This window comes from Lepisma saccharinum, chromosome 9 (assembly GCF_977018435.1).
Source record: "Lepisma saccharinum chromosome 9, izLepSacc3.1, whole genome shotgun sequence".
NCBI classification, from domain to species: domain Eukaryota; kingdom Metazoa; phylum Arthropoda; class Insecta; order Zygentoma; family Lepismatidae; genus Lepisma; species Lepisma saccharinum.
The window spans coordinates 40,861,412-40,933,500 of NC_139237.1; the positions used below are offsets into that span (position 1 = coordinate 40,861,412).

Below are 72,089 nucleotides of genomic sequence, written 5' to 3' on the forward strand. Positions count from 1 at the left end.
AGTCACGGCTTAGTGGACAATTTGCAGGAGTCTCCCACCACTGAAATCATATTGTAAATCAAGCTAACCAGCACCAAAGATGAAGTGGTATTTGATATTATTGTTTCTGACTTCAGAAGCACTGGTATCACCGTTCCGTAAGTATAATTCATAAAAGATTGTTTTCGGTGGCATTGCCCTGGCCGTGATTCGAACGAAGGTGTTATTATTGCAACATAATAAATCATGTATTCAATATTATTGATATTAACATTGTCGCTCAGATAGTTGATTTCTTGTAAGATATTTTTTATGACAGAAAATCTTCCGTACCGGAAATTATAGGGAAAAATTTTGAAATTTATATAAATTGGGATTGGGCTTCTTATTCAGTTCTGTTGGGGGGGGGGGTTCCAAAGCCAGTATTTTCGCCTGTAGATAAAAAGGGGGAACCCCCGAAGTAGGCCCGCCTCCACCTGCATACATTCGAGGCTATCCGCTTTGTATTACCTGTATTCGCCTGTAGATGTAAGGAGTGTCCTTTTCACATAGAAATGTCAACCTCCATGTAGTACATTTTGGAAACTGCACTCTTGCAGGCTAACAAGGGTCTGCCGCCTGGATCCAAAGGCAGGATAGTCATCTGTGTGGTTGTGAGTTGTCCTTATGTGTGTTGAGTTCTCTCTACATCCTCAGCACTTATCATGATAATGCTATTTTTAGTCCTCAGATAAATGTATGCTGTTACTCTTGGTAGGGAACCAGGGGCAGCCTTTCATTACAACTACCACCCGCTAATTTATTCAAGGTTTAGTGTTGGTTTGAGACCTCTGTAGAGGATAGATGGATAATTTTGGGCATTAAATATAACAGGTGTCACTGTTCACTCATATATTAATTAACAACTTGTCGTTAGTTTCAAACAGCACGAAGGTGCAATTGCTTTTATACGACGAGTATTAATCAAGTCACTTGTTCCAATTCACGAGGCATGTCCATCATGTTCATCGGTGTCTCCTTCCCAGGAAAGTAGCATCGTTTACATCAAATTAATAGAAAGAGCATGATGCTTTTTTAACTCTGATGGCTGATAACTAGGGTTGGGATTTATTTGTAGTTACAGGATTTTCATTTCTATGTAACTAAACACAGATAACAAATTATGATGTTCGGGACGATATACTTGACTTCTATGTTACGTATTTTTAATAATTTGATGTACATCATATATTTTCCTTTAGAGTGCATGTTTTTACATTATTTACACCATTTCACAGTGGGCCAGAATTCTGAAAATGGGAACAAATATCGAAATTCCTACTTGAAAGCAGAGCCTTTAAACCATTACGTCCCTATAGAACAATGATGGGGCTGCCTCAAGACGCAAATATTTCATCCGGGTGTTAACTTAAATGAGGATTTAAGGTGGGCAAAACCATACACTTGCCAAACGTCATTTCACAGATGTCTCGCGCACAGTTTCCCCCATTGAGACTGGTGTTGAATTATCAGAACGTTATCTGTGTGGGCTTCTGGGGTACATATTCTACATATCGTCAAGGTATGTACTTTCTGTGGGTGGAGTATGAATTTATTTACTGAATTGTGGGCATTGTTATACAAGCAGGCTCATACCCTGCTGTTTTGAGCTGAGTTACAAATGTGCGTTTCTTCCATTGACTTTCAAAATTTGTGGGATGAGGTGGGATTAAGATGTTTATGCTGAATGATTCAATGAGTCTTATATATGCAACCAAGAGAAAATGGCTGCCAACTCGTGCCTATTCGCACCTACGAAATGTAAAAAGAATGACAGTTGCATACGACTTCACAATGACAAACAAGTCTGCGTTGAAACAGAATTGCATTAGAATGCAGTATTTAATGTAAACCGAGCAGAATCTGAATGCACTGCAGACCAGATACAGCATCTCAGTCCTACATACTTGTCAACTAGCATTCGGGAAGATCTGACAGTTTTTCACATATCACATATCACATATCACTTTGGTACATCATCTGCTCAGGTGTGTTGCATTCAGACAGAAATGAAAACAATTTTGACAAGATCACTCAAAGAGCGAAAAACTCAGTTTTGACTGTCAGTCCTACGTGCACATGATTTGATTCTTGAGTTCTTCCTTCACATGTCGTATCGAATCGAATTCAAGAGGGAGGAGGCTCGTGGAGAAGACAAAGGAAAAACGAAATTCCGAAAACCGAACGTCCTGGAGAAATTCAAATGCTTCATTGGTATTGTCATTGACAAGCCTAAAGAAGATGGTAGTGGCACCACTAATAATGGAAAGACAACACATCAATTCCTTTAGAATCCCAAAAAAATCCGGTCGATATCACCGGCATCAACGAGGTGTTAATCAAACGATGCAACTATTTTGTAAACACAATCGTCAAGACACCATACTAACGTCCACAGTTTTCGTGAATATGCGTTGGAAACTGCGAAACTTCTAGTAGTAGAATGTGTCTGGTATTATATGCCCGATGGCGTACACAAGATCTTCTTTCAAGGTCCAGATGCCATAGCAGAAGCCATTCTTCCAGTCTGCAGCTCTGGGATAAGGATCAAGAAGCAAGAACAGAGGCGCTGACTTGTCAAAATTATAAATGAATGAATGAGTCACTCCCTCCCATTTTTAAAAATAAAAATTACGCCTTCGTACAGCAGTTTTTAAGCAGCTATTATATTCCTCATGCAAATGAAATGTAACATGAAAAACGCTTAGAAAATGTTTCAAAGTCTCTTTATGTCTTTTGTGTCTGCTCATTTGTTTCTTAGATAACAATTAACATTTTTATTGATAAGTATGTATTTACATTAAGAGGCCAACTTAACAGTTTTATGCCGGTCTCGGTGGCAGAGCATGTTGGGTGGTCGACTCAACTCGCTTTGATCCGGAGGTCTCGGATTCGAGTCCCGGCGAGGACATGGTGTGTTTTAATGTCCACAACAGACCTGTAAAGAAAGGACATGTGACGGGTGCAAATAACCTTAGTGTTGACGTACCCATAAAAATAAAGAATATTTACAATATTTAACAGTTTTATTTAATTATTTACATAAATGCTAACACAAATCGCAGGAAAATAGTTTTATTGTTTTGTTTTTGCTACAATATTTTACTTTTTAAATTTAATTTTGCAATAATAAAAAAACACATAGCATGCATACTAAGATATAAAGTGAGATACACAACAAAAACATATGAACATGATTTAAAAATAAAGCAAAAGTTGCTCTATGCAGTGGGTTATTTTTTTATGAACTCATTAACTAGCGGTCTCAGGTCCAAATTATCAAGCACAGTTTGATGTATGTGGAGTACCTCTAAGCTGCTTAGTCTCTTCTGCCCCATTGTAGATCTCAAATATGTCTTCAGTCGGAGAAGAGCACTGAATGACCTTTCGGCTGTGACTGTCGTCACTGGCACAGTGCAGAGGACCATCATGAATTTGGCTCCTGGAGGGTGCTGTCTTCCAAAAGAAACTTGCTTATGTCATGCATGGTAGTTAGAACCACTTTCTTCTGTTTGGCGATATCACCAAGCATGGACAGATGTAAGGAGAGCCTATCGGCATCCAAATCTTGGCGAAAGAATTCACGCGTTTGCTCAAAGTTTGTTGTGCAACTGTTCACAGCTGAGATGCATTTTTTATCTAAGGCTGTTACTTTTTGCAGTCCTGTAGATTCATGTCTTTGTTTAACACATGATTTTACTGTGTCACACACGTCAGTATATATTGATTTATAATACTCTTTTGGAGTGTAGAATTTGTGAGGTTTGACAGCATCAGTATTTTTAAGTCTCTTAGGGACGTGACGTTGCCGGGGAAATTCTGGCTCATGAACGAGGCTGGATTTGCCCTCCGTGTATTTCTGCCAGAACTGCTCAAAACCCATTCGCTTTTCTTGAAAGGTGTCAGTCAAGTATCTTAGTTTTGATTCCACTTCTGTAGCACCAATGCGTGGAGACTGAATCTTACAGTTTACCTCTTCTATTGGACCCATCACATGGCAGTAGAGGGAGAGAAAGAAACATGTCTTGAAGTGAAGCATTGTCTCCAGGTATCCAGCGCATTTTGATGCTGCGTCAGTAGAATTTTCTTCAGGAAATTTCTCAAAAAAAAATTGAGAAGGTTTTTATAGTTATTTAAGATCTGTTGGATACTGGAGGCTCTCAACGTCCACCGATGAGGGCAAAGTGGTCTCAGTCCAGTATGGCCAGTCTTCTCGTTCACATCAATAATATTCCTAAATATTTGCATTCTTTTAGGGGATTCCCTAACAGTCTTTAACAAGTCGTTGGCTTAATTCATTATGTCTCTGATACAGGACAGGTGACGCAAGCTGTCCTCAACTGCCAAGTTCAAGCTATGAGCTGCACAGTGTACATAAATAGCCTGTGGCTGCAGGTCTTCCTCTCATGCAAGAGGCACCATCGTAACACTGTCCCCTCAGATTCTGTATGGGCAAGTCCAGACGCACAACGTCAAAAAGAGTTCATGTGGCACAATTCAGAGTAAAATTTACAAGAGAAGCAAAATAATACATTAGATCCTCTCAAGCAAAATTATTTGGTTGCTCTTCCCTCACATCGTTAACATTGGGGGACTCGAGGCCCCCGCCCAAACACCATGGAGTCGGCGCCTATGAGCAAGAATATCCAAAAATTCCTGCGAGAGCTCCAGAATTTATATCAACGATGATCTTATGCATGATCTGCTTATCTCATCTGATCCACTAATAACAAGTCTCCGGCTTTTGCCTGCTAAGAAATCATGTACGGTCTTAGAAAACATCACTCACTTGCTCGACATCACAGAGTGTCAGATGGACCCCAGCTATTTGCCTGACGAATGAAAATCTATCTACTGCTAACAGTGAAAGCGAAAATTAAGGTTTATCTCAGTCAGTATCTGAACTCGGAGCATTTGAAAAATATATATATATATTTCATTGTGTCAGGTAGGTGCCATGAAGGAATATAGGGGAATGTGGAGACTGCACATATTCATGATGATCTCGATCACTTGTGGAGGTAATGCAATGACAACCATGCTACCCCCGTCCCCTCACAGAGTGCCTTCAGGTACCCATTTATTACATGTTGTGTGTAAACCCCAGATCCGTTCTTATGCATGATCAAAGCAGGAAACAATTCCGACCAGAGATCACCCACGCAGAGAACTGAACTCGAGTCACCGCTTGGCAGTCAAACGCTATACCGACTGGACCACGAGAAATCGTTTGTTAGTGTTTTCTTGTCAACAAGCACAGGATTTACCTGAGTTTGTGATGTTGCAGACTGTAGTTTTACTCAGTACATGAACACTGAGCATTCTTTGTACACAAGGCGTTACTTTATTATTTTGCACTGTCATTATGTTAATAATTACAGAATTTCAATCATTTTATGTTTTTTTATATATTATATTCTGTTTTTGGAAATACTGATAGCGTAAAGTATCCCTATTCACCAATTCAGATTTTTGCCCCCATTTTCAGAATTCTGGCCCACTGTGAATTTATGTAGTTTTCATTAAGAAATGCAGATATTGTGAATAACATCTCTACCAAGATTGGATATTTTTTATTCGATCGTGTCAGGCTGGTCACGTTACTTTCATTTAATCTTGTTTTAAGCCACGAAAGTCAAACCACAGAAATCAAACTTCCGTGTATCTTCACTACTGTCATATTTCTCAAACAATCCTTGCTACGTCAACAGTTCATGTGACCCTGACGATAGAAATCCAATCGAACCTAAAATATAGCACAGAAATGAGGAAATGGCCGAACGTTTCGACGAATATTACACGTACTATACATACTTTTTTTTCTACTTATTTCAATTATTTTTGTCTTACATATTTCGGAAGTGTTGGCTCTCGTAAATACGAGACTTCTTGGTAATCATAGAGGGCTCTTACCACTCAGACAGCCTACACCAATCGCAGGGTGGCACGATTTGACATATCGCATTTGGCCCGTTTTTAACCACCAAAGTACGTTGTAAACTAGGTACAACACAAAATAAGACCACTCAGCATGGGAATGCGGGGGGTTGTTGATCCCTCTGGAAAATGAATGTCAACAGAAAATTATATATAGAGGAAAAGGTCTAGATATGGGCCCCCCTTTGTATTTTGTCATTTTCGGAGGAAAAAAATTAATATATCAAGCACCTGCCTTTAAAATGCATATCTATGAAATATATACTTAAATGTAGTAGCATGCCAAAGTATAGAAGGTCTCCATTTTTTTAAAAAAAAAATAGCAATTTCCAGAAAATGATAAAATGATGTATTTCAAAATTGTGGTCTAAATATGGGCTACTAGTGGCAATATCACAAAAAGCAAATAAAATTTAAAAAAACAGTCATTTATCGCTAAAACATTATAATATTCATATTTATGAATAATCTGTTGGTTTGAAAATCACGCGGAATTAAGAAAAACATCCAAATATTTGTTGAAAATGTGATCTCAGCATTAGACCTCATGTCATAGCCCATATTTAGACCATCACGCTATTTTTCTTCTTCAATTTATTTTCGCTCTCTATGGTACGTATTTCACAAACAAATCATCGCATTATAAAAGCCCACATTTGTTTTATGTGCCGCTAATATCATAACCTATACAAATCAGATGAGAATTCAGAAAACGCTGAGTTAAAACATACCTGCAAAACGTTTTCGGTCGCAATTCTATAACAGCGTCGAAGGCCGAAACTATCCACAACTTTCTCCGCAACCTTTGTCCTTGACAGATAACCATTTCCCATAGCCTCTGCCAGCCAAGCTGCAGCACCCGGGAGAGCTGATAATTCCAAAATCCATATTTAAACCTTCGCCCATATATAGACCTTCTCCTCTACGTTACAGGTATAATTTGATTTCAGTCACATTAATTTTATGTGATAAAGTGTGGCTTTAGGCATAGGATCGATAATTACAAGTAACGTCGTCACAGGAACAGTATAACTTCAAATTGAAGCAGTGTTTTGGGTAATAATAGCTCGTGTATCCCACACCTTGACGCCGTTGGGCCACTATATACTTACTTGGAGTGGTCTTAAGGGTATACGAATAATCGAAATTATAATAAAATAACAAGAATTATTTTTTTATCAGTTTACAATATTTAATTTATAATCATTTCTATTATTGAACACGTGGCCGCGGTGACTCAATCGGTAACGCGTCTGACTACCATGCTAAAGGTCCCGGGTTCGATCCCCGGCTGGTTCAAATCCGGGAACTTTTCTAACGTTGGAAGCGGCCCCGGCGCCCACCCAGCGTCGAATAACATGGGTACCTGGGGGAAACCCTAGGGTGTAAAGGTGTCAGGGGTGTGGTGCTGATCACATCACCCCCACTCACGACCGGATCAAGAAAGTGTGGGGCGTTACCCCCACACCCCCTACACGCCTTCATGGCGTGGTGCTAAGCACAGGGGAACACTTTACCTTTTTTATTATTGAACACACACAGAGACACACATACGTTTTTTATTAGAATTATTACGGGACCTCATGACTGTTATGGTGGTTTGAACTTCACAATTCCTCTCACTCGGCACTTTCCGATTTAATATAAAATTCATTTGAGAATGTTTTACTGCATTACATACTTATTTGACACCAAAATATATTGTTCAATTATAACTAAATTCCTTTCTGTGAAATGCAAATGGCTCATAGATATATTTTATATAGAATTAGATTCAACCTGTATTATTAATATTTTAACTTTTGAACTATTTTTTTATTATTGAATAATTTCCAACTATAGAAATGCTCACATTGTTCTTTTTTTAGGTTTCAAAGAAGAGGAATACGATGAAGGTAAGACACAGTATTAATACTTTTGATCTGAGTATTATTGACTAAAAATGTTCTGTAGAAATTGTTCGCTTCTTGTAAGCACAAAGTAACAAAGCATGGTTGTTATTGGCGTGTATGTGGGTGTGAAAATTTCGTACCGTGTATATTACCGGTAAGTAATAACTATAGGTATTTTCTACTCTTACGGCGGCCGGTCCTAGTTCTGGCAAAGGAAGTGGGGAAGCTAGTATTACGCTGCAGACCAACCAGACAACAGCAGTGGCGCCGAGAGATACGACGCGGCGGGAAGAAGTACTACGTGAATCTCGTTCTACTGGCTGCTGCGTTTCTTATCGCTTCCCCGCTCCCCCACTTCCCTTGCCAGCATAGGATCGGCCGCCGTAACAGTAGAAAAAACCTTTAACGTAAGACTGTGTATTGATGTGGAGTGATTTGTGCCTGTCAAGGGCGTACTCTTATATAGGGCAAGAGGACAGTCTCGCTTTTGCCTCATTCTACACAGAACTGAGTTGTTGAGTTAGTGCTTTAAGTACACTTTATGCACAGTAAGGCAAATCGGGACTGGACCTACAGTTTAGCGGGATCCGAACCACTATGTGCCTCCACCGATTATCCAACCCGGGACCCCTTGATTACAAGGCGCCAGCGCTACCACTACGCAATCGGGGAGGCTACACAGAACCAAAAGTGTGCCAACCAGTGACGTGCGGTGATAAATCAGGCAGAGGAACAGGTCACCTGCACTTGCTCCCCATGGGTGTGTCTTAATATAATACAATAGATCAAGTAAAATTCAACCCTTATTGAAATGTCAGAAGTGACAAACATGAGGCACGTTACAATTATATGACAATAATAATTTTAAAGCAAATGTGATATAATATAAAGAAAACATTAAAAATAAAATTGTTGATGCGCAACAAAGAAAAATTTGATATAAATTTGTGAGTCATCAGAGAAAGAAAATAATATTTTGTCGTGACCTGTTTCATCTCTTTATTCGTAGATTAAGTTGACGTTTTTTCATAGAGTTGAGTATTCTTGTAATTCAAACTTTCTCAATCCAATAATGGCACACAGATGGTTGAGTTTTTCATGACGTTCGCTAGATTAGTCAGGGTGGCTACTGTAGGACCATAATAAAATTCAAGTATAATTCCCGGTTTTCAAAGCGAACTTTACAAAAATTCAAGCAGATGTTTTCTCTATTTCAAACTAAGGTTTTACAGTCTCTCACCACCCACACACATACACACCAACAAATACTTATATTAACAATATATGGTTTGTGCGATTCCAATGAATCCAATAATTCTAATTCACTTGGACGGTACATATATATAATTTAAGGCGCGGATTTTACGTTTGTCATTTCACATAGCTACTCGGCAGTGGCGTGCCCAAGGGGGGGTTGGTAGGGGTTATACCCCCCTTTGGCCCAACATTCCTAAAAAAAGGAACGTCAATGGTAGAAAAATATGACAAAATGAGGGCGGACTACCGAGAAAAAGTATAGGTAACACCTCCCTTACAAAAATCCTGGGCACGCCACTGCTACTCGGGACTATAAATACATCTATAAACACAAGTCACATATGTTACGGGAAATAGTAATCTACGAAAAATTGTTAATTCTATAAGAATTTTAAATTTACCTAATCAACTTCAAGATATTTTATCTTGCAATAATCTTCAGTCTATCAGATGGATTGTTCTTCAAAGAACACTAACAAAGCAAATGGATTGAAAGAATTCTGTTTTATTTTCCACGCAGCTTTATTTACCTTCCTCAATAAAATAAAACCTAAACTGTGAAAAAATTGTTGCAGGTCATTAATAAATATGTATAAATTCAATGGAATTGGGATTTTAAAAAGTTGCAATTTTTCATGTCTACAGAGAAAATTTAAAGCAGAATTCACGCACAATTCCCGGAGCCAATAATTCACGCATAATTCCCGGAATTCAAGAAATTCCCGGTGAGTAGCCACCCTGTTAGTAGAAGTTGTTAATGTGACAAAACCCGACCTGTTCCAGACTCCCTTCTCAGGATTAAACAAGGACAACAATATAATTTGCCACTGGTAGAATATCCAGTTAATCATTTTACAGAGTTGTAGTAACTCGTTTGAAAATGCCTTGTGTATGATTTCGTTTTAGTTTTTAATTCAGTTAGAATATGTGTTGGTTTGTTGTATTTTCTGCAAAGTTGAATGAACTAAAGGCTTTCGTCCTCAGCCGGTCGATCATACAACACTCGCAACATTCGCTTCTTGTCCTGCCACTGCATGCCTTGAAACTTTGGTCTTGGGGTTGGTGGAACAGGTGGATGTGAGTTGTTCCTTCGGAAGCTATTTCCCAGCGTTTAGCCAAGGCATTTAGCAGACGCTTAGACTGTAGAAGATTTTTCCAGTTCGTTATGAATGTCAGACGCAAGTTCTCAACGAGATTAGGAAGTTATAGACTTTCTACACTCAAATGTATCACTTGTGACGCGATTAAACTTCAGCACATAGCAAAAACTGGAAGAAAAGCGAATCCGCAATATCTCTCTGAGGGAACAGCTAGAGTGTTCAGCTTCCGTGGTGCCGTGGGTATCGTTTACATTCGCGCGTGGTCGGAAATACTCGGCTTCAGACAGTAGAGGGCATGATACTAAGAGACCATGGTAGAGCATGGGGTGAGAACGATGATGCGTTGGGGGTAGATGACGTCAACAAACGTCCAGCCACTGTGAAAGATTTTCTTCAGTGTTACTTTTGGAAACGTTGATTTCGAGAGAAAAGTGTTCTTATTATGTTAATATAAATAATTTAAATAGCCCAAAAACGCAGTAAGTAGGAGGGAACAGCCTGTTCCCTCTGTTTCATGGAGGGACCGCCACTGGTGCCAACTGATACAAGCTAGGAAACCCGAGGTTCCACCTTCGAACCCTTGCTAGGGAATCGATGTAACATTGAATTTGTCACGTCATCAATTTCATCAGACTCATTCTCATCGTTGAGATTAGCCCAAGTGACGTATGAAATCGAAAAAACTTGACTCTGTTAGGAAATTAATGGAAAGGAGACAAATAATATTTAGTAGAATATGCAACTTGCAAAAAAAACATCGACAAGAAATCCGTAAATAAGTTGCAAACGAATTTTTTTAGTAATGTAATGTGAATGTTTCTTCATCTAATTAATATAATAATAATAATAATAATAATAATAATTCTCATGGCCGTTACTAGCTTAAATTGGTAGATATGTTCCATAAAATAAAGAAAATAAAATATATAGAGGGTTGGTGGGATTTATATTCCTTATTAGCTGATATATATTTGAATTGTAGTTTAAGTTCACTTCATGCACAGATAGGAAAAGCAAGACTGGAATTACAGTTTAAAATGGGATCCGAACCACTGTGCAATGTGCCTCAATGAGGCATCGAACCAGAGACGTTACCACTACACCACCTGTAAGAGCTCCAGGGATTCCCATACCTACCAAGGCCAATGATGCACCCCCCCCCCCCCCAAATCATATCATTCGCTCGATCAAACCGTATCGTTATCCCGACAAAGTATTTAATTATGACAGGGTGTTTACCGAAAGCAGCTTTTTCCTTAGCTTTACTGAACACTATACTTGATCTGTCCCTCCTCCCTAAACAGAAGTGCCCATCACTCAAGACCGCGCCTAAAATCGTTCATCATAATCCCCCCAAAATAGTTTGGATAAATACGTAATAATTGATGTCTACTTGAATGAAACTATATTTTTTTGTTAGATTTTCGAAAAAACTTAAAGCTAGCACGTTGATTGGTTAAATGTAGTAAATTAAATTAAGTAAATATGCATATAAATAGTGTTTGTGAGTGTGTTTAACATAAATTATTACACAACCTTGACAAACCAAATAACATGCTCCAGCCGTATGACAGATTCAATTATTGTTTCACGAGACATTACAGAACACTAGCTAGAAATTCTTAAGCTCAGGTCGATAATAGGTTCCTCTTTGAAAGAACTCAACCCCGACCCCCCTCCGTTTTCTGGGGCTAAATATAATTATTTTAGTAACCCATAACATTAATTACGTGGATTTTATCTTCAGAGCAAATATAACTTGTTAAAGTAACATTTTCCTGTGACAAGATGTTAGATATATTCTTTGTACAAAATGATGCACCTGCTTGAAATTTAGGCAGTATACCAACACTAAGCATTATATTTTAAGATGTGATGTTATTAATGAATATTGAGAATATCGCTCATGTCTTGTAATGCAGCTATACTATAAAACTTCACATTCAGCTCAGTAAGGCCCCAAACACGCATCCTCGCAAGACATAATTGCGACCGAGCAAGAAAATGTTTACATACATTTCTTTGCAGGCTTTCAAGAATATTATTTTAATGGGGTATCAATAATTTCTTAGGATCCCCCCTGTGGGCACCACTGGAGCTCTCAAACACCCAAACGGCGAGTGGGTGGCAACAATGGAAATCTCTGTGTGTGTGTGTGTGTGTGTGTGTGTGTGTGTGTGTGTGTGTGTGTGTGTGTGTGTGTGCTCGCGCGCGCAAAGATACAGCTCGTCAACTGTAGTTGCACCTATTCCCCCCCCCCCACATAATAAAAAAATTACCTGATTTCAGAGTCTGCTAAGTGCCGCCACATTTGTGCGTGTGTGTTTGATGCTATGTGTGTGGGTATGTGTGTGTGTGTTGTTATGGTTGAAATCTACAGTTCTTGGGTTTACAAATAAATTTAAAGAACAAAGAATTCCTCAGTTGAGGTTTTCAGTATTAATAGTATCTTCACAAATAACAAAACTTGAGAAAAACTAACCCTGCATAAAAATTCAGGCTCATGCAGTTGATATTTACTATACTTAACGAAATCTCATTCATTATGTTATTCTTTATTTTTTCTGGATATTGTTATTTATAAAAATGTCAAATTGCAAGAATTCTATTTTATTCCATTGTTCCATTATTGTTATTATTAGATAGATCCTATTGTTGACGTCCATGCCATGGTTTACTGTGGATTGGAAACTTGAGGCAAAATACGTACAAGATTTTTGATATGGGTTGCTCAGTTACAAACTACACAAAAATGGTTTAGGTGACCTTCGTGGCGGAGTTTTTAGCACGCCGCGCTACGACTCCAGGGGTCCCGGGCTTAGAATCTCGTTCTGGTAGCTATGCAGATTCTCGAAAAAAAACGTAAGACAAGTGAAATAATTACATGTGAAGTACGTATATTTTTAACCAAGGATTTCATTCGCTTATTTCGGAAATAGAATATTTTATTTCTTGTTAAGAAGTACGGAGCTGGTTTAACTAAAATTATATATATATTTATAGTTGTCTATAGTTTTAACTGGAGATGATTTCGAGTTGGTTGGCACCATTGGCGAATCCTAAATAAACTGACCTGGTTTACGGCAACATTCCTTATTATTATTATTACTCTTTACACAAATAAAACAAACTGAGGGGGAGGCAGTGTTGCCACATGAAGAGAAATGTCCCTTTTGCAGGAAAAAATTTTTAGCCAAAAGGGATTTTTGATTAAAAATACCACAATTTCAGGGAAATTTTAAGACATCTGACTCTACATTATGTTATAATTTCCAATTTCATATCCACATTTTTTTTTTTTTCCTGTTTCTTTTTATTTCTGCTCCTTTGAAAATAAGCCCGTATCTATATTTATATGTATTTTGCCCATTGGAAAGGGAAATTGTGCCCTCGTATTGTGGCAACACGGGGGGGGGGGGGGGGGAGGAATGCAGCATGCCAGTGAGCGTCATTAAAAAAACTGTAAAGTGAATAACCGAAGGAAGAAAACTATAGAATTCATCATTTTCCTCGAAGATGCAACAAATGTTATTAAACAGTTCTGAATTTCGTTGAACTGCTTATAACAGAATACGTATGTCTCTATTCGGCTATTGTTTTAACTCACGAAATACATTTGTAACATAAGTTTCTACCTTCTATTTCACCTATTAAATTAAGAAAGAAACACGAACTTTTCGGGGCCTTCCCATAATAGTATAAGGTAAATGCACCAGTTTTCGACCGCTTTGTGACGAAAATAACTGTATTTACTTTTTATGTTCGACATTAAAATTACCTAACATAAAAAGAAAATTCTTAGAAACGGAACTATTTCTAACATATCAAAGAATTCATTTATTGTTTCATTTACAAATTGTGGTCATAACTTTTGTTTTATTAATTATATTATTCATAAGTATTCGACACCCTTACAAATAGATTTCGCCAGTAATCGGCATAGTCCATGTCCCAGTAATCTACACCTTGTTCTACTTTCTTGAAGAGTAATACAATCCTGTTAAAAGTGAAGGAAAGCGTTGATGCATGCATGAGGATATAAAATATTGCTTCAAACAGAAATCTGTAAATTTGAGGAGCTTTTGACGTTCTTGTGTGACGAAATCGACATTTTTTTAGAAACTCCTAATATTACAAAAACAAATGTTTAAAATATACATAAAATCCTAAGTATAATTAATGCTCCTTGACTGGGATAGGGCTTTCAAATTTATACACAATATTCTGCCCTTTTTTCATAATTTCTTAACTTCAACAATACCCCCGAAGTCCTTAAAATTTACCAAAAAAAGTATTCATTTTCTGTGGACTCAGTTTTTGAAGTGTTGTTACTTTTCAGACACTTAACTATAATCACTTCCTGCATAACAAACGAAAACAATGGTTTACATCAGCTTCTTCAGGTAACTTGGCACAACTTTCCGACGGTTCGGCTTCCTCTTCCAAGTCTGAGCTGCCGGAATCGTTCAGGGACATATGCCCTCATCCTCACTACTGCTGCTGGCGCCACGTGGCACTTCCACTGGCATCTGTTTTGAAGACTTTTTCGCCTGGGGCTCAGTGTTTCTTTCAGGCATCTTTGCGGTGGTGCGGGGCACCCCCGGAGGGAATCTACCACCCCCTCGGATAAAATTGTACAAAAAAAACAAAGTATAAAATTTTTCTGCTACCGTTGTTTCCCTCGCATCGGATCGCATTACTTTGCGTGACGAATATCTTTGCCTTTATGTTTCCCTCTGTAAATAATAACGCCCACACTTGTCCAATCTTACAGAAGAAGCAGAATAAAACTGGCAACCGCACTAGCCTTATCTCTTCTCTCCCATCTCGAATGAAAGTTTCATTATTACTTGCAATGTGATGAATGAAATCCTCAGTGTACTTCCTATCCTCGGAGACGCTTTTCAAAAGAAGGATTTGAGTATGGCCAAAGTCATCCCTCTAATTACTTCAACCAAATTGCATTTGCGGGATATTGCAAATCAGTGTGAAAACATCAACAGTGATCTGCAAAAAAATATTCGGATCGAACTGAAGAATATCGGATCTGAAGCGCACCTGGTTGCTGTTGAAGATGCTAGGGAAACTTTCTGTGGGATGAAGTAACACGCGGAAAGTGTAATTGAAGAAATTGAAAACAGGTTCAACGATCAATCTGTTGATACCATGAGATTCGCAAGTCAATTTGAAACCTTTCAGTCAGTAGTAGACTTGCAAGACAACGAAGTCAAAAGGTTTTGTGCAAATTGCCTCATGCTTAAGATGCAATGCGTTCTTGCTGACCTCAAGTCCTACAAATTTTTTGTCAAGTCGATGCTTGATAATGGAATATATACAGAAGCTGACAATCCATTGTTGAAAATCTTAGAAGCTGACGTGGCATATTGCGAGTTGAAAAACTCTGTGAAGTGCTTCTAACCATTCCCGTAGCGACAGCCGGCGTAGAAAGGTCTTTCAGTGCTATCAATAGAGGACAAGAAGTAGAATGCTACCAGGAACTTTAATGCATTGCATGATAATAAGCATTGAGGGAGCTAAGATTATAACTGATGATTTTCTGGAGAAATTAATAGATTTATATGCCACGAAGAAAGCTCGCAGGATAAGATTGCTGTAAATTCTTGATGCCATCTTAAGCTTTGCATGATGTGTTCTATTGAGGTTAATAATTGTAATATTTTTCCTGGTTCACCATTGTGGAATTTGTTCTGGATGATTATATGCAATTGATTGATTGGTTGATTTAGTTAATTTTATTTCGCGTTTTGCGCCTCTTGGCTAATTTGCGAAGATGGGAATGAGTGATGAAATGATGAAATTGATGAATTTACATTCACAAACAACCAAACCCGAGCGGGATTCGACCCTTGGCGTCGCAGCGCGGATGATTAAATGTAAAAGTAGATAATAATTTACTATTGTAATGCTAATTGACAATATAATATTTGTAACTGTTAGGCAACAGACTATTAAAAAGAAACAGAGACAAATAAAAAGAAAAATCTATGTCTTTCCACATTGAATTACTAAGTATACTTAGGTCACCGCATCCTACTTTATTTCTGTTACTGTACGTCATTTCCCAACTGTAACGCTCAGCAGCAAATTTATTGACGAACCACGAACGACCATTGGTAATTCTCAATTTAAATGCACATATGTTGTATTTCGCAGATGAGATTCACAACGCCCTCCCGGTTCTCTGGAAACCCCCCCGGAGCAAATTTTCTGAAAGAAACACTGCTGGTGCTGCCTCTGTACTTTCGCTATGCTTACTAACATCACCTTAACTTATTGTCATAGATTGTAGATACATCTTCTAACGTATGTTATAAGGTGTGTTTCATCTGAGTCATATACCGTTGCATTGTGGGAGGGGCTTTCCATGCGCCGGCATGTTTATGTAAGCAAATGCAGGTTCACAATCTCATAGAGTACAAATCTCTAAGGAAAATCCATAGGATATGTACAATATCTATGGATTTTATGGATATTCATTAGGCGTCCATGGGATATCCAGTCCTGGATATCCATTAGATGTCCATTGGGTATCCTGTTCTGGATATCTAGAGAATCTTCCATCCTAGATATCCACAGGATATTCAGAACTAGATATCCGTTGGATATACGGTATATGTACACGTGTTATTAAAAATTGACATAAATGTTTTGATATTCGTGGAAAGATTCGTTCAAGGTGTCTAGTCATTCAGCTAATCATGTTAGGGCTTAAACTCTGTGATGCAGTCTTAAACAAACATCAAGTTTATTGAAAAATAACTGCAAATGTTCAATTTTTAGCTAATTTTGTGTCCCTTTTTAATTCGTTTTCTTCCAGTTGGTATGGATCTACACTGTCGATTATGTCCACATTCTATCGGTTCTACAAAGACTTGGCACGTAATGGATAGTTGGTTATTATATTATTATTATATTGACTGCTTGAATTCTGCAAAAGAAAAAATAATCCAAATTTCTTTCAGTGATGAATTACACAGCATCAAAACATACGTATATTCAAATGTGCAAACGCAACGAATTTGTGCATTTATTGTTTGTAAGTCAATCTAATCCAATTAATAACATTTGATCGTAAACGGTGTATTCTACGTAAAATGGCAGCGACATGCTCTCAGACGTGAGGTGATTGAGTGATTGGTTTTATTTTAAATCGCTTTTCTGCCACCTTTGGCTAATTGCGAAGATGAGGATGAGTAATTAAATGATGAAATTGATGATAGGATACTCACAGTATATCCATGCCCAGGCAGGATTCGAACCCGTGACCCACTATTATGCAAACCATTCCGCCACGGAATTCGGATCACGTGAAACAACCTTATAGGTGATGAGTAGGCCTAGGATTTTCATGACTTTGCATATTTATTTTGGTAAGGGTGATGTGTTCCCTAAATATGTAGAAATTCATATTATGAAGATACTAATTAAATTGGGTGCTTCTTAAGAGTATATTTTGCCATATTTAGCCATTTCTGCGAGATAGAGCATATTTTGATGGATTTTCGGTCATATTCAGCATATTTTCGCTTTTTCAAGAAATATACAGTCATTTTCGAAGTGGATTCCTTTTTAACTCCCAGGTTCACTCCAGGTTGTTTTTTTTTGACTGCAGCAAAATCTTTTTCATTTTCATTTGAAAATTTAGAAAAAGTATTCATTGGGCATTTCAACTCAGGGCCCATAAAGTGAACTAAAAATAGCACGAATGTGAAAATATCTCAGCATTTAGATATTGATGTTCGAAACAGTCCAGTTATAAAGGCATATTTTTCAAATTTTAGTGCATATTTTGTACAATTTTAGGTCATAAGAGCATATTTTATTTTGCATATTTTGGTGATTTTAGGTCACCATAAGTGATGAGTAATGAGTACGTATGTTTCTAAGGAATCGCTCATTGTTCACATGACAGAACAGAATTATAAATAGATTTCCTTAAGGGTATCACCTACTTGGTGACATTTACATTTACAAACTTACATTTGTGAAAATGATGTGATCAGTATCAGGCACCCACTGGCTTTACCCCACACGGCTAGGTTGCACAGAACCGCATCATGCTGTGTCCCGCGTGGCAGTCTACTGGACCTGGGCCTACCCGCTGGACCATCATGGCCCTATTAGATCCTATAAAATTGATAGAATCTTACTGAACTCTTTAACCAGTCTGCGTGCTAGGAATGTCGCGCTACGAGGCCAATGCTAATTCAAATTCTTGGTAAGGTAAGAACGTTTCACTGTGTTTTGTCCGTTCATCTAGTTCATAAATTCATCATTCATCCTCACCGTCGCGAAGATCCTCGAGAGGTAGAAAAGGAAAATAAAATAACCACAAATACGAGTACAGTTGCTGAGGTCTTTGACATTCATTTGCATATAATTGCCCTAATTGTTCAAAATTAAAATGAATTTTATTGTTTATTTTAGATGATGTGGAAGAAGATATTTCTTCAGGTACGTATGCTTGATTCGATATCTTGTCTTTCCGATTTAGTAGCATAATTTCACGTATCATAAATACACAGAGAGGGTCAAACATCGGTACTTGTACCATGGGAAGTTTTCCGGAGGTCATTTTACCCCACTCCCCCCTGGAATAAGGGAAAATGGCTACTTCTCCTTCCTAGGGTTACCAAATCGCTGTAAGGGAAATGTAGGACATGTTGTCCCAAAATGTAGGACATTAAGTCAAAAAGTAGGACGCAACACATTCTCAATAAATAATATATATTTCTTAGAACACGTTAGGAAGTAGTTGAAAAATGACACTTTTAATTTTTTTTTTTAAAAAAAATATTTCCCAACGAATGTTTAAATGCAAAATTTCAACTTGCAAACATACTAATCAATGCACCTCTTACTACTTGTAGGAGGAGGAGACAATTTTTATCAAAATTTCAGGTTTAGTCAAACTATATATTGATGTTAGAGTGGACAGTCAAACTCGTTGAAATTATTGGGACCAATACCAAACATTTTACAGAGTTTATGAAAAATAATTACTGGAATTTAAAATGGTTTCATCTTGGGTAGTTTTTAGTTCAATAACAGGGTGTCTAACAAAATAATACATCCAGAAATCTTGACTTTTACTGGACTTTTCTAGATCCTACTTAGGTAAAGTTGGAAATCAGTAATTAAGAAAATAAATATTTATTTAATGAAAATCCCTACCAAAGTTAAGATGAAAACTGAAGCTGAATTTAAGAAGAGAATTAGATCTGCTTTCTCGTATTAATGCATCCTGAACTGTGTTTGACAGACTAACGGAGCTCTGGCGTCTGGACTCACAGCCAGTATAATCTTTTGTGGGGTTTGTGTCGGTTGTCCCTATATGTTTATTACTATCCATTCATCCATCTTATATTACCATCATTCATCCTAATCTTCGCGATTAGCCAATGGGATAGAAAAAAGTGAAGTAAAATAAACTAAATCAACCAATCAATAGTAAAAATTCTTGACCACAAGAATAATTTATTGCCTTTTGAGTGACTTCTTGACCTACTTGTTGATTTTTTACTTTTTCTTGACTTCCATGACTTTCTTGACTGGCAGACACCCTGAATAACTTTGTTCTCTTTACAATCAAATTATATTGAATATTGAATAAGAATGGGCAACACCTTGTTCCATCAGTATAAACCCTAAGGCAAGAAATTCTGCTCAGGCATTGAACAGTGACGTTATCAGAAAGTGGTCCCAACACTTGGTTCATTAATTGCTTCCGTTTTCCTGTTTGTTTAATAGCAAGACAAACATCATTATTTTTGTGGAATGACTGAATCAAAATAAATTTCACTATTGAGTTTGGAAGCGGAGTCCATAGACTTGTAATTTGCATGATTTTTTTCTGTTACGTATTTTCCTAATTAATATTATGTGACGCTCAAAATGTAGGACATTTATGATATTTTTCAAATTCCTCCCGGACGCCGGACATAAGGCTAAAATGTAGGACATGTCCGGGAAAATCCGGACGTCTGGTAACCCTATTCCTTCCTCCCTCCATTTATTTGTAGCTCTTTTGTCCATTTCTTTCCTTTGTGTCTTCTTTCTAGCTTTCAATCTTATATTCTCAGTTTTAGTACCTCTTTGTGTTTACTTCCTCTCATCTTTATTATTCTATGTTTTCCTCCAATTTTCTGTTTCTTCTCTATAATACTTTTCTCTATTAGACTTCTCTTCAATTTCTCTTTCACTCCTTCTACGTGTCTTGCTTTTATAGTTCTCACTTTTCCTCGCTTTTCTATTTCTTTATTTCTTCTCTCTCTTCTCTGCATATTTTCTCTGTGGCTTTCAATTTATTTCCTTCTCTCTTTCTCTCCTTCACTTTCCTATTTCTTTCTCTCCCTCGAATCCATATTTCTTTCTCTCCCTCGCTTTCCTCTTTCTTTCTGTCTCTCTGCTGCACCCTTCAAAAACAGTGTTTTTTAGACCAGTCACGAACGATTTCATTCTTTCTGTTTTAGTTAGCCTCCCTCCTATGTAAATTAGTTAAGGAATTGTTTATTTTTCCTTCGTAACTTAACTTAACTCTTGAGCCCATCCTAAAGAGAGGCAGAGAGATGAAGAGTGGGGGCTGGCCAAGGGGCAGTTGCAAATAGGAAGAGTCGGAAGTTTACTGTAGAGTGTACGAAGCTTCACCATGGATTATAGTACTAGTGGGGCAGCTTAACGTCGAATTTCGTGTTAATGTGGATACACTGGACAAAAGCACCAATATTTTTCCAGGTACTATTTAGGTGCTTAGCTTTCAATTTTTGATAGGAACCAACTCCTCCGTCGGCCATCTTGGATTTTATAGCGGCCATTTTGAAATATAGGTATATTATCAATATCTCGGCTTCTAAATCACTTTGGACCACAAACTTGGTGTCTAAGTATACATATTTGGGGTCAGGGAATACAACTACAAAATTTTTAAATGTATCAGACTATATATTTATTCAATAATATATGTACCAATTACAAACTATTCACCTTTTCTATGAGAAGGCAGTTACGGCCTCCATGATGAACCACGGGATGAATGTCGTGCGTTGGGCTACAGAATATCTAAACTCTGGACAGATACCCGTTTTGGCAGTTGATGCGCCATTGTATGCCCTAACCAAGTTCACACAGTGGAAGTGGCCTCATACTCATGGAGAGGAAGGTAATTGTCGTCACATGTGATGCCGTTGTTATTCTCCGAGGAACTGATAGGTACATACCATCATGTGACCATGAGGAAGCGGATACCAGTCTGATTATCCACTTACAGGTTGCACTTTTGAATGGTTGTAGTAACTGTATGGTGCGTACTGTTGACACGGACGTAGTGGTGATCCTCATTGGCAAGTTCCATCACCTGATGACCTTGTGTGCAGATTTGAAGATTTGTGTTGCTTTTCGTATAGGCAAAACATTTATTTATATTGACATTAATGCTATCTACGAGAAGCTGGGTGTAGAGAAATCCTTTGCTCTCTGTATTCCACAGTTTCACTGGATGTGATACCACATCATTTTTTGGACGAGTTATCCTCAAGTGACACATGCCTTTACCTACATTGCACTCTACCCTTACACAGAACTTGATATTGATAATGAAAATTTTAAACTACTAGAACGCTTCATCGTGATATTGTATGATAAGAACTGTGATTTAGACAATGTGAATGAAGCCAGGAAGGAGCGGTTTTTGTCAGAACAGTAAGTCAATGGAGAAACTTCCACCAACGAAGGACGTACTACTCCAACGCTCCAAGGGGGCTGTATATCAGGCAGGGGTATGGTGTACCAGTGAGCACAGTCAACAGCATGCTCCTAATCCGGAAGGCTGGGGCTGGACTCAGAAAGTAGACAGTGCATCATGGGTTCCTGTATGGAACACATTACCTATTGCTTCAAAGGCATGTACTGAATTGGTTAAATGTAATTGTAAGAGTCATAGAGGCTGCACTGGTAGGTGTGCTTGCAAAACTGCTCGTTGGAATTGTACTGAACTGTGCAAATGTCAATGTTTGAATACAACATAAGCAATTTTCATGTAACAGCAATCCTTCATATAATTCAACATCTTTGATATACGATTTCATAATACGATTTATTGTATTTTAATTGTATAATTATGTATTTTGTCATTTTTCATGTATTATTTGAATTGATGAATAGTTTGTAAATGGTAGCATATCATTAGTAATATGTGTAGTGAATACCGCATTTAAACTTCTTTCATACGATTGTATAAATTTGTTAATTTTCCAAACTGTTTCCAAATAGTTTGTAATTGGTACATACAGTGGATGGACAAAAATATGGAAACACCTGCAAAGAAAAGCCGGAATGCTGTAGCTAATAATGTGCAGGACCGCCTTTAACTTCCAAAACGGCCTGCAGTCTCCGAGGAATGGACAAATACAAGTCTTGGATGGTGGATAATGGGATCTTGCACCATTCTTCATGCAAAACATGGTCACAATCCGCCTCAGTGTCCTGTTGTCTCTGTCACTGAGTGCACATATTCGTCCACGGAAGTGTTTATCTGATTTCGTCTTTCCGGACACATTATTATGTCATCATGATCTTGGATAGAATCCCTCTCGATACGCCCAATAACATGGCTACTTTGGTAACAGAGGCACCTGCAAGGCGTGCACCAACAATTTGCCCTCTTTGAAACACTGTCAGCTCGGACATGATTCAGTATCAACTGCACTGCACGCTATCTACAGCGCAACTGTCGACTCTACCAGTCCGACAGGGTCCTATCTCACGGCACGAAACAAAAATGTTGCACCTCGTCCGATTTCAAGTGGAAAAATTGCGTCGATATCACCCGTTTCGATGTTGTGGTGTTTCCATATTTTTGTCCATCCCCTGTATATTAGTGAATAAATAAATAGTCTGATACATTTAAAAATTGTGTAGTCGTATTCCCTGACCCCAAATATGTATACTTAGACACCAAGTTTGTGGTCCTAAGTGATTTAGAAGCCGAGATATTGATAATATACCTATATTTCAAAATGGTGGCTATAAAATCCAAGATGGCCGACTTAGAAGTTGGTTCCTATCAAAAATTGATAGCTAAGCACCTAAGTAGTAACTGGAAAAAAAATTGGTGCTTTTGTCCAGTGTGTCCACATTTTCATGATAAGCTGCCCTACTATACTGCCAAGATTAGGGAAGAACATTATTTGATATGTTTAACTTCATAATTTATATTTTCATGTATTCTGTGTAATAGCTAATCTTTTTGTTCTCTTGACAGATGTGCCTGCTTGGGGCCCTCGTCACTCCCTTCACCTGTGGTTCAGGCGAGCATTTAACACGATTGTAACATTAACTTTTGTCATCCCTACGTATGTTATAGACAAATATTTAACATTTCAATTACCATTCCTTATCATATTTAAGAAAATATTAAGGATTGTGGTGAATATATTCATCAAATTTTTCTAATTATGTGTATTTTACGTAAAATCTTAATGAAATAGATGTCTATTCAAAATACGCTCGTAAATTAATGTTTTTCTTTGAAATGTACTGTATTTTTATCTTAAACCGAGTATGCAAAAATAACGTCTTATTCCTGTGGCCCGTACAACTCGCTCAAATTGCAGTCCTCTACAGTTTCTGTGACAGAGGGACGATGGACGTCCCCTGACTACCAGTCGGCACCAGCAAATCAGAAAAAAACGATTAAATAATGCCCTTTTAGGAAAAATGTTCATTTTAATATAGTATGTATATTATTAAATGTGACTGCGCTTCTCATAATATTCCGACTTCTTTTTCTTCTGGCGCAGTCACTGTTGCCCTATTACCCTGGATTATATTAAATATTTACAAAAAAATAATGTATTCCGAATTTGGACCTAATAGAGCTGTGCAACGACTGAGGTGGGGGATGAGGGCAAAGTCTATCGGAATATCATTAATAGTATTTCTCCAAATTCAATCTATATTAGTTAATTTGACCTCTTCGTTAATAATTGGAATGAATGATAAGAAGGGCAATTCAACAAGTAAACATGCATGTCTTAGTTTAGAATCGAACGTATGACTAGGATACATGGTCGAAAAAGAATCTTCTCCCATAAGGGTGGGCAACACACATTACACCTTGAGATGATCGGGTGATTCTGTTCTCAACAGTAACAGTACAGATAAACGCAATATAATACGTTTATCTGTGATAGAGCCCAACACATATATTTCTGCCGTGCGATGCGCGCCACAACTCAAGAAGCAGTGTTGCTAATGGAACAGATAGAAAAATCGCTGCAGTGCGCCGATGCACAGCTGTTACGTACAACAAGAAAATTAGAGAATTCAGGTCTACCTAACGTTGAGTTTTAAACGTCGTGCGTTATACCAGGACTAGGATTAATATGTACTAACAAGTGGCTTTGTATGTAGCTACATACATATGGACTAAAAATTCGCAAAATATGGACTAACACATACGTAAAATTACCATAAATTCTGCAAAGAAGACTTCTTCATAGTGATTCCTTATTTGAGTGATTTCAAACAAAATAAACACTTTATTATTTTCCATTGCATTAATGTACTGGTAGCGTTCTAACTGTTCACTCCCAATATCCGTCTACACTGGTACGGAACTGCAACGACACACATCTGACAGCGCCTGAGTCACTATGGAAAATCATGGTAAAATATTGTTTCATTTCTTTTTTCTTATTTTTATTTAACTTGTTTCACTTAGCTTTTCTATCATTTGGGTGAACGGATGAAATGAAGATGAATGATGAACTTATAAAATGGATGATAGGATCATCCAGTGATAATCCATGTCTTACACAAGGTTTGAACCAGGGGCTACTAAATATGGTTTCATATTATGATTATCACCTAGCATTTTTAACTTGCCTCTTTTTCATGTTAGTCTTGGATTCGTGTTTTATTTTTCTACTCTACTAGAATAGAAGCGCTTCGGCTACGTTCGGCTACGTTCGGCTACGTTCGGCTACGTTCGGCTACGTTTCCCTGTAGTGGTCTTTACACCATTTGATTTCAATAGAAACAGACAACAGAAGTTCTGTTGCCGCATTTCTCTGCGTTTCCCCGTGTCTCAGTGAGCGATATGCTTTAATGGTCTCTTGAAAGAAAATATTTCCTTATCAGAGCTGTAACTAGAGATTTCAGCGCCCAGGACTGCATGTTATTTTCTGTTGAATCTAACGAAAGGAAACCTTGCATTCAAGAAATATCTCTAATTTAAGGACAGTCGGTTGTGCAGCCCACCTCATCTTGATTCAAGCTGTATGTGGTATTGTTCACATCTGCAAATTAGATTGCAAAATGAAGATTCTAATATCTTCCAATAGATTCTAACATCTATTATTATGAATAATGTTTTTCATAATTCGAGGTTGGTGAAGAAATTAAGACATTTAGAAGGTATTAGTTTCGCATCAGATTACATCTAAATGTTATTACATGTTTTATTTGTATACTTTTCGGTAGCTGACGAAGGGAAATGAGAAATCGAGTAGATGCAATATGTCGGGTTAATTATTGTGTTCTTACATTGCTGGGTTCAGTGCCCTTAGATATGAAGCTCTTTGCCTCAACGCCTGGCACCTGGCTTTCCCATCCATCCCTTCGCAGCTTCCATTCCTTACCTGTCCAATATGATTTCAAAATGTAATCTATGACCATAGCGCTGTGTTTTAACTCCGCACTGTTCCCTATCCCAAAGAAAGAGAGAGAGAGAGGGGGGGAGAGATGCATGCTGCACTTACACAATGGCAATGACGTTATTAATTGTTCTTCGTTCTTTGTAAGTATTTTCCAGATTATTATTAGTAAAGTATATTTAAAATCAAACTGCTTATCTTTGCTATTATAACAAAAACTCTCCCAACTGGATATTTTTGGGGGAGGGCGGAAATTTTAGGACAATATCGTTGGTGGAGGAAATCCTCTCCGGGATTTTGCACCGTGATAAGATACACACGCCAAAAAAGAGAAGAAAGAAACAGAGAACATGTGAAATGAATCCTATCAGAAGTATTGTATCTACCAATGTCGAAACTCAGGCTTGAATGAGCAGTGATCTCTTATGCTTAGCCACCTGAGAGACTCGGAATCGTTGTCTTGTTCAGACAGGAATCGCGGCAGTGAAGACGTTCATCCGGAGACGCAGCGGGCACTGAACCGACCGAGATACATCAGGACGCCAGAGAACTCATTCCATCTACCTGGATACTTCTGGTTCTGTACATTACATTGTTTGAGTATATAATGATGTGCCACTCTGGCAAGGGTTGATGACGATCCTCACTGGACGGTCGCAGTTCTAAATGGAACCTGTTCGGATGAACGCCTTCACTACCGCGATTCGTGTCTGAACCGGCAACGTTCCATGGCAGATTGTTTGCGATTAATGCACATCCGCGCCTGCATTCGTATAATGTCTGTGAACAGAAAATACTTACTTCTTTGATTTAACAAAATACGTTTGTTTAAACTGCTTGCATGTGTCCCTTGCCAAGGTGTTTCCTATACGAATCCTATACTTGTTTTCAGTGTTCCCAGTGAGACAATGACCAACATAACAACGATAATTGTGTAATTGAATTGTTTTCTTTCACTTCGCTTTTTCTGCAACTTTTGGCTAATTTGCGAAGATGGAGGTAGATAGAGTCATGATGTGATGAAATTGATGAATGGACACTCGCAAACATCCATGCCCAAGCCGGGATTCGAATCCGGAACTCCTGGCATCGTAGCTCAATGTACTAACCACCAGTGGCGTAGCGTTATAGTACGCCCATACGCCCGGCGTCCCCTGATTTAAAATTTCAAAAATACGTAAATGCTGTAAATATAAAGTAAATCTTGACTAATTTCATATATGTTTGACCTTCATGGCATTATAATAGCTATTTTTCGCGATCCGCTTGAAACGCTCCACTAACAACACTCGTTCCAGCATTTTTTTCAATGCCTTTCCTGCCTGGACGCCGGGCAGGTTCGGCGTAAAGAACTCTATTTTCCTTGCTGTCTTTCTGGAGGGAAAGCTTGGACAGGCTTGGATGTCTACAGCACGCGCGCAAATGCTCTCTCGTACGCCAGCGTATGGGCTACGTGATTGGTTCATGTGACCTTTCCTGCCTTCTGATGCAGACGACAGCGGTAGAATTCCTACCCGGTTCTTCGCGCTCGTGCCACTCGTGCTATGTGATGCTACAATACGCAATATTGACTGACGTAACTTTACCAAACTCAAATATACCATTTCTTAATGACCATTGCATTGTATAATTTATCGCACGAACAGCGATGTGTATTAAAAACTAAAATATCAACATAGTTTTTGTCAAATAAGTTGGTGAAGTCCTCCTGGTAGAAGTTCAGCCTGTGACTGCTCTACCACTTAACCCGCAAAACTATTCTTTTTTTAATTATTATTATTATTTCGTTAGTATATAACTGCTTAATATTGTGTCAATGGAAATGTTTAGCATTCATTTGAAAACTCTTAACATCGAATAGTCTGTGGACAAAATTATTTTAAAATGTTTATAACCATTCCAAGATGCAATAAACAGTGGTCTGAATTACTAATCGGCACTGTTGCGTCAGTAGAGTGTACGATAGTTGGATCATCCACCCCCCTCCGTGTCAGAGTGTTTTTCACAGCGCGCCAAGACGACAGAGGTCCCTGGTTCGAATCCCGGCGTTAGCACGGGTGTTCTTTATGAGTGTCCCTTCATGAACTTCATCACTCATATTCAAATTCGCGATTAACCAAAAGTGGTAGAAAAGCGAAGTAAAATAAAACAAATCAATCAGTAGTTGGATCGCCCACAACAATGACGTCTACTGTTGTTCAGAGGCGCTTGTGATACAGGTAGGTTTTCTAATGACTTGCGTCATACCGAAAAGTATAAAAACCAGAGTTCAAAACATTTGTGGCATAGTGAGGCATCTAATTTTCTAGCTAAAACATGCATAGATAATGTTTTATTGAAAACCAAGCTGACTTCAGGCAAATAAACAATACCTGTGGCGACTAATACCATAAGTAAAGTATAAAGCAAAAAAGAGCCGACCCTTCCTTCGGACTTGGCGTTCCCACCCGAAATGCCCATGCTACGCCACTGCTAACCACTCCCCCACAGGAGTCGGCTATAACGATGAAAGCGACGTACTCTTTGATTCAGACCGTCTTTTATGGTGTGCATTGGTATAGCAACAAATCGCGGGGCCCTGGGCGAGATCTGAATGCGAGGCCCCAATCCGTTCTTTCAAATGTACATCTCAAAATAAATAGCTACAAAATCTTTAGGAACACGTCAGCAAAGGTATTATGAAATTAAAATTCTGTATTTCTTCGAATTCCAGGCATATAATTTTCTCGGGCCTTTGATCTTAAAAATTTAGGGTGAATCTTGGATTTAATGGCGTATTGATTCCAGTATATATGTATGAACAGGGGTTAAAAAAAATACAAGGCGCCTGAAAATTTTCACCTGGCGCTTGAATTTAGAAATTCAGTGTTAAAAAATGTTTTTCTTTTTAAATATTTCTAGTTCGCTTATGGAAATTATTTTTTTAAAAAATAACGAGCACAGTATGTGCTTTTTAATGTTTTTGCTTTTCTGTATCACGTGAATCATTACATAATATTAATAAACATGCCATTATACGAGTATAACATATTCTGTATTAACTTTCTATCTTCTGAGAATGTTTATTTACCACCTTCTCTCCTATTGGCTTCCACTCTGAAAATCTTCTGCCCCCGCCATAGAGTGTGAGACCAGTGCCGGATGTACAAGCCTTGCCCCCCCCGCAAAATATTACCAAAGGCCCCCTCTGCCTACACCCACACACACCCACCCAACACAAAATTCAACTCATTTTTTTTTAAATGGGAAGGAGGTTGGTTATGTGATATATATATATATATATATATATATATATATATATATATATATATATATATATATGTACACACTGTAGTACACTGTTTCCTCACACCTGGAAAATGCTAGGTACATTTGTTACAATCACACAGTCATAACATTTTCCTGATTAAAGAAACCTTTACCCCGGCATTTCTCGTGAAATTCTAACCTGATTTGATTCTAGTCTGACTGCCAGGGGTGGGTGATCTAAATATAAATATCTGAATATGTGGGGTCCTGCCCCCACATTCCCTAAATGTGACTTCATGGCACGGTGCTTATATGCACAGGGAACTTTAAATTTACCTGTATATATTATAGGGGAGACCGGGGCACATTGTCACAAAGGGCACATTGTCACAGTAGCAATTCTGAGAAAAGCCTAAACGTCAGCGAGCTGGTGCTGCTTTCTCTTTTACCTACTAGATATCACTTCCAACTGTACTCGTTTAGAGGTGTGCGGGAAACACGTGGCTGAGTCAGTTGAGCTTTGTCTGTTTTCAGTGCTTCAGTGTAAAGTTTTTGAGTCCTGGAATTTTCCTAATGTGTGTTCGTGAAAGCGTGAGCGGTAAGTATTTTCGTGTGTGTTATGTAGGTTAGAAATAAAGCTTCATAATGTGGTACTCTGAATGCGCTTAATCTTATTGCTTGGTACAGATATTTTTAAAAAAGAGGAACTACGACGCGTGGGGCAAGTTGTCACAAATAAGACGGGGAATGTTGTCACTGTTACACTGTGCCCCACTGTGTGTTAGTCATGATACAAGTGGTGTATTCCTCTTTTAATAAGTGGTGCTGTTGCTTCGCAGATAGTGAGAACATACAAGAGAAAGACTGAGAGGAATGCCCCGCCCATGGGAGACCTACTGGCTGCAGCAAGAGCCGTGAAAAGAAACGACAACACCGTATCAATACGTAAAGCTGCCAAACAATTTCATGTCCACTACAGAACATTGGCGAGATTTTGTGCACTTGTTACAGATAGTGAACTACAGTCCGGGCAATGCTCATTCACATTGGGTTACTCAACATGTAACAGAGTATTTGCGGAACATAAGGAAGACTTACTAGTATCATGCCTAAAACAAGCTTCGGACATATATATAGGAATATTTTTGAAATTTATTAACTCTAAAATCACAAGAAAGTTGAATGCCACTGGCAAATTTCGTGTGTTGGAAGTGTAGGCCCTATCTGTTGCAAATGTTCTTACTGAAACAGTTTTCTGTAAACTTTAAGTTTGTAGTTTTGATTCATTAGCTACTCTGTAAGCTAATGTTGTTTTCATGAAAGTTCTGGTTTACCTACAAAGATTGATGTAACAATATATGTATCTTTTGGAATGAAGAAAATATACAGGCCCACCTACTTTATTTCCTGTATAACTAGCATAATTTACTTTTTAATTTAATTAGCTTTTGAGTCTCTTTTACATGCTAAGTATTTAGTGCTAGTAACATTTCCAGTCTTTTTCTAGGAGTTACATTAATAATATATACCTATTTAATAAAACTGCCACTAGAATAGCATGTGACAACTTGCCCCAGATATTGTGACGACTTACCACGCATATGGGGTAAATTGTCACAACTGTAGTGATCATAAAGAAGTATTATTAAGTCCAGTTCAGGATGAGTTACATTGTACAGAGGAACATATGTTGTGCACAAGATAACTAAGTAATTGCATGTAAAAAATTATAATATAATTATAATATAATATAATAATATAAAAATTATAAATTATATATATTAAAAAAATAAAATGTGAAAATTGTGACAAAGTGCCCCGGTATCCCCTATTCGTTTCTGTACCCCTGAGTAACTACATTGTTTTTTTACATACGCGAACCCTCTACTATGTCAATGGCTGAGGGCCTCCTAAAGGCTTACTTGTCTCCGCACTGCGGGGTTTTGCGGCTTGTAGATCCGGCACTGTGTGAGACCCCCCATTGTTGTAGAAGCGTTACTAAAAATTGTGATTACGCCACAAATACAACATGAATTGTAGTTTCCTGGCGACGTGATTCGAACAGGTGTTCACGGGTAACTAGCCAGGTTATTTTTCTGGAGATGAGGCGTGCTCGAAAAAAGATTTTAAAAGGGGATTTTTTTTTTACATTCCCTGAAGATGAGAGCAATGTATGCGCTCGAAACGTTGGAAGCTAACACCGATTTAACCTGAGTGGTAACCCGAGAACACCTGTTTGAAATACAACGTATATTGTTGCATATGTATAAGAAATACGTATGTTTCACGAATACATGTAGTCATTCCTTCGGTCGAAAAGTAAACTTTTAAAGAATGAATGTTATAATCATTTTGAAACTTGCTATTTTTTTTAAGGGAGAGCAGGTTATAATTTCTCATATTGTTTTACAGAAATGAGTTCTTAAGCTAATTTTTTTAAATATGTTTTATTCTTCATCAAAGATACAATAAGATAACACAGAGGGTTTGAATATTGGAGATATAATTATAATGTTTAAAGCTTCAATGTGATTTTATCAGCCTTTTGCATAAACTGTACTTTTTTCTCTGAGGAAAGGCTTTAGTTCTATTAAAACGCTACTTTACAACGACAGAAAATTACCTTCTGATCCAATTAAATAAAATTGTAAAACTGCTTTACACTTTACTATGACCAATTGTATGAAATCCAAGTAGTTCTCCAGTAGATCACCATACATCAGGCATAAATCTCGACATTAGTTTCCTAATATATTCCAACCCGTTCAATTTCTCTGAAAGAAAAAAAATGTTGTTTTCTATTTAAAAAATATAGTAGCATGCACTATTGTTTATGCATCGTTCATTGTAATTTATTCCTTTCTAAACCGCATGCACAAGTAGTATTCAGTCACGTTAATCTCAGGCCGCGCAATATCTTCAAATCGAGAGTATTGGAACAGTGGGAAAAAGTGTTTTAACAATGAGTCAATAATGGAGCTGAGTACACTGTTTCTACATTGCACAACACAGTTTTATCCTATTGCTTGACAATATGCATTTTTTAAGGGTAGATGTATAAACGTGGGGACTGGGATACCAGAAATTTTCAAGGAACACAATTATATGACGTCATGAGGAGATCATCTACTTTCTCAATGATTATAATTACATCCCGGATTTGTATGCAATTACACATTCTGTTCCTTTCTAGATACATACTTTGAACAGGAAAATTTCAACGAATTATATAACTGACATGATTTTTCATAAGTTTTGTGTTATATATTTGTACATATTTTCCAGAATATTACATACTTTACATATTTGCTCATTTACTTTACATAAAACAACATATTTCGGTAATGTTTTTCTATCTTGAACCTTTTCCCTATATTTTCGAACTCTGAAACATTATGAAGAAAATTTGTAGCTCATGTGATGTCATATTTTATAATCAATGAGATGCATAGTGCTTATATGGTCACTTAAATTCCCTGTGAAGTCGTCGAAAAACAGGCTGATGGGGAAAAAAGGAAGAGACTGTTATTATGGAAAGATTCTGGAGTTCGCCCTCCCCCCACGGTTCTGGTTAAATATTTTAGTTTCGCTTTTAGGTTTAGGAAAAGCGCTTAGAAACTTGGTTTTGGTAAAAAAGAAAGCTACTGTGCTGAATATGTTCAAATAAAATAGATATCTAGCAGAATTCATGACATTGCTTGGATACTCGATTATTATTAACATTACATATTTTTATACTACATATTTAGATATTTTGATAATACGTATTTAGGTACATATTTTATGAAATATCTAATTATAATATTTTAGAAGTTTAACGTTAAAATTTTCATTGAAAACCTTTGTAAAAGAGTGTTCTGCCATTTTCTAAGGGCCTCAAACATAAGTCTCCACACAAAAAGTGGTGTCGGCCTCCGTGGCGGAGTGGTTAGCATAGCGCGGTACCATGTGAAGGATTCCGAGTTTGCATCACATTCTGGGCATTGGTGTTCTTTGTCAGTGTTCCCTTCATCAATTTCATCATAACATCGCACATCCTCATCTTCGTAATTAGCCAAAAGTGAAATAATAGTGAAGAAAAATAAATCAAGTCAATCAATCCACCAAATAATTTCTTTCGGGCACGCTGAAAGGTGGGCAAAATGTTTTCGCGTGGGGCCTGTGGCTCCGTGCCGAAATCTTACACCCTGGATTTCGCGAACATTTCAAATGTTTTCGTCAAATAAATAAGTTTCTTGGAACAAAGGGTGTTTCTAAATAGCGCGGAAGGTATTTTTTTTTACATCTACGGCTACGAAACATACGTTTTTTTACATATTGAAGTTCCTTGCGTACGTTGCGTCTATACGGTTTTTCAGGGATTCCATATTGGATTCATGTCACAGGCGCACGTCTAAACATATTCTTTTTCTTCTTATGATTGACTTGTGCAGTGGGATAATTTGCGACATTTTTGGAGGAGTATCTGGATGAGTTTATCTGGTTTGACAGGCATGGAAAACAGCGACGAGACGCGATGAGGAATATCATTCAACATATTGTTCAACAGTATCCTCAGCATGTGTAAATACGTTATCTTGTGAAACATCGTGCATATTTCTTTTCGCAACTGCGGGCCTGAAAGAAGTTGTGGGATGGGATCATTTGCAACTTCTTATTTCTATTATGGTACGGACAGGAGAGGGTAGTATTCTGTGGAAAAGGACAACAAAGACTTTTGACATACAACTGACTTCTCTTTTGGACTTTCAAATTAACTTCGACCCGCAATTCAGCCCGCACTTGAGATAAAGAGGTAAGTTACCTTTTGAGGTTTAATTTTCGCCTTATTTCTTTGGTACCTAAATGCGTCGGTGCGAAAAATAGTATTGGGGGCAGGTGGCTCCGGCCAGTTTCTAACATACCTTCAAAATGGACTCTATATAGAAAGGCGGGGCAGCGTTAGCGGCAGGAGACGGTAGGTTAATTACCCAAGGGGCGGAGCCCGGAATCGGTGGGAAATTTCAACACAGCAACCACCTCGCAACTTCAAACGGCTACATCTCAACTTCAAACGGCTGTACAGTCGTAAATACATTTTTCCGCGCTCCAGAATTTTATTATTCACAATTAGCAGCACATGCTCCTTATAAAAAAATCACCTGCGAAATCGAGGGTGTAAGATTTCGACATGGACCTGGGCCTATTGCCGTAGCCTTTGGCTAGTAAGATTATTTCCCTCTCTTTTTTACTATCTTCCTCTATTCTTTTACCTTTCGTTTTGTATATCTTTCTATTTTCCCAGGGCCAGCCCCAGGGGGTGCGAAGGGGTGCACGCCTCTTATTTCTTCCGCCTCCCTTTTTTACAACCTGTTTTCAGTATTAACTCTAGTAGTGTCAATTTACATTGTGGCTCACAAGTCATGTTGAGCGTAGAAAGTTGAGTACTGAAGTAAGACCGCTATTATTGTATATAACAGGCAAACCATTGATCCTTATCTCAAACAGAAGCTGAATTTACTTTCTTGTACATTTTACTTCACTGTTAGAAGTGACCGTAAAATTTACAATACGGTTTACCTGTTAATTTACAAAGACAGAACGCAACCGATTTGTTATTTAAATTTGAATATTTTATCATGCATAAAGATAGATAATGCTTACAATTTGCAGTTGCATACATCATAAATAAGTTAATATATTTTTTTATGAACCGAATCTTTAAAATTACATTAATTAGGTGAACTATGTAAAAGCCGGCAATACTTTATAAATTGTCACGGTATTTTTTTACAGGAGTTGGATGGAACCGAAAACTGACGGTCTTAGACCGTTATTTCTTTAGTTAACCTATTACAGCATTGTTGTGTGGTCAAAGCAAGCAAGTCACCAGTTTGTTTGGCATATTTTCAAAGAAGCCTCAAAAGTGGATTGGTATTTGATGCAATGACTAAAGCATGTTTCATGTTTCCTTTATTTTCAACTTCGCACCCCCTAAATTTCACTCCTCAACCCTCCCTAGGTCAGTGGTTCCAAAAGTGAGCGCCGTTGCTGGCTTACATGGGCGCCGTGAAATGTTCCAATATGAAATGAAACCTACTTCATGGTTTTAGAATTGTATATTCAATCAATGATATGATATGTTCCAAATATGTGCTTATTTAGTACTTTAAACATGAAAATCTTTCTCAATTTGAAATACAGTATGTGTTTATTTTTTAACTTAAGGCAGCAACCTAACCACCCTAACTGAGCATTGCAAGTGTTAGATAAACCTACATTCTGACTTTGGGCGCCGCGGAAAAATTTTGAAACACTAAGGGCGCCGTGAAATGAAAAAGTTTGGGAACCCCTGCTCTAGGTGATTAATCCTGGCGCCGCCACTGTATTTTCCCATTCTATCGATTTTCCTTGGCTTTTCTCTCTCTCTTTTATCTTCTCTTTCTGTGTATATTTCTTTCCCCATTTCATCATTCTATAATTATTTCTTCGTTTCTATATGTTTCTTTCTTTCTTCCTCTTTTCCTGCTTGTATGTATCTCTCCCGTTAGCTCCCTTTGCATTTTTATATTTTTCTGTCTCTCTCTCTCTCTCTCTCTCTGTTTCTATCTTCCCTTCTCTTTCATATATCATTATTTTCTATATTTCCCTCTGTTTCCCTGTTTCTACCTTTTTATCATTTTCTCTCCTTCTTTCTTCATCTTCTCAATTCACTAATTTCCGTCTTTCATTAATTCTACCTGGGGTCTCCCCCATGGCGCAATGGTAGCGTCATTGCCTTGTAATCAAGGGGTTCCGGGTTCGATACCCGGTGGAGGCACAAGTAAGTGGTTCGGATCCCACTTTGAACTGTAGGTCCAGTCCCGATTAGCCTTGCTGTGCATAAAGTAGGACTTAAAAAACCAACTCAAACCAAATTAATTCTACCTTTTTTTCTGTCCCTCTCCTCATCTCTCCATGTGTGGGTGAGCTTATTCTTGCGCTACTCTAAATCACTAAATGATCCTCAAAATCTCTGATGTAAGCTACTTGGCTGACAGACGGTAGACTAAATATATAGGGTGTTCCGTATAGGAAGCTGAATTAGAAAATTAAATAAAAATAGAGAAAACATCATGAAAATAGTTATATTTCACATATATGTAAGCACTAACATCTCCCATTTACTTATGAAAGACAATGTCAGGCATATGTCCACCCCTACTGAGTCTGCATGAATTTATACGCTCCCCAAAATTATTGATATCCCTCTCGCAGACGTCTGTCCCGATGCCTACAATCACCCGTATGATTTCCGCCTTCAGTTCCAAAAGGGTTCGTGGTTTGTTGGCGTACACCTGTGATTTCACAAACCCCCATAAGAAGAAATCACAGGGTGGAAGATCACACACTGTCTGCGTTGCACTTTCACCACTTTGGTAAAATGTCTTCACAATTAGAACACGTTGCTCAATCGTAAACTGTTCCATATCGTAACCACAACAAACGAGTCAAAACAATTGAGGCTACATTAATCGGCATGACAACGGATACCAACATTTGTAAGAACAGGTCTGCCAACCTCGAAACAAAACGATAGCACTCGATTCAAATTCAGCGTCCTATACGGAACACCCTATATGTCAAGGTGAATTAGAGAATGACCGTAGACAGAAGACGTTACCGGGGTTTGCCCATGATTGATATCATACTTAACAGTATTATATACAGTCAGTACGCACTATACAAGCACTGTTTTATGGGACGGAATATATGTTAAATCTATATAGTACACCAACCTCTAGGGAGAGAGGATGAGCTATAGATCCTAGTTTGGAGCTCTTGCCAAGACATACAACATAGGGAATTTAAAGGTCGGCAGGGAAATTTTGAGTCAACCATAAGGGAATATTCTTTCTGAAGCTAGAAGAGGCAGCATGGTCTATCTCCCTGTTGTATTGTTGTAAAGCTTTGAATAAATATTTGAAAATGAGTTGCCGGTTTTGGTTTCTGAACTTGCAACATGCCAGATGTTTCGAGTGGGGAGTGGAACCTTAACTCCCCTTTAAATACATCCTTGCCCACCTTGTGGCGACGCCCTTGCTGACGATCACATCTAATACTTTGAACCAAACATACTTTATTTTAATTTGAAATGTAACAACTCTTTGGACGTTTTGTAACCTTAAATAGTGAATTCCTCGTTTCACATTACTTACTGAAGGCTTCAATGCACAGATGGAACACCCCAGCAATTATCTCTGGAAATAGAGAGAACGGTGAGAAGGTATGAAAATGCAGGTAATTTATCACACATTAATTCTGCTTGATATGGACTTTATAAATTTCGGTAATCAACATATGGCCACGTTAGCATTAAGAAACATATTATGACGTTAATATTTTCTATAAAATGCTCATAATGTGTGTATAGTGTGTTCAAAAACTCGAACTCTACTCTCCCCTTCCACGGACATAATTTTGGCGATGTGCAAGAGAATAAATTAGACAAGTGTTACAAAATAATATACTTAGTATGTGTTGATGTAAACGTTGTGTTATTTTCTTGAGGCTTCATTTCGCTCTGGTGCCCCAGATTTTTTTTTTCAAATTTAGACCCCCCCTTCACCACACACACACTTTTATTACTAGTGTAGAGTGACTAGGTATGTAAGGTTTTTATAATTTCACTAGCCGATTACCCGGCGTTGCCCGAGTTTTCATTTATCCCAATCTTGTATTAGACAGGAAAATAATGAATTCTAACTAATTTTAAATGTGATCGTGAATGTCACCAAATAGCTTAGCGACTCCGAAAACTATGGATTCGACACTAATCTAGGTCATTTGTGGCATTTCATTTTTCACCCCCTTTCACCCCCATGCCGATAGGTGATGAACTTGAAGTTGAACCGCATTTGGAGTTTCACGAATGGATTCCACTCAAATATAGGTCGTTTTTGCAACACAGCCTGAATGTTAGACAACCCAAGAAACAATATCGTTGTGCGGATTGCATAGAGTCACGGATGTCTGTTTGTGCTGAATTTAATATAGGTCGTTCTTGATTATTTTTACATGTCACCCCCCTTCCCACCCCACCCCTAGGGGTGCCAGGGGTGTCTTACTCCAAAACATTATATCCAGATTGCAAGTGATACGTGTACCAAGTTTGATTGCTCCAGGCATTGGAGAGTTATGCCGGAACAAACATATATACAGAATATACACACACACCCACACACATACATCCATTTTTATAGATTTTGGAGTTTACTGAGTTTTTTCCTCTGCCTCAAATCAGTAGACTTCACAATTGCATTGGAATTGCACTTCAGGGGATTCATAAATTACTGGGGAATAAATTTTCAAGTCAAGTGATTTGGGCTGAGGCTGATAGTGTCTTACCCGCAGGGTGCGAAATCCCGGGGGGACAAAGGGGAATTCTCCCCAACAACGATTTTGTCCTGAAATTTGCCCCCCCCCCACCAAACTTTTCCGAGGGGGGAAAGTTTTTGTTCTCACAACAATCACAAACAATTAGTTTGGGTGTCGAAATACTTTATTGGAATTACATCGAAGACATACGCAAAGAACGGACTACAAAATGCATCATCTCTAAAGACACTGAACCCAGCAAACACCAAACAAAGAAATTAGTTGGACTTGTTATTTCTGCTCCATTTCTCATGGCCTTTCGTCAGCTGCCGCAAAATATATAAATATATTAATAAAACATGTAATAGCATTTAGATGTGAATTTTATTTAGGTTACTATTATTTTTTTAATATCTCTTAATTTTTTCCATCCCCCCTTAGTCAAATCATCATAGCATATTAAAATCTTCAATTTGCAATCAAATTTTGAATGAAGGACAGTTGATATAATATATTGTATATTTTATAATATAATGTGATTTTATTTAATAATTCACACACACACACACACACACACACACACACACACACACACACACACACACACACACACCCACACACACACACACACACACATATATATATATATATATATACACACACACACACACACAGATGAAAGACACAATACCAATACCTACAGTGGTAAAATGAATTGTGTTTTCCGATGGTCACGGGAGTTGAACCCTCAACCTATTGAATGTAAGCCGAACACTTTACCACTTGTGCACTGTGACACAGTAGTGTTGTGGTGTGAATGCAGGATGTAGGCACGATACCTAAGCACGTATTGTTAATCGAAACTAGGGATAGTACCGAGCCCGAGACCGCCTCTCTTCAGACAAGACGAGAACGAGACCACCACCCTCGAGACGAGACAGAGACCAAGACGGCCACCTAGTACACGAGACGAGACCGAGATCACTCTTTTGAACTCGAGACGAGACCGAGACCAAGGAAAGTCTCGTCTCGTCTCGATACCATCCCTAATCGAATGACGTTATTGGAAATCTCTGTACTTCATACTGTAGGTGCCTTTGAATCACGTAAAAGGTACGACGTGTTCTACTAGTATTACGTAATACGTAATTTGCGTAGTTCCTACCGTTACCGTCAGAGGGCAGCGTGACTTGCGTCAAGGCTAGAAGGCACACTGAGACGTCGTTCGGTAAGTGTGTCTGTTTGAGACGGAATACGTACTACAGGGTATGTCAGTGAAGTGCATGTACTTCGCGGTTGAAATGGAACGTGTGTACACTAACGAGGAATATGCGGACATGCATTTCTTCTACGGGGAAGCTTTTCCTCGCCGAACGGCACCTGATCGTTGCGTTTCATAAGATTACACCAACGCCTCCAAGAACACGGGAGTTTTGATTATGGAGAAAGAAGCGGTAAGCCAACGCGTATCACAGTGGAAGAAGAGGAAAGCATTTTACAACGCGTTGAAGAAGCACCAGGGACGTCAACTAGGAGAATCGCCGTACAGGAGCGAAGTGTTTCTCACAGCTCTACCCGTACCATCTCCGACGCGTACGAGGTCTCCAAGCAACGGATTGCGAGGCCAGGGTTAGGTTTTGTGAGTGGATCCTGCAAAAACTTGCATTACACCCATGCTTTTTAGGTGACATTCTGTTCACAGACGAAGCTGGATTCACTCGTGACGGAATTGTGAACTTTCATAATACTCACGTGTGGTGTGACGAAAATCCCCATGAAATGTTTGAGTCACGACATCAGCAACGTTTCACCTTGAATGTGTGGATGGTGTAGTATGTGATTTCATATTGGGACCTCACATCCTGCCACCCAAACTCAATGGTCGTGGGTACCTTCAGTTCCTACATAACTATCTTCCACGCCTCTTGGAAGATGTTCCTCTTCACCGTGTATGTGGTTCATGAATGATGGGGCACCAGCACATTTTGCTTTACCTGTGCGGCGGTACATTACGCAACGCTATGGTCGGCACTGGATAGGTCGTGCGGGGCCTGTTAGTCATGATATCTCCACTAAATTGAAAATCATCGCAAACAGTTGTTGATTAATTGGTTGGGCAGGCTTTAGTTAAAATATACAATACCAGTCACACCAGATGATCTTGGTCACCTCTTGCATGTTTACAGGGTAACAAAGGTAGGCTGCATAAAACTGACGCCAACATGAAAGTTATGAGTTTCTTTTTTATTATTATTTCTTTTGTATTTGAAATATTTAGTTCACACAATTAGGGTGTGTGAGAAGTCATTTGCCCGTCCCGCTCCCCAACAACACACATTTTTTGCCACTTTTTGTCTCCACACTATGGTCCATAATGCTAAGGCTTGTCTACCAAGAGAAGGTATAAACTGCGCTTTGGCCCCAGTTTTGGTACCCAATCGCCGCTACTGTTAGTATGTATATTTAGAGAAAAATTAAACAGGATCATGACTTGATAAACTATAAACAGGAACCTAAAATATTAATGCTTGCTAATTTCGGGAAAAGTTAACACTATATTTTTTTATAGTTAAAGCTATGAGATACGTTTGTAGCTTATTTGACTATTTAGTGTCTGAACATACGTACATGCTAAAGTTAAAATTTTGTTCAAGAATTTTTGTTCACACAATGCGAATTCATGTATTTTCCTTTTGAATACGATTTTTGCTAACTCGTACCAAAGAACTGGCACATAATCATTTCATAATGATACGACAGACGACTGAATATGATATTACAAAACACTTCCACACTATTGTAAAAATTTTGTTACTACAACCAGTTTTAAAATTAATATTAAAGGTCAGTGATACACTGGAGATAAGAAAAATCAAACTGTTTGGAAATTTTGATCTATTTTTGTGTAGATCCCTATATATATAATATACAGTCGACAGCAAAATAATAGTAGGCAAATTGTCTATCACCATGTTCATTCACTTAGTGTGGCACCGTATGAGGTTCAAGAATTGAAATAAAAACGCCAATGAGTAGACAAGCTCTGCTCAAGAATCAATATCATTCCATTCCTTTAAAATAAGGGGGATCGAAAATAGTCGTGGGCAATTTGCCTACTATTATTTTTGCCGCCGATTGTACTCCTAGGATCGTAATAGACATTTCACAGGAACAACTGAATGAACATGATGACATACGATCTGGATACGATTACCTTGCTGAACGACTGTTCATGTTGTTAGTAGTATGAGATGTCTGGTGTAGTATTTTCCCCTTTACCTTCCATGGACTCTAATATGGAAACTTCCCTGTTCGCCGCCACCATGTGAGCCACAGGACTTGCCATCTTCTTCGCAAAAGTCTTGTCCGGATCCTCGGGCTTCGATTCTGGAGCATCTTCTCTAAACTGAGAAATGTATCTGGAAACGGAGGCCATTATATCTGCCAAAGGAGATTGGAAAGGAATTAGTTGAAATCGTAAAATGCGTAAAATAAATAAATGAGATAATAAAAAGTGGTGCCGTGGGTAAATCTCCCCAAAAATAGTTCAACATACCACCCAAAATTATTTTGATAAAAAGCGTGTTAGGATGACACCCATGATTTGTGACGTATAGTGAGTTTTAACCACTTTAAATTCTTCCCTAATTTCAAACTAAATGAATAGCTTGTCATATGGTCGATATTTATATATAAGCACTTGAAAAATGTAAATAGCAAAGATTCAAAATATTAATGACGTATTATTTCAATCCCAATATTCTGTCGTCGTGTTAATTAAATATATTGTGATTTTTACATTTCGTATTAGGAAATGATACTTTTATATCGGTAACATTGTTCGCAGAGGAGACAGGCCTATGTTTCTGTGAAATGTTCCCGTTTCGAATACAAAAATAAAGGAAAACTTTCAATACCTGCTTCGTCTCAAATCTTATGTTGGTGCTCCTCAAAGACAACCATGTATTAATCATAAGAAGCATTCCGATGAAAGCAATAGAACGAAGACAGAAAACTGAAAATAAAGAGAAAAGAGCACCACGTCTATTTAGTTGTTCTTGTGGTCATTCTTTACCTCCCAGCGACCTGAGGAGCGGCACCTGGTCGATGCCTATTGAAGTCCCTGCGATGGGAGCGGCAACCGTCGGTTCAGGAATTGTTCCAGGCTCCTTCTTCTGCGGCTGTTGGCCATTTGCGCCCAATCTTGATAAGTATCTTGGCACTGGTGGTGGCGTACTAGCTGAGGAAATGTAACGATAAATTAGTGTCAAATATTACAATTAAACATGCAAAATATTCATAGTTTACAATTAATTTATTGGGTGTTCTAACAAGTATAGTGTAAGAAATAATATGTTTGCTTCGGGGAGAATTCAGGGGCCCCTCAAGAATCTGAGCGACGCTCGCTGAGCAAGATTTTTCGCTCATTGAGCAGACAGATCATTTACTTGACGCTGTTTGCTCATTGATCAAAATATCAGTGCCTTTGAATAATCTGTGATCAATATGTGAGTCGAATTGACAAGATTTCGTTGTTTGAAAAGCTGTTAATTATGGAAATAGACTAGTTGATGTGAACAAAACTGTCGAAATTTTCATTTTCACATCCTTGCACAACTTTCCAAAACTACGATATGCTACGATATATATTTAATACTTTAATTTTTTTGGAATAAACAACGCTTTCATTTTAATACAATTAAAAAAACGGAATATTACATCACCTTCTGTTACTTGAACTTCCTCTCTAATTACGCTATATCGCAAACCGTTCATCATTAATATAATATTTTCTCATTGTTCGCCTCGCCTCGTCCCCCACCATCCTCATACAGTTTCCTCTTCTTCCCTTTGCCTCACGAGATCGAAACACAAAGACGCTATATTCTGTGGCTGAAACCTGTGGCGAGCAAGTTTCAAGTTCGCTCAGTGATCAAGTGAGCAGCGCTCGCGGAGCGGCCGTCAAGTAGCTGAGCGACGCGCCCCAGGTGTAAACAGGATAAAGCAATGCAACGGTGTAGGTGTGTTTCACCTACATCACAAACTGTTGCATTCCGACTTCGAGCAGCCATGATTGAGGTCAGTTCTTGTAAGCATACGGAATTCATGAGAGCGGGAGGGAGATATTAACACAGTCATTAGTATTTAAAAACAATAGGCTACATCTCCTGTGTGTGCCAAACAGTAAGGTAAACAGGATATGCTAATTACTTTTATATTTCCACTATTATTAATAGAAAAACCTTAAAATATCATTCATTGATTGATTTGCTTTATTTTACTTTGCTTCTTGTGCCACTTTTGGCTAATTTGCGAAGATGGGGATGAGTGATGAAATTGATGAATGGACACTCACAAACATCCATGGCCAGGCCAGGATTCGAACCAGGGACCCCTGGCGTCGTAGCGCAATGTGATAACCACTCCGCCACGGGGGCTGGCTTTAAAATATGGAAGATGTATTCAAATATATTTCCCGAGGAGGCACTACTCCCATGTTAGCTCTCCTGAATTGTCACTTTCTCCTCTTTGCTATTGAATTTTACAACAGGTATATTATTTCCCCGTTCAGTAACAAATTTACCTCTATTTATAGAGCCAATAATTAAATTAACACATGTTCCGACATGGTATTCACGGTGACGCAGTGGTAACGTCGTTGCTTTTTAATCAAGGTGTCTCGGGTTCAATGTGGATGCACATAGTGGTTCGGATTCGGCTTTAAACTACAGGTCCAGTCCCAATTAACCTTTCTGCGCATAAAGCGGACATATCCACATATCATATGTGATATCAAATATTGCAATGATAACGCTTCAAAACACAAAGCTATATTCCATGAAGCGCAGAGGGGTATTTTCAAGGGTTAGTTACAATAAGTACACATCTAATTACCCTGCAAAATGCATTTGGGGGATAAAATAATAGCATTTATTTATCTAGTATTTCTTGTTTTCTGGGGGACGGTGAAGGCTGTGGACCATCTACAACCCCTTTAAAATGTTGTTTATCCCTTCCGGAACAAAAATCTTGAATATGTCCCTGTTTGATAGATGGTAGAGTAGGTTTCATAAATATTACCAGGCAAATTGTCCATCTCCACGTTCATTCACTTAGTTTTAGCCAACGTGAAATTCAAGAATTGAAAAAAATGTCAGTGAAGCAGTTGAAACCTCTACACCAGCTTCAATGCAAGTTCGTTCCTTAAAAGCGAAAAAGAAGCAGGAGAAAAATTAATGGAAATAGTAGGGGACAATTTGCCAAACAATACTTGTACATCCCACTGTACACTCGCCTCACATACTGTGCCGCAATTCGTTTCTTTATACGGCATGCTTTGTCCATTGTTGGTCGAACCGCGACTTGGACAAATATGCTCTGTAAAAATGTGAATTGCGGAATTACAAAGTGTGGGGTTTGTGGGAAAAGTTATCAAGGAGCATCTGCATGCACAAAAGGTCTCAACTCGATGGGTTCTTCGCTTTCTCACACCTTTCCAAAGGGACAACAGAGTCAGGTGCTTCCGCGAACGTTTAGTAAAACCAAGAGGACTTTTTCGCCAAACAAAATGCACAGGATGGGACGTGGATTTATCGGTTTAACCAAGGGGCTGGAACATAATCGAAGCAATGGAAACACTACGACTCACCACCAACGAATAAGGCACGTGTCCAAGGTTGCAAGGTGATGGATTGATGTTGACAGATTTTCTGACAAAAGGGACCACAAAAAACAAGACCCATTATACCACATTGCTGGTGAATTTATGGAACTCCACCAAAAATGGAAGGCGCGACACACTTTCCGATGCTGTCCTTCTTGCAGCAAGACAATGCTCATGCGCACAGCGAATGTCGGTTAAAGGGAAGCACTCTTCTGCAGCTATGTAATCTACCCATTCAGCACATGGGCTATTAGTACCCATCACATAATACGAGGCAAAGCTCCTTGCCATAACAAAAACCATAACCTGTCTCTGAAGACTAAGAATCTCCATACCTATAGGTTAAAATCTGAGGCTGTGGCACTCAACACATATGAGGACAAAACACAGGACAGACACGCATTCCTATAGAGAACTATACTGACTGTAGCTCCAGACGCCATAGTCTCGTTAGCCTTCAACATTGCAGTTACCGCGATCAGCTATTGTGTACATATAGATACTTATCTTTTCGGATTGACCTGGAATTGTACACTATAAAATATTTCGTAATTACCATTTATAATGTTCATTTTATAAGTTATTCAAAGACAAAAATGTTAATCCGTTCATTGTAATGTGGGTTTGCATTTTCCAGTTTGGTTTTCCCGAGTTCTTTACTCCTTTAATATGAGAATTTTAATTTTCTCTAAATTTCGAGAGTGGCTGCAATCCCACCAGCTCTCCCCCTGCGTACGCCAGTGACCTGTCATATCATAGATAAATTGAATATATTCAGTAACTATGCTATATCTGCTATTGTAATCAACCCTATCCATATGAAGAACATAACTAGGTGATATTCTACAGCATGCTTTAGCCTACTGTTTAATACTCTTATTATTCTAGCCTCCCCGATGACGTAGTGGCAACGTAGTCGCCTTGAAATCACGGGGTACTGGATTCCGGTGTAGGCAAATAATGGGTCGGTTCTGGATATTGCAATACCTTATGAACGTCACCGAAAAAATGCACAAAAAAATTGAACGTCTATTGCTAAATCGTAAATCGGTATTTTGTTTGAATATTGAAGACTAGTCTTACCTGCTTGAATCCTTCTGTTGCCACTTCCCTGTGTTGCATTGTTTGCAACAGATGCTGGAAGACAATTGCCTGTAAGCATAGAGAACTACATCAGTGTTGAAGTAAACAAGTTCAGCAACTTTGCACTTTAAACTTTCTTTACACCTCTTGCTTAGCCGTTGCCGGATGAACAGACTTTTTTCGTTTAGTCTCGGATGACCCTTTTCTTCTAGCTGCTACGTAATTATTATCATTATTATTATTATTATATAGTCCTACGAGAGGTAGGATACAGATATAACTTAGCAGCTTAAATCGGCTAGCTGTTGGACCTCGTTGATAGTGCAATCTACTCAAAGAGTCCCGGATACTTTTTTTTACAAAATCCACGCGGAAACGGAACTGTGGGCGGGATTAAAGACAACAGCAAATACAAGCGCGTTTCTTGCTTTATGCAACGGCCCATCAGTTACCTAGGCTGCTACAATATTCAGTGCTACATGCACCATGAAGGAAATTAACCATGAAACGGGTGGGTCTCAATACCTTTCATTATCATCATCATCATTGGAAAATTACTAACAGTACATACATAATTTACCTAACAAAAACGTATCGAACCTACCACACCTAACAAAAACATAAACATTTTAACAGCATCAAACTTTAAATGTAACCGGAAAGGATTAACTTTTTGAAACATGTTAAGTGACTAGGATTCGATCGTATTAAGCAAGTTTCTTCAAGACCTTTATTTATTATATATAATTATTGTAAAATTACCAACAGCACCAAACTTAACTTGGGTAGCAATAACGTAAAGTTATTAGCAGCATCACGCTTAAAGTGTTTAATGTAACAAGAACGGATTAACTCTCTGAAACATGTAAGGAAATGGCCAGAGATCGATCTTATTAAAACTAGGTTCTTGAAAGTGGAAATCAGTGATGTGCGTCTACGCGTAAACAACGATAGTCTACATTCTACACGTAGACTATGTTATACACGTAGATTACGTAATCTATGTAAACAACATGGCGAAAGGTGATAACTTAGCAAAGGACGCCGTGGAATTAAAAGAAAATTATACTGCGTATCAGTTGCTGATGTGTGAGGAGAACTTTTCATACTCTTTCTTCCAAATTCGAACAATTTCTCACCTAGGAAGAAACTTAAGATAGGAAAAATTCTAGTGTTTTATGGGAAAAGGGTTACTCTTGCCTCACGATTGCCATCTGTTGTTGTTTTTTTCATACTATTTATCTTCTTCCATAGTTGAAAATAGAAGAGAAGATAAATTTGTTGTAAATAGGGTTCTTTTCATTTCGTTAGGAACCAATATAGTTGAAAATGTCACTTTCCTTTCATGAAATCCTTGAAAATTAATTTTAATGCACTTTAGATTGTCTACGTAGTCTATGTAAACTACAACCCAATGTAATCTACGCGTAGATTACGTGTAGACAACTTATAGTCTACGGCACATCACTGGTGGAAATATGCAACGAATACAAGAAGCCTTAACCAGCTGCGCTATGAGGACTCTCTCCGTACACTATGTTCCGTCTCTGGGGGCAAGCGAACGAAAACAAGTGGTCACTCGAGAGGGCCAATAAATGCGTGAGAGGAAAAATGCAGCAGCCTTTTGCAGCAGCACGCACTGATTTACTCCACCCATTCATTTTCTCCCCTTCTCCACAGATCCCAGAGATGGAGTGTAGATCTGTGGCACCCTGCATGGATGAAGGCGTCAGCTGAGTAACAGTTGCCTCATGTAAGAAACGCGCTGCTATTGGCTGTTACAGTAAACCACGTCCATAGTTGAGATTTGTACATGGGTTTGTAAATATGCATCTCATGTTCTATTACGAATTGCACTTTAAACTGTAGGTCCTATCAAAGTAAGATTAACACAAAGAATTTATTGTTTTAGATGTCCTGAGTGTGATTACTAAATTATAGGAGTCAAGGAGGGAGACGATCGCCTATTATATGCCAAATGAGAGGTCGATCACCATAAATTTTGAACTCGATAATAATTTCTTGTAATCTTTCATCATTTTTTTCAGACTAAAAATATCATGGTCCTTTTATTTGTTTCTGGTAACAGCAAAAGCAGCAAAACCCAAGACATTAAACAAGATATTGCAACACTTGCATAGTTGCCACGCCACTTATTCTTAGATTAATTGATGATTAATTGTTAGTTTAAAACTCCTGGGAGAAGACCGATCGTCTTCTCTCTTCTCATTTGCTCCCCAGATCTGTTAGTTTATGTCTTATATCTTCGTGTCTTATTCCTCAATTGAGGAAATAGAAGAAACCCAAATAAAACTTGAATAAAAACAGTAAGTTCAACCAAGTGCCATAACCTTAACATTCTGAAGAAGAATTTTAACAGTTTTATGTAATTAATGCATGATATAAACCTTGACTTACCTTACAACCTCCTTACAAATCGTTAATTTGGGAGAAATGCACTCCGCAACAGCGATTTTTTGAGAATTTATGAAGGTCACCCAACATTCCAACCTATCACATGAAAATTCCAGAAAGTGTCGACCTGCATATGTATGTAATCCAGCACAGATACAACCAAATGTACAAAACCCTTATAATGCTTTCATAAGTGTGATGATATGAAATAAAAAATTGAAACAACTCACAAATTAGCAACCCAGATACAAAAGTTATCAGACTGGCCCAGAAACGCATCATCATGGAACTACATGTTACTCTTTTAACTTCAACCTGAACGTGAATCATTTGATACGCTTGCATTGTTTTAGTGTCACTTTAATCTGCCATCCGTGGAATTGTCTTCCGACTAACTTTTAATGAGGAACCTATTTGTGCAGTTAATAGCCGTCATTGACCATGCTACAAAGGCGTAACTTGCGGAGGGTCTAAACCCCTTCTGACCTGCCTACGACTCCCTCAGCGACTAAGGCTTCGGTCGGACAACCATTGAATTCAAAGATGAGGGGCGCCGGGCAATGTCAAATTCATAACTACTTAGAAAGTTTCCACACAGGAAAGCTCATGCCGTAGTGAATGGTTCGAGCAGAAGCTCGATGGGCATATGAGCAAAATACATGCAGGAAGATTCAGCAGTCTCTACATCTCTAAGAAACGGACATGCGCAGTTCGTGCTCTCGCAGAAGCCGCAGCAGAAGCCTCGCTTCTTACTCCCTTCCAGTTTTGTCCGCGGGGTTCAAGTGATTGATCGATTGATTTTGGTGTTTTAAGTCCACTTTTTGCACAGTAAGGCTAATCGGGACTGGACCTACAGATTAAAGTGGGATCCGAACCACTAAGTGCCTCCACCGGGTATCGAACCCTGGACCACGATGACGCTACCACTGTGCCACCGGGAGGCCCTCGAGGTTCAAGTTTGAAGCACATTCATTACATATTCAATCTTCTCTTTGTATCGTTTTTGCGCCGAACGTCTTGGAATTAATGCAAGATTGTGCCAGAGAAGGATGAGTAGAAATGAAAAAAGCTGGAATTAAATGCGATGAATTAAAATAAAACAAATGTCACAGCACGCCCCTGCTCAATGATTTTCAGAATATTCTAAATAAATTTTATACAGATCTAATCAAGGGTGTACAATTTGGGTGACTCTGGAAGCGCATCTATCTTCACACTCAAATAGTGGGAACAAGTATGAACAAGATTCATACACAGAGGAATAGATGAGAGAGAGAGAGAGAGATTACCATAGAAATAATGAGACAGAAGTATCAAATGTCAAGAAACGTCGGAAGAATGAAATTTTAATAGAAATAGAGAACAGGGTAAGAAACATAGAGAGAGAAAAGTAAGACAAACAGGGCTAAATTAGCAGAGAAAGGGACATAGGAAAAGACAGAAAGAAAAAGAGAGCAAAAAGGGAGGAAGATAAAGAAAAGTAAGAGAAGATGACAGAAAGAAAGAACGGCATAAGGCAGCAAAGAAAGAAGGAAAATGGAGAATGTAGAACGAGATAGAATGTATTGGGTAAAAGAGAGATTGTGGATAACTACAGAAGAGCCACGTGGAAATATTTTGTCTTCCCTGTAACCCATCTCTGGCGATGCCTTTGGATCTGGTTTTAAACCATTCAGAATATCCGTGTCACACGTCACTTATTTATTTTATTCCCTGACCCACAGATCTGTATAAATTCGGATTTTTAGAGTCAATTATCAGTATTTTACGTTTTTTACATATTTCTTTATATTTTATCGGAGTTTCTCTTGTTACATCAAAATTAAAATAATTTAATGTACACAGTTTTAACACATATTTGGTTATATCTGTTAAAAGTTTTCCTCTGTACATATCTTTAGAACACTTCTTCCAGCAAAGCCAAAAATATCCATTATTGATTGATTGATTTGGTTTATTTTAATTTGCTTTTGTGCCACTTTTACTAATCACTACCACTTGATGAAATTGAATAAAGGACATTCACAATGATCGAGATTCCAACCCAAGACCTCTTGCATCGTAACGTTCACGGAGGTCGGCACCATATAATGTCTATATCAGTGGCGTAGCGTGATTCTATGAAAGGTGTAAGGCTTCCTTAGATAAACCTGATCTGAATATTGGATAAAGAAAACCCAAATATACTCGTATTTTAACTAAATAGAATCTATTTGAATGTAAGTCATGCATGGGCATACTCAATTTCAAACATAAAATGCACACACTCTATGTTAACAATAATAGCATATGTATGTATTACTTAATGAAAATTCTCATTTATACTGTAACCCGATCCGACGATCCATTAGTCTGAACACCTCAATCACGTCGTCGTAGAATCGGGAGTTTCTGGTCAATGTCTTTAGCAGCTCCTTTTCAATGGATATCAGTCCCAAGTCAGATTTCCTTGCTTGAGTCTGTGTGCTGCGTTGAAATGTGTGAATCCTCTTCAGTGCAGAAAACTACTTTTCCACCGACGAGCTTGAGGCAGAAACAGTGAGGAAGAATTCTGTTAGTTTGTACACTTGTTCAACAGCTTCATTCAAATGGGTAGTACGCAGGTACTCATGAAGTTCAAACACACTCATTACTCGATATTCGGCTTCAGAATAAATTACCTGTAGCTCAACTTTCAACTGGTAGCAATTGACAAATTTCGCATACAGCTTAGTTAACCACACAAACTCTTCTTCTGGAAAGGCCATGTCATATTTTTATTCTTATTGTGCTTTTTCTTCCACTAAAAAGCCATTTGTGGGAAATGCGTAAGATACAATTTGCAAATGCAAATGCATTCGGAAATATTACTCATTATCATGGTTACGATATTTGCGCACATTTTGAAAAGCATATCAAGCAACATAGTCAAAGGAAAAGGTAAAAAAAAATCTGTAAATCATAACGCTAAGTATTACGTGCATGCTTTTAACATTACGGGCAACTGGGATGCACGCGCCTAACTTTGCGGGCGCTGCCGGATATAGGATTGCCAGACATTCCTCTTTTATCTTTAACTTCGCTGCTTCTAATGAAGGTAATATCCAACATTAAAACATCTCTTTGTGAACTTAATAGTTAGTTTACACATTTAAAATGACACCCGTTTTGTTAGCTACACCTCCCGTCAAGCATTGTTGAAACAACACGGGAGTCAGGATTGGCATGTTTAAAACAAAAGTGTTTAAAACACTTTGTTTTAAACGTTTAAAACACACGGCTCTGTTTTTTTACAAATGTTTTAAACGTTTAAAACAATGTGTTTTAAACATTTTTTTTACAAGTGTTTAAAACACATTTTGGTTGTATATATTTTGTAGTCTGTGATAATTTTTTTGTTAGGCAACCCTCTTTTCATTGAATCTGTGTCAATTAATCCGTGCTGTGCAGGTCTCACTTATCGTACAACACTTGAGCAACCTTATGTTCTGACGTCACGAGAGAAAGCTTTTTAATTTTAGGCTAATTCGCGATTAAAATTACCACCTGAGCGCTAGTGTCGCTTCTAATATGGCCGCTCTAAGTAGGATAAATCTTTGTTTACATTCAGCAGTAGTTCAAAATAGCAGCGTGTTGTCATGACTGGTATGGTAGAAAACGTTTAAATTACGCATTATTTTTAAATATTGCGAATGCTATGTGAATTCCAGTTACTCTAACAAATGTGAAGCTGTACTGAGAACGAAGCATTTAATTATGATAGGCAAAAATAACACGGTTGATTGATTGATTGAGTTGGTGTTTTAAGTCCACTTTATGCACAGTAAGGCTAATCGGGACTGGACCTACAGTTTAAAGTGGGATCCGAACCACTTGTGCCTCCACCGGGTATCGAACCCGGGACCCCTTGATTACAAGGCGACGACGCTACCACTGCGCCTGCGGGGAGGCCCTAAAAAATAACACGGAAAATGCAGACGAAACTATGTATACGCACTGGTTGTCCAAAGCAGTGCGTTATCATCTGCACGTCATGTTGTAACTGGGGTTCTCGGAAATTATTTGAAGATAAAGGAATTGAAATTGACCTGTACTTAAAAAGCTGGGACAGGAGAAAATTGCGAACGTATCGTTACAGTTCTTTCTCGAAAGAGAAAGGCTGGTTTAATAATAATATTCACGATTTCATGACCAGGCTATACTCAATGAAAAAGGACATCATACTGAATGAAACAGTAACATTAGCATGTCCACTTTTTTTTCTGGTTACATTTGACATTAATTCATTCTCAAACTATTTTCATCTTCTCTCTTAATCGACTTGCACCTGTTCCAAATTTCACACATACGTAATACCGGTAATACATGGACGCATTTTGTAAGACGCTTCATGATTTTTCGGAAAAAAAGAAAAAGCTTTATTTATAAAGTACAATTTAAAACTTTACTTTCATGGTAATATCTCTCGAAAAATAAAGTAAGCAGACTCGTGCATTCTTCGTAATTTCCTTGCCGAATTACAGTGTTATATCCCCCATACCAATCTTCTGTCAATTACGTTTTCCCTGATTTATTAACAAATTTCATTTTGTTGATTCCACGGGGTGGAAACACATGAAAACTTTTAATTTGTTCTGACCCATAAAACGATTTAGAGCAAAAAAAAAACAAAGAAAAAACAACTGGACAGTAGACCTTACTCTCTCGCATATTCCCCATGCTTTAAACGACTTCAACCACAACGTATCCTACTTAGAGTACTTACTGAAAATCCCACCAGATGGCATATCGGTTAATTTTAATCGCGAATTGCCTATGTTGTTAGGTTAGGCAGACTAGCTATGTATGCACAAGGTAGCAAAATTGTTGTGCGACAAGAAAGACCCGTGCTTTACTGTAGAAATCGAAAACTCTCAGTTTCTTGTTTCGTATCGTCCTGTAAGTTTGAGACTGGTGGAAGCTGGAAATGGAAACTAATATCTGAATACACAATGCGTGATTTTGATCATGACGTGATTTTTTTTCTTTTGCGATACGATTCATTGGTCTGTATAACTGAATGAAGCGCAGATGCTTACTTTTGGTAACATAATTTTGTACTTTGAAAGATAAATTGATCTGGAGAATCTATTATGACACTGTTGCGGTAATGACCGACTTATAATTCGTTGAGACTCTGGTTATTTAAGTTAACTGTTTTACCTTAGGCGTAGTTCTACCACATGAATAACACGGTACATCGATTTAGATTTTAGAATATTTATAATACTAAATAATACATAAATGGTATGTAGAACCGTAATTACAACTGTCTAATATCGTAGATAATAGGAGACGCGCGCGTACTATGTTGCACGGCCGAGCTCACATGAGCAAGTCAGTCTCTTCGCTGCGCGCGCATGCGCCGCACACGGCCCGCAGCAGAATGCTTTCATTCCCATACTCCCCCCGATTGAATTAACATAATTCAACTAATCTCCGTCTTTACCTATGGGGAGGAGCACAATTTTACTAACACTTCTTCTGAAAACTCCGTCTTTCGTTTTCACTGTCACTACACGCACTAGTCCATCGTTCCCCAGGATTCACCGCTTCCACCTTAGCTAGTTTCCACTGTAGTGGGGGTACGTCGTCCTCCTTCAGCAGTACAACTGACCCTGGAGATAAGTTCTTCGTGGAGGATGTCCACTTCTGACGTTGTTGAAGGGAATGTAGATATTCTTTATTCCACTGCTTCCAAATGGATCTTCTAATCTTCTGTATCAGCTGGTATCTGCTGAGTCTATTGTCAGGTATGAGGGTAAGGTCAGGTTCTGGGAAGGTTGTTATGGGTCTGCCAATGAGAAAATGCCCTGGAGTTAATATCTGGTAATCTGATTCGTCGGGTAAAATGCAAAGTGGTCTTGAATTTAATATTGCTTCAATCTGGCAAAGTAACGTAATTAACTCTTCGTAGGTTAGTATGGTGCTTCCCATCACTCTACGTAGATGATGTTTTAGCGATTTAATCGCCGCTTCCCAGAGTCCACCGAAATTTGGCGCTCTTGGCGGTATGAATTTCCATTCAAAGTGCTCATTTGCAGCGTAGTCTTGAATGACATCTTGAAACTGGGTAGATTCAAACATATTGCGTAGTTCCTGAAGTTCTCTGTGTGCACCTCGAAAGGTACTGGAGTTGTCACTGTAAATGGCTGCGCATTTTCCTCTTCGGGATATAAATCTTTTCAATGCAGCTAAAAATGCTTCAGTTGTTAAATCGGTAACAATTTCAACGTGTACAGCCTTCGTTGAGAAACACACAAAAAGTGCAATGAAACATTTTCTCGTCGCTTTGCTCCTTGGCGCTCCAGTCTTTATCCTTATCGATCCCGCGTAGTCTACGCCACTGTACATGAATGGATAAGCTGCTCGAATTCTGTGCTCAGGTAGATGTCCCATCAGTTGTTTACTAGCTTCTGATTTAAGTCTATGGCATTTAATACAATAGTGTAGGATGTGCTTAACTATTTGTCTTCCCCGGACGATCCAATATTTTTGTCTGATAGAGGAAAGTAGTAACTGTGTTCCAGCATGAAGTAATCTGCGATGTTCGTATTCAATTAACAGCCGTGTAAGATGGGCCTTAGGAGGCAAGATTATCTGATGTTTAGCCTCAAAAGCTAGATCGCTGTTTTGTAAACGTCCGCCCACGCGAATAATGGAATCGGCGTCGAGAAATGGATACAGATCTTTTATTCCACTGTTCGGAGAAACTTCTCTCTCGTGAGTCAAGTCTTCTATTTCCTTCGCGTAGAATAAGGCTTGCGTTGCTTTAATGCACGTATCTGTGGCTCGTTGCAAATCCTTGGCATTCAGTTTCGAAGTACAAACATTTCTCTTCGTGGGTCCCTTGCAATTATCAATGAAAATATGACAAAGTGCAATAACTCTTATCATTCTCAAAAGGTTAGAGAATCTCATAAGAATTTCATCTGATTTGTGGGTAGTTACCAATGAGGTTATTTTCACCTTCCTTCGTTCTGGTACTTCTGTAGGTGGATTCATTCCAAAACTGATCTCGTTGATGGCTAAATTCGGATCTTTATCTGATTGGCTTAGAAATGCTGGTCCTTGTAACCAAAGTGAGTTTCCCTTTAGCTTCAGGGGTTCGACTCCTCTCGATAACATATCAGCAGGATTATCCTTTGACCTTACATGCCGCCAATCACACACCTGCGTGTACTCCTGTATTTGAGCCACTCTATTTGCCACAAAGGGTTTCCATGTCTCTGGGTTCTTTGCAATCCATGCCAAAACAATCTGCGAGTCTGTATATAAATATATCTTGTTTATTTGGAGATTCAATAAAGGTATCACTTTATTAACTAATTTTGCCAAGATAAGTGCTGCGCACAGCTCATGGAGAGGCAAAGTTATTTTCTTAATCGATGCAACCTTCCCCTTGCTGCACAATAACCGTGAATTAACTTCTCCTCCTGCAGTTACAGTTCTGACGTAAATGCACGCGCCGTACATTCTCAGACGCGTCAGAAAACCCCGTGAATTTGAATGTTTATTATCTTCCCTTTAGGTAAAATACATCGTGGAACCTTAATGTCTGAAATGTGGCATATTTGTGCTTGTAAAGCCTTCCATTCGTTTAATACATCGGAAGGTAACTCGTCGTCCCAGGATACATTTAATTTCCATAGTTTCTGTAGAAACTGTTTAAACAGTACAATAACAGGCCCAATAATTCCGAGCGGATCGAAGAGTTGCGCGATTTGACTGGCAACCCTGCGCTTGCTTAATGTTTCTTGAACGTTCAAATCGTAGCAGGCCAAATTGTTTTCTTTCTTTGCACGTATCGTCGAAAAGCTTTGTTTATCGTAAGGAGGTTTGCTGCAGCCAGCAGCCGTACTGTTTCTTTGATTGTTGATAGCTGGGTGATTGTTTACACATCAAGCGTTGGTGTCTGCTTTCTCTGCTTGATCCCGCGTAGGGGAAATTTTAATGCATTTCTTCCTCCCGTCGGCTGGATTGCTGCGTGGATGGTAGGTTGTAAGATGATGTTTCTTCGCCGGTGCGAGTGTAGCCATCTCAGCATGGCGTTCTGGCGCTAGCGCTGAATCTCCGGCCGTTAATATGCAAAGAGTGTCGGCGGTGGTATTCCAATTGACACCTAGAGTTTTTGTACTGTTGTCGTTAAACAGAATCGTGTCTTTAACTTCCCGTAGCTCTAAAGGTATAGTTTCCATTACTCTTGCAGAATTGGATGCCCATTTTCGTAGCTTAAATCCTCCTGTCGATAATAATGCTGACAGTTCTTTACGTAGATTAATGGCTTGATTCTCGTCTTCTTGCCCTGACAGCAAGTCATCTATATATAAGTCTCTCTTCAGTATGTCAGCAGCTTGTGGATAGTTGTGCATTTCGTCTGTCGCTAGTTGCTGTATTCATTTAGTTGCTAGATATGAGCTAGATGTCAGACCATAAGTTACAGTGTTTAATTCGTAGATCATCAGTGGTTCGTCGTGAGATTTTCTCCACAACATGCACTGTAATTTCCTATCAGAAGGGTGCATATGAATCATCCTATACATCTTCTCAATATCAGATTTCAGAGCAATTATATGAGTCCTGAAGCGAAGCAGTAACCCGAACAGGTCTTCTTGTAGAACCGGTCCTGCACTTTGTAGGCAATTGAGTGACCTGCCACTGGTCGTTTTTGCTGAACCGTCGAATACGACCCGTACTTTCGTCGTGGAGCTGGCTGTATTCACAACTGGGTGATGGGGGATGAAATATCGGATGTCTTCCGTTGCTGGTGCCTCTCGCACTTCCTGCACTGCTTGCATGTGGTGTAATCTCTCGTACTCGTTCATAAATTCCACATATTCTTCTTTCAATTCCAGTTCTCTATCTAGTCGGCGTTCTAACTGTAAAAATCTGGAGTGTGCATGTTCCAAAGATTCCCCTAATGCTGATCTATCTTCCGTCAAAGGTAAGCGTACCGTGTAAGTGCCATCTTCATTCATATCTGTAGTTTGGCGAAACTGTGCTTCCATTTTCTTTTCTTTAGGCGACATAATTTCTTCCGACAAATCTTCCACCGACCAGAAACGATGTAAGAGCATTTCCAACGGCTCAACCTGTATGAAGAATGATCTGCTTGGATGTGACGTTGTACCTGGAGTGTTGCCCACTACAATCCAGCCAAACTGTGTATTTTGTAACGTAGGATAAGGTCCTTGTTTCGACATCTTCTCTGGCAGTAAGATATCGAAAAATATACTTGCAGAAATTAAAATGTCAATCCTTGCAGGGACATTGAAGTTTTCATCCGCCAGGTCAATATCTGTAGGTATCTCCCATGTTGAAATATCCATTTTTTCTGCAGGCAAACGTTCCGTAATATTTTTCAAGGCAGAACATTGTGCTTCTATTGTAAATTCATTGAATCTTGATTTTAATTCCACATTCACAGCAAAAGGTGAATTTACAGAGTTGGAACTTATTCCCTGTATCAACGTATTTTGTCTCTGTCTTCGTAACCCAAGACGTTGTACCATATCCATGCTAATGAGGCTCACTTGAGACCGGGTCCAATAAGATGCGGCAGGGCAAGTATTTTCCATCTTTGTCCTTTGCTAGAACACAGGCAGTAGCCAGCAAAACATTTTGGTTCTTATTCTTTACTGAATACGATGAACTGGTTCCCTCTCCGACTTGAGGGTTGGAAACATTACAAACGATTGAGAATTTGCTTCGTTCGCAGCTGATCTTCCTGGAGGGAGGGGAGGTACACGGCGCTCGCCACCCCTTTCTTCGTGCAAACTCGTGTGATGACGCAACCTACAGGATCTGCAAGAGCCGGCTTTACAATTTAACACTGAGTGATTAGCAAAGCGCAAACAATTCGTGCATATGCGGTTCTCATGCAGGAATTTATATTTCTGTTTATTCGTCAATTTCAAAAATGACTGGCATCTGAATAAAGGATGAAAAGGAGAGGCATCCTTGCAATAGATGCAGCTTTTACCCGATGCAGTAAAATACGTGTTAGATGCTTGTGGCGTTCTTGGCCTGATGTTACTAACAGCTGGTGACCTTGAAAACGGCTTCGTCGATGTCGAAGGTTCATTTGCTTCGAATTTCTGTAGAGAGTTGCAATTAGCTTCTAAAAATATAAGCAATTCTTCGATGGTACTGAATTCTGTGTTGCTTGATTGTTTTTCAAAGTCTCTTCTCGTACATTTATCGAATTTGGCTGAAAGATACTGAACGAGAAAAATATCAATTAGGTCCGCGTCTCCCTGACTGTTTCTTAATGCTTGTATAGAACTTCTAATCGTAGTCGTGAACTTTCTTAATTCTGTTACACTTTCCTTAGTGACCGAAGATACATTCAAAATGTCATTTACGTAAGCAGCGGCTATTAACTTTGGATTATTGTATTTGCGCTGAATCAAATCCCAGGCAACCTCGTAATTAGCACCTGTGAGTTGCAAATTCTCAATCGTTTGTAATGCATCACCCTTTAACGAAAGCCGTAAATACTGCAATCTTTGTATGTCTGACAAGGTTTCATTTGTTTCTATGAGGGCTACAAAAATATCTTGAAACGATGAAAATTGAGTATAGTTTCCGTCAAACGTTGGTAAAGTTACATCTGGGAGCTTGATTGGAGATTTCGTTTCAGACTTACATGTGTTATTCTTTCTCGTCGAGTCTTTGTCTATTATTGAAAGCATTTTAGCTTCTAACGTGAAGTAACTTTGCTCAAGTGACGCTCTCTTCTCGTCGTGAGATTGCTCATCTGATAATTCGGATATCTTGTCCATTACATCCTCTAGTTTTAACCAAACACTGCCGAGTTGCTTATGCCTGGCTACAATTTCGTTTACATGACCACTTGCTTCGTCATAATTCGACACGTAGTTCTGAAGCCGAGTTAATTGTCTTTGAATTACACTGCGTTGTCTCACTAGCTTCTCAAGCATTTCACTTTCTTCCGTCATTTTCTCAGGCAAGGTTAGGAATATGAACAAACAAGCATGGAAAAGGAAAATAAAAGGATTTACTCACGTACATGGAATCTGCAGCCGTCGATAATTCCTCTGCTCTTGGCAACCCTGTGACTGGATCGTGCTGTCCGTTGATTCTCCTAGCTCGCTCTAATTTCCCCTCGCGCGGCGTGGCTGAAGTTGCGGGAAAACGGCTTTGTTCTGTAACTTCACTGCACTTTCACTGTCTGTAACACTTCACTTCACTAAACTGCACTTTCACCAGTCCCGTCGTTTACCGATATCCGTAATTCATCCGGCCCGGAGGACCATATGTTGCGATAATGACCGACTTATAATTCGTCGAGACTCTGGTTATTTAAGTTAACTGTTTTACCTTAGGCGTAGTTCTACCAGATGAATAACACGGTACATCGATTTAGATTTTAGAATATTTATAATACTAAATAATACATAAATGGTATGTAGAACCGTAATTACAACTGTCTAATATCGTAGATAATAGGAGACGCGCGCGTACTATGTTGCACGGCCGAGCTCACATGAGCAAGTCAGACAGTCTCTTCGCTGCGCGCGCATGCGCCGCACACGGCCCGCAGCAGAATGCTTTCATTCCCGAACAGACACTGCAGGTTGTTTTCTGCTATATAAACTGTTCAGGTAGCATGAAATATTTCACCATGATTTTTTTCAGGACGAGGATAGTAATTCTATAATATTTAATTTCTTGAAATTTAGATGAATATAAATCATAACCTACTTCAGTAGTGGCGGAAAAAGTGGGGCTATTACCCACAACTTTTGTCCCTGCAGTAGACGTGTGCTGGATCCCGAAAAGTCGGGACCGGGATCGGGAAAGAAAATTTCCGTCCCGATCCCGACTTCCGGAAATGACTTCCCGACTTTTTGGGATCCCAAGCAGTCTGGAAATTCCGAATGGTCATTTTAAAACGTCGTCAATTCTAGACGTTCTCTGCATTGTGGTTTTGTACCAGAAGTGCAAAAACAAGCACTTAAGATGGAAATTACGGGTAGAATTCGAGATTTCAAGAGCTTTGGGAAATTTCGAACACATCCCGTCCCGAAAATTTTCCGACTTTTTCGGGAAATTGAGAATTTTTCCCGTCCCGAATGTCGGAATTTAAAGAATTTCCCGTTCCGACCCAAAAAATTCTGTCCCGCACACCCCTACCCTGCAGTATGGTAAGCCTTATCTCCAAAGGTAAATAAACTGTCCTTGTCGCCACTGTACTCATGAAAATAAGTATTTTTTTCTCTATAATGACTTTAACTATAATTTACTGGGAAAAGATTGAATTTGTTTTGTTTAAAATATGTTTTTTTTTAAACTCATGTTTAAAACTATGTTTAAAACAAAAAAACATGTTTTAAACAACAAAAAAAAACAGTTTGATTTGTTCTTTTTTAAAAAAACACAAATATTGCCAACCCTGACGGGAGTCGATTTTCTTTGTTCTCTTCTGACCGTGCAAACAGACGCAGCGGGGACAGAAATCTCGCCTGATAGCACCCACTCGTTATGCGCATTACAGTGCGTCACAATCGGGGCGCCCTGTCATTGGTTGATAGGATACTACGTAAGCAAACACACCCGCCATGGGCGAGTCCAAATCATTTCTTCCATTCACCCGCACGTAAGTCCTCTCAAGAGGCCTTACAGAGAAACAACTCGAATCAAAACAAGTCCTCAATTGTTTCGTTAAAAGTTCTACTTGAAGTCTGTTATTGCTATGTGTGTTCAAGCGATAAATACGGGAATGAAATACATTTTCTTCAATAATTTCAGCTTGTAAGGTGGACTTACAAGCCTTAGGTTACGTGGACACTACGCCGCTGGTCTATATGGTACTGTCTGTAGGATGGGAAAGTAAGAAATATATATTGGGAAATGAACATTGTTTCTTACCAATCCTCGGTACATCTATTCTGCTTGAGAATAGACGCGATATTGTTGGATATTGTGCTTTTTCAATTGCAATGGGTTAAAGTGGTTATTCCTAACCTTGTCAATTGAGCATTCAAACGAACATGTTCCGTTGGAATTCACATTTTCAAGACTATTGTCTCTCTTGGCAGTAAACTGATGGAACCAAGAGTGTTCTTGGCCTACCAGAGCGTTTCATTTATAAGTTGTACTATTAACAGGCGCGTCACATGATAATGTTCGCATGAGCACGTGAACACTCATGTAAATGTTTTATATTACGTACATATTAAATGCACACACACACACACATTTTTATTCGAAAAAATACTTCTTTGATGTTCGAATATATACACACAATTTACTAGGAGTTGACGTCTTTCACGTCTGATAACTTTTTTAGAGAGTTGGTAACACTGACTCTCACTGTGTTCCACGGATTGCGTTGAACACAATTGCTGTGCTTGTCGCATCAGACTGACAGCTAAGGGACTGTTGGCCACTATACCGCGAAAATGTTCACTGGGCTGTGCGAACATATGGTGCAGGGAGCCCTGATTCAAGCGGCAATACTTCTTGCATTCGGCATCAGAGTGCAGCATATACAAGGCATGTCTAGGCGGACTCGAGACTGTCTGAGCTACATAGTTGCAAACTTTAGTGAGAAATCGCTAAACCTGGCGGATTTTAAATTCCAGTGGGCGCTAAAGTTCACGGAATAGTGACGAGCGACTTTTCTTTAGAAACTAGTCTGCAGGAGTTACATATCTTTCAAGGTTTATATGATTTGCGCATGTGCGTCTAAGGGCCATTCAGACTATGTAACTTTTTTTTAGTAATCGACGCTTTTAATGAAAAGAAAAGAACTCTCACCAACTTAAATTGCAAAGGAAAGTGCGGACTATATTTACATCAATTGAATGCACATTTTTCTGGTAACTATACTCAGAATAGTATGGAGTCCTAGGCCTCCTAAATAGCTGTTACCGAAAACAGTTATCAATTGATGTTAGTAAATTATTTTGACTATTCTCTACGTTATTAGAATATGCTTATTGTGAAGAACAAAATATAACTTTCAGAATACTAGAGATGCATTTTTGCTACACATAATATTTTCTTCTTTGAAGTTAGAAAGTTAAAATGAAATATGCATAAAATTATCTCATTTGAAATTAAGTAATTTTTCAATCTACATATAAAGGCACAAACATTGAAATATAATTTATTGGTTGGAATAAACCTGATGTAAGTTGTTCTTTACAGCACTTTTTTAAAAATATATTTTGCATTTTTCACCTGTAAATTTGATTCAGCAACTTTTAACGCATGTTGATGATTTAGCAACTTCTGGGTTTCAATTGTTCGCAACACTGTTGCTGTAGGGCGGTCAGGGGCGTGATGCTGATCACATCACCACCACTCACGACCGGATCAAGAAAGTGTGGGGCGTTACCCGCACACCCCCTATAAGCCTTCATGGCGTGGTGCTAAGCACAGGGGAGCACTTTTACTTTACCTTTTACTGTTGCTGTAGGAGAACTGCAAGGGGACACGTTATTTTGAGAAAGGTCAAGTTCCGTTCATTTTGCGGGGCTATAAGAAAGCCTATGCTCTTTGGCGGCAACCGGCAAAACGCGGTTACAGTGGTGTCGACTGTTGAGAGCGCGATATCTATTGGCAAGCGGTTGGGTGATTTTATGTGAATTGGCTTTCAGACGTGCGTGTGTGTGTGTGTGTGTGTATGTGTGTAGTGTAGTGTTGTGTTTTGTACACTATGAATACTGTTAGGAGTTTGAAAGAAACTTCATTTTCGCGAATGAGCGAAGCAGAACGAACGGAAGTAAAAAGGATGGGCCCTCACCAGACAAACCTCTGCATTGTACAAGATGTAAGTACTCCCAACCGAGTTATTGTGGGCGGGGCGAGGGCATTCTGTATAATACCCAAATATCTTACATACACAAAATATTTTTTTCTGGATTGAACGCTTCCTCCCCTCTGTTCCGCTAACGATGCACGTGCTTTCAACGCTGAATGAATGTCGTTGGTTAACATATGCGGTGTAATAGAAAGTAGATTGCGAAGTATGGTAGTCTTGCATTGTACATACCTGAGATTGCATGTTATACTAATTAGTTTGCACTAGCCATTACTAATTGTAAATTGTGTAATTAAAAGAGTGTTAATTGAATGAAAAATCTTGTATTACTTCAAATATAGCGTGATTTTTGTGGGAAATAGTTGAAAATAAGTTTAACTGTTATTCTTACTTTTTCAATTGAATATGAAGTTACAAGGGGAGAGGAGTAAATCTCCATTCGGTATAAAAATTTTATTGTGAACACCCGTATGTGAACCGCACGCGACGCCACTGACTATTAATTATTTTTTGTGCACACCAATCATTTCATTCTTTTTATTGTGTATTCACTAACAGTAAATGCAATATACTTACTTTCTAAATCTTAGGGATAAGTCACACTGAAGCGATAGGCGACACGTGTCGCTTGAGTATTTCGCCAATCCAATCCAGGCTTGTGGGGCCTGTCATGCCGCTACGATGTGAAACGTTGCTGCTGATTGACTCGTTCCCTAGCGGCATGTGTCGCGTGTCGCTTAGTGGATCACATAACAACTATTTATAATATAAAATAGCATACGTTGGAGGTGTTTCTAGGCATTGAAGCAGCCTTCGATAAAGTCTGGACGGAAGGACTCGAATAAACTTAATCAGTTCGGGTTTCCAACTAGCATAATTCAATTGCTAGACTCATTTCTTCAGGGAAGAACGTTGGTTACAGCATTACATCATCAGCCAAAAACATTAATACCGCAAGGGTCAATACTATCACCAATTTTATACGCCATATATACGGCAGATATGCCTACACAGGCACTACATCATTATCGGTGTTTGGGGATGACACCGCCATATTTACAAACAGTACTAACTCAAATATGGCATTCTCCAAAATGCACATATACTTACGCGAGTACAGAAACTGGACAGAAAAATGGAGAATAAGATTGAATACAGACAAAAGCGCATCCGTCCTTTTCACAAAGAGAAGGAAATTACATCCTTTTAACTGAAGCCTAGCAGGACACAATATTCCACAGGAAACAAAAAAGAACCTATTTAGGATTATTACTAGATGAGGCCTTACTTTTAAGGAAGACATCAAGAAGTTAGCATATAAGGAAAATACGCGTCGTGGACAGCTGTACCTGTTGTTTAAAAATGCCACATTAACAACTAGAAACAGAACGACGCCTTTCAATGTGCTGATCAGAACAATGCTGACTTATGCAAGCGTGGACTGGCAGCATGGCGCGTCTTCATGCCAAAGAAAGCTGCAAAGCTGCGGCAATTAATTTTACTCCCTTAGCAAGATTAAACATCTTGCATAATAAGTTGTAATAAACTGACCCTTTTTTCTCCTTTAGATGGCGGCTGCCGATAAGATATGAGCCCCTCCCCGAAATGAAATTTCTGGCTACGGGTCTGGTTGGATTCGGTGCTTACGTTTTCGTACCGTTAGATTAACTGTGACAATTAAACATGAACGTACGCAGTATTATTTTTCTGGAGGGAAGCAAACGAGTCATATTCCATGTAATAATGGGACAGTCCTTCAGTGTGAAATTGTCATGTTCCTTCTACACCATTCTAATGATGAACAAGTTCCTGCGACTGAAATAAAATAATATATGTTGAAGTATATGATTGTATTCCGCAAATCATTTTTCAGGGTGCCGTCGTCCCCTTGCCCCTCCACTTACGGATGTCCATGCAATTGGATAAACGGCCAAACAAACACCCATAAGAGAATGGAGGACACAACGCTAATACTTGGATTGCAAATAATACCACTTAAATTCACACGCTCTCCCCAGTCCTCCCGCCCCCACCTTTTCTTTACGATAGTAGTTCTTCCGATTGAAAGACATTTGAATAAAGAAGAGTACAGTACAGGAACCCTTTGTGTTTCATCGGAGCTTGTTTCCGAAGTTCCTTTTATAGTTATTCTCACGTTGCGAAAACATGTCACAGTAAGTGTTAAAAGTGAATAACCAGCCAATCCCTCCCTCCCCCCTTGTTGTTCCGCTATTGTATTGTTGTTATAAATAGAGTTGCGCGCATTTCTCTGTGGATAACCGCCACAACAATACGGCAAGCAGAAACAAAACACGGTCGCTCTCACTCTCGCAGGTACTTGGGAGTGAACGACTGCGAGCGGGAACTGCTGGAGCTGCTGGCAACACACGCAAAGCTCACGACTCGGAGGAACGAGGAACGACCACAGAGGAACTGCTCGTTCACCCCGAAGGAGCGGGCAGTTCACAGCTCCCAAGAGGGAGTCGTTCAAAAGGAACGACTCGTTCACTAACGACCCATCACTAATTACTCCCCTCCCTCTTCCACATCGCCACCAGACGTCTTCAAGGTCATCAGGCACGTCAAATTTCTGCTGACTCAGCGTTCTATCCGCTCATACAATGCTGTCACCGGATGTAACCTAACACCGGAAGTGTCAAATTCTGCTGTGTCATGGTTTTATCCTCCTGCCATTCTACTCACGACAGTAGTGTGAAAGGCGAAAATATCAGAATAAAGCAAAATAAGACAGGGAAAAAGGCCACAATTAATAATACTAGAAGGCAGGGGAACTAATGTTGCCGAAACTTCAACAGATATGCAAAACCGCCATGATAACTCCTGTCCTGTCCTGCCCTTTGTTGCATTGATATCTTACAACAATGTCTCAGTACAACAATGTTCACGTGTTAACCGTTGCTGTAGAGTTTATTTTGCAAAATACCCTGCCACTAAATTCCAAATGGCAGGTAACTGACTTTTCAATAGTAGTAAGAAGAAAAGTCAAAATACAATCACAAAATAACACATGGTAAGTGTTGCTTATATAATAATTTAAATGTATACTGTACTCTCATTCAAATATTACCAATTTGCAACTGCAGTGTAATCAGGTTGTTGGTGGTTAGTATGTGTTTTTGTTTATAATAAGAAGGTACGTGATAAATTAGTCTTTGAAAACATCAATTGATGAACAGGAACCACACAAGAAGTGAGAAACCTTTTTTCGAATTATGCATAACATAGGTTATCATAAGAAATGTGCATGTGTTTGTTCGTGAACAAGTAAGGCATTTTTAATGCAGTCCTTGCTCGCTTGTACACAGATGAAAATATTTGATCTCATCCGGAATGTTCTTTTGCTTTAACGTTCAAGTCCGATTTGAATACTCCTTCCAGAAACACATCAGTATTATTTGGATGGGAGTGGGATTCATAAGTATTCCTCAGCAAATAGTCTATGACTATTTTCGTTGGTTTTTATTTTCATCCTACATATTTTTAAGGACTGTATTTTTACGTATACTGGTTCAGAGGTTGTAAGCAGATTGTTTGGTGTTTTGTGTCGGTTCTTGAAGCTCTCATTGCGTAAAACAAAGGGAGTAAACGTGGTGATGGACAATTTGCTTGGCAATACTTATGGATCCCACTGTACGTTATTATAATTCGAAGGTTCTTTTCAATATACCCTTCAACAGGATGAAATTCCTCATAAAGGTCTTGATCGATTGATTCATTTGGTGTTTTAAATCCACTTTATGCACAGTAAGGCTAATCGGGACTGAACTTACAGTTTAAAGTGGGATCCGAACCACTATGTGCCTCTACCGGATATCGAACCAGGTCCTCATAAAGGGTTGTCTGTATTAATATAGATGTGTGCAATCTTCTTGTAACTTATTTTAGTAACGTATTTTCATTTTATCGTATTCCTAGTCAAGTTCATTCAAAATTACACCTCTTCGTTTACGCATCTGTATTGTCGAACCATAAATTATAACAGAATAATGGTGTATTATTAGATAATAAGAATCTCATGTTATTGTGCAGAAATCTGTGCGAAGCAATATTTTATTACTTTCCCTTAATGCATAATTGTCATTTTGTGACGTATAGGTACAGCTCTAGACACAACACCGAGAGATCATTACTGGGATATCATTAATCAACTATAGCTCTAAATGTGTATTTGTGTTTATTTAAGTGTTATGTACAGAAATCTTTGTATCACACTATAAAATGAATTTAAGACTACAAAAGGTATAATTAAAATTATAAAGTACACAAAATGATAATCCCAACTTAATATTTTCAGTATCACATTGATTGATTGATTGAGTTGGTGTTTTAAGTCCACTTTATGCACAGTAAAGCTAATCGAGACTGGACCTACAGTTTAAAGTGGGATCCGAACCACTATGTGCCTCCACCAGATATCGAACCCGGGACCCCTTGAGAAAATAAGATCAATGACCTAAATACAGTAATATAAATTAAACATAAGACGAGAATAATATTGAACGAATTTGCTGAATATAGACAAGAAAATTCTGTTTGCAATCCTTGTGATATAGTTTTCGTTTTTTACATTGTGATTTGGATATGTACAAAGGAATGTATTTTTATTTCTCAGAAGATGTCTGAACTAACGCTGATGGAAAGCTTCTCTCGGGATATCGACCAGGTGAGATCTGAAAAGATTTCCAAGCTCTTGAGAGCTACGTTCCTCTTATCTTCAGGGTAGAAGTGAACATTTTGAGGGCTTCGATAAGTTGAAACAAGCACCATTCAGCCTGGAGACACAGCCATGTTCGACTTCCAACTTTGACGTCATCAGTTGATGTATTCTGACAAACCAAGGAAGTAGAACTGAAGAAAGAGGATCTAGCAAAAGGAGAACTGCACGAGCAGTAGGTGAGAATTGTTAATGTACGTATATATTCTTAAAATAAAAATCCAATCTTTCTTAGCTTTGACGATCCAAATGCAATGAATTATTCTTTTTTTAATATGAAGTTGCATTCAATTTTGTATTTACTTTATATTTTGTTAATATGACTAATGATGCTAATGCTATAAGCATTATCTACACGTTTATACATAAAAGATAGACACACATGAAAACAAAATGAATGTCAATTGATAGTTCAAAGAAATACTTTTATATTTCTCAGAATATACCTGAATGCTGATGGAAAGATTCTCTGGGGGTATAGACCAGGTGAGATCTGAAAAGATTTCCAAGTTCTTGAGAGCTACGTTCCTCTTATCTTCAGGGTAGAAGTGAACACTTTTGAGGGCTTCGGCAAATTGAAAGAAGCATCATTTAGTCTGGAGACAGCAAACGTTCGACTTCCAACTCAGACTTCATCAATTCGATGTCTTCTGAGAATCCAAGGAATAGAACTGAAGAAAGAACAACTGGCAACAGGAGTACTGCACAACCAGTAGGTGAGAATTGATTTTATAATATCAAGTAGAATTTTGAAATTAAAAATGATACCGGAAAGAAAGTAAAATATACCTTCTATGCAAACAAGATACGGAACTTCGGCAAAAGAGAACGAGACCAAACCATGGACGTCCAGATAAAATTTTAGAAGGAGAGGAGGGTAAAAATCGTAAAGTTATGCATTAATCGGGAGAAAGAAAAGAAAACATATGAAAAAAATCAGAAAGTAAGATAAAGCAGAAAAGAATGGAAAAAGCCAGACAGAGGGAGAGAGAATGAAGAAATAAAGAAACCAAAGAGACAAAAAATGAAAAATTATATTAAAGAATACGGGACACATAAAAACACAAACCGACAAAGACAGAGAGAGAGAGAGAGAAAGAGAGAGATAGACATAAGAAAGAAAAACACGAAGAGAAGGCAAGAAAGTAAGAGAGAGAAAACGTAAGTGACATATGAATGCTAGGCTTAGAGAGAGACAGAGAGAGGGAGGGAAGAGAAATAAAGAAGTGATAGGGAGACAGGAAAAGAAATAGAAATGAAGTTGAGACAGGAGATGCGAGTGGAAAGAGAGAAAGTGAGAGAGAGTATGAGAGAGGGAAGAGCTTTCACAGAATGTTTGTAGAGAGTAGAGAATAAATAAAATTGAGACAGAGCATTAGGAATTGAGCATTAATGGGCACTTAGAGGCTGCCTTTCGTTTCAAGGCTTCTCTTTTGCATAAGCCTCTAGTGACAGCCTTGTTGAATCTCAAAATGGGGATGAAGCTACTCAGTAGGGTCGTAGGTGCAAAGGACGCTGGAGGGTTGATATGACAGTGTCTCAAAACAGTACAAATTTGAAGAAAAATGCATTCAAAAACTGAAGATAGACTATTATTCCATTGCTGCTGTTCATGATTAGTGAAATCTCAGCGTCATAAAAATCATTGTTCCATAGTAACTGAATAGAGAGTTTTCCAACTTCTTAACAATCTCTAACATTTACCAAAGCTTTAATTAAAGCTACACTTTTATCGATGAGAGAACGAAAATGTCAAGCTTTTGAGCTGAAATTTCCATAGCAGTTAGATACCTTGGAGGAACTATACATTGAGAGATGCTGAGTTTAAGCTGTTATCTTAGACTACTGAATCACACTTTCATTTGAGAGAAATGAATCGAGTTTCAAGATGTCCGACCTTAACCCTGCCGTTGCACTTGGTCCAGTAGATGTTTACGAGTACCTTGAACCACATAAAAGTTATTACTGCATGCTTAGTTCATAACGCTCAGAATAACAAGTGGGGTGTTTTGTACACTTGTATATTAAACTTCGGTTACATATAGCTTTAGTTGTTAATAAATAATAGGTGTTGGGTTTATATCTGTCTTAACTTCAATCTTTCAGAGGCAAAACAGTGACAAAAGGACAGAAAGGAAATTCAGCATGCTGGGAGATGTACGACCGGAAAGGCTTGGTAAGTACCGTTTATCCCATAATCTCTGTTTTGATTTCATTTGATTTTTATTATTTCGTTTTTCAGCCACTGTCAACATGGATAATTCCTTACTACTGTCCAGTAAAGTTCGAGATGGTTAAATGTCGTTAGTATTTAAAATTTCAACTGCTCGGCGAAATAAAATATGTAATTATAGTAGTAATAATAAGAATAACAACAACAACAATAACGTTTTAGCAAACGAAGCTTGAAAGACACATTGAGAACACCAACAAAATTAGCTTTTTTTTGCATTTTTTCCGTTATTTTATGGGCTACATTTAATGTTATTTTGTTCAAGAACGTAATATTTAAGCATGTGATTATTTAAAATACCTAGGTGAAATTTTAGACACTATCTTGATATCAATGATCACGCAGTTCACGTATCATGAAACTACCTAGAATATAGGGTGTACCTAAAGTCCTATTCCGAATGCGATAAATTATTACGTTGCAATTCTACAAGATAGAGCTGGACTGTCTTGCGTAAAGTGTCCTGTCACTTGAAACTATCTTCACCCGTCACAGTATGCATGTTGTGGGGAGAGGATCCTGACGTTTTGATGGTTAAATGAAATTGCCATTGCACAAGTAACTGGTGACCAGTGGCGTAGCGTTATAGTACGCCCGGCGTTCCCAGATTAAAAATTTCAAAAATGCTTAAATGCTGTGAATATTGCTGCCTTTCTGGAGGGAAAGCTTGGATCTCTACAGCACGCGCGCAAATGCTCTCTCGTACGCCAGCGTACGGAGCAAAGGGCTACGGTGATTGGTTCATGTGACCCTTGCTGCCTTCTGAAGCAGACGACAGCGGTAGAAGTCCTATCCGGTTCTGCGCGCTCATGCCACTCGTGCTATGTGATGCTACAATACGCAATATTGACTGACGTAACTTTACCAATCTAAAATATACCACTTCTTAATGGCCACTGCATTGTATAATTTATCGCACGAACAGCGATGTGCATTAAAAACTAAAAGATCAACACAGGTTTTGTCAAATAAGTTGGTGAAGTCCTCGTGGTAGAAGTTCAGCCTGTAACTGCTCTACCACTTAACCCGCAAAACTATTCTTTTTTTATTATTATTATTATTATTATTATTATTTTCTTGTTAGTATCTGTCAATGCAAATGTTTAGCATTCATTTGAAAACTTAACATCGAATGATCTCTGGACAAAATTATTTTAAAATGTTTATCAACATTCTCAAGATGTAATAAACAGTGGTCTGAATTACTAACCGTTACTGTTACTGTTACGTCAGTTGAGTGTACTATAGTTGAATCATCCACCCACCTCCGTGTCCGTGTGTTTTGCACAGTGCGCCAAGATGACAGAGGCCCCTGATTTGAATCCCGGGCTGAACACGGGTGTTCTTTGTGAGTGTCCCATCATCAACTTCATCAATATCATCACTCATATTCATATTCGCGACTAACCAAAAGTGGTAGAGAAGCGAAGTAAAATAAACCAAATCAATCAGTAGTTGGATCACCCACAACAGTGACGTCTACTGTTCTTCAGAGGCGCTTGTGATTCAGGTAGCTTTCTTACTGACTTGCGTCATGCAGAAAGGTATAAAGAAAAAAGATATAAAACACCAGAGTTCAAAACATTTGTGTCATAGTGAGGCATCTAATTTTCTAGCTAAAACATGTATGATATTTTATTGAAAACCCAGCTGACTTCAGGCAAATAATACCTGTGGCGACTAA

The 72,089-nt window shown here is 38.5% G+C and overlaps 3 protein-coding genes across 4 annotated transcripts; all 3 read right to left on the minus strand.

The window, feature by feature from the left end:
- Positions 1-31,577: 31,577 nt before the first annotated feature.
- LOC145992643 (uncharacterized) lies at positions 31,578-48,940 on the minus strand. Of its 2 annotated transcripts, none has more exons than XR_014442184.1 (6): positions 48,856-48,940; positions 46,211-46,279; positions 42,539-42,703; positions 41,678-41,904; positions 37,305-37,346; positions 31,578-31,901 (listed from the first exon to the last, which is right to left on the minus strand). XR_014442184.1 is itself a non-coding variant. In XM_083129015.1 (6 exons), the coding sequence occupies exons 1-6, from the start codon at positions 48,908-48,910 to the stop codon at positions 31,837-31,839; spliced, it is 558 nt and encodes a 185-aa protein (XP_082985141.1). In that variant the 5' UTR covers positions 48,911-48,940; the 3' UTR covers positions 31,578-31,836. The 2 variants fall into 2 exon arrangements, 1 of the variants encoding a protein (XP_082985141.1); XM_083129015.1 differs by having other exon boundaries at positions 41,743-41,904.
- A 5,175-nt stretch (positions 48,941-54,115) lies between these two features.
- Positions 54,116-56,119, minus strand: LOC145992401 (uncharacterized). The gene has a single exon (XM_083128782.1). It carries the CDS (start codon positions 56,117-56,119, stop codon positions 54,116-54,118), a length of 2,004 nt encoding a protein of 667 aa, XP_082984908.1.
- Positions 56,120-57,039: 920 nt separating this feature from the next.
- LOC145992402 (uncharacterized) lies at positions 57,040-58,221 on the minus strand. The gene has a single exon (XM_083128783.1). The coding sequence runs from the start codon at positions 58,219-58,221 to the stop codon at positions 57,040-57,042; it is 1,182 nt and encodes a 393-aa protein (XP_082984909.1).
- Between the last annotated feature and the right edge of the window lie 13,868 nt (positions 58,222-72,089).

Bases quoted from the DNA above. Each gene is read 5' to 3' on its own strand.
- LOC145992401 (XM_083128782.1), bottom strand. From the start codon at position 56,119: ATGTACGGCGCGTGCATTTACGTCAGAACTGTAACTGCAGGAGGAGAA.
- LOC145992402 (XM_083128783.1), bottom strand. From the start codon at position 58,221: ATGGAAAATACTTGCCCTGCCGCATCTTATTGGACCCGGTCTCAAGTG.
- LOC145992643 (XM_083129015.1), bottom strand. From the start codon at position 48,910: ATGATGATGCGTTTCTGGGCCAGTCTGATAACTTTTGTATCTGGGTTG. The intron at 46,280-48,855 runs GTGAGTTGTTTC...CTATGCTTACAG, and splicing joins TGTATCTGGGTTGCTAATTT to GCAATTGTCTTCCAGCATCT. The intron at 42,704-46,210 runs GTAAGACTAGTC...ACATTTCCTCAG, and splicing joins CAACAGAAGGATTCAAGCAG to CTAGTACGCCACCACCAGTG.